Genomic DNA, 71475 nt, shown 5'->3' on the forward strand with positions numbered 1-71475 from the left:
TTATCTAGGACCCAGACTTGTTTCTTGGCATCCTTCCCCTCATCTTCTCCTTCTGCTCTCCTTCTCTGGCGTCCTGCCAGCCTTCCCAGCCCCGTTCACGGCTGGGAGAGATCTTGCTTCCAGACAGGCTAAGTGCAGAAATGGTGAAACGAAGAGCCGGTGCTGCTCTGGTGCTTTACCAGCTGGGTAAGTCTAACCCTCCCGCTCTGTCGTGGCACCTCTGGGGATCTGCACAGATTGGAACTGCCCCCTGGCTATTTCTCCAGCATGGGACGCATGAGGGTAACTGCAGAGAGAAGGGACAGGGTCTCTCCCACACCAAAGTGATGTGGAATCCTTGCTGCCTGTGTCGAAGCTCCCAGCCCCGCTCCTCAGGTTCAGAGCCCCAGCTCCCGTCTGAGCCACGAATTCAGAGCACTGCCTGCACAGCTGGTTTGGGAACGCTGGCGCGAGACCAGCTAGCCCCAGTCTGTCGATCCAGGCTGACTGCTGCAGACTGCGTGGACAGACACTCAGGGTCTCTCCGGAGATGCTTGTCTGAGCAGCCGTTGCTTGGGGACTGAAGTGCCTCTGGCAAGATAGTGCGGTGAACACTCTGGAGTGCGGCTCACTGAACTGAAGGGCTAGTGGTGGACAGGACCTTGCAGGTCTGGGGTGGATGTAGCTGTGGGGCTCTTGGTTTTTACATGCTGTGCTTTTAACACGCTCAGAACTCCAGGTACAGCCTCACCATAGCACTAAGCAGGCATTTTGGCCTCTGTGTAGCTGCTGCCTGTCACAGAGGAGCCGCACACTCTAGGCTCTCTCCTGAGACCGTGCAGCTGCTCCTGTGTGTAAGCGGGGGAATAGTCCCGCTATTGGGGAACTTTCCTGGCTTCTGCACGACCCCGGTGAAGTGGGCTAGTGAAAGGATCTGAGTCCTCGCTCCCACTTCCTTTACCCAGGGGCCTCCCTGCCCTTGAGGACTCCCCTTCCACTCTCCTGTCTGGCAGAGTCCTCGTATCCCCAACAAGGCTGGGCCCAGGATTCCTGGGGGGCTCGACCCCCAACCCTGCTGTGGTCACCTAGGACAGGGGGCTAGGGTGTCCCCACCCCGGGGTACTCTCTCTGCACTGGGCACTTCTCTGACCCACTGACCATTACATTCAATTTAAAGCAAATGCAAGTTATTTAATCAACAATTAATTTTAAAAAGAATAAGGAAACATGGGAAAGGTTAAAGGAAACTCATCACCCCGCTCTGTGGCAGGGAACATCACAAACAGCGTCTCTGGAACGTCAGGGCAGTTCACAGTCTGTTCCTTGCAAGTCCCAGGCCTCCTTCTCAGGCCCAGGCCGTGCTGCGGGGATGTTGTGGGTTGGACACTTGCTCTGGTGGTGGCCTCACGCTCTCAGGCTCTAAGTGGCAGGACCCTTCTTCCCAGTGCCACCCCCGCCCTGTCGGGGTTATGATCCAAGCCTGGCCTGCAGAGCCCCTTGGCTGAGGCGTCTCCCTGTGCTGGGCCCACTGCCCAGGGTCCCCCTCGCTCTCCCCAGCTGCTCACCGCACCCAGCTCCGGACTGCTCCAGCCCCAGCTACACCACTCGGTCTCTGCACGGCTGCTGCTGCTGCTCTGCCTCCAGCTCCCTGGGCTGCTTCTCTGGCCCCTCTGCCTCTGGTTGCTGCAGCTCCGCTCCCAGGACAGGTCTGCTCTGCCGGCTGCTTCTGTGACTCTGCTCCCAGCACTGACCTGCTTCCTGGGCTGCTTCTCTGGCCCCTCTGGCTCTGGTTGCTGCAGCTCCACTCCCAGGGCAAGTCTGCTCTCTCTGGGCTTTGCCTCTGTCTTTGGGACGCAGCTCTGCTCCCAGGACAGGGTCTGCTCTCTCGGGATCTGGCACAGCTCTGCTCTCCAGCTCAACTCAGGCCCCTGCTTTCTCCTTAGCTCGCCCTCACTCTGACTGACCCAGGCAATTCCAGCTCACACGGAGGATGGGACCCCCCTAGCCTCCTGACTCCCTGATTAGCCTGCCCGCCCTGTCATTCAGGCTGACCTGGAGCATTGGCCTCTCCCCATTGTTCCTGGGGACTATCAGTCTCAGGGTCCTGATTTCCCATAGACCCTTCCCCTTTTAGTACTGGGAGCTAGCCAACCAAAACACCCCCACTGAATGTTAGTAAGGGGGCAACAGCCCCCTTACATGTGTATGGAGAACACAGCCAGGGCGAGCACATGGTAATACCCTCGGCTCACGAGCCCTTCCCATGCAGGCCGCTCTCAAGATGCTGACCCGGTGGGAGGAGGGTTAAGAATCCCGGCCATGAGGCCCATGTATGCAGAGCCTCATTCACATGCCTAGTCCCGAAGTCACTGGGCCCTCTGGGAGTGAGGACAACTGGGAGCAGGGGATTCAGTCCCCAGCCCCTTTCCATGCTGGGCTCGCTCCCCAGGGTAACCGGGCTGTCTGAATCCAGGAAGTGCTGGCGGGCAACTCTGCTGCATGGGGACTAGGCCGCCCCCTTGGCCTCGGTCCCATCCTGGAAGGTACCTGGGGGAAGGGCATCCACACAGGGGCATATTCCCATGTCATTAGCAGGACGATGGCCTTTGGTGGGGGAGGAGCGCAGTTGGGGGCCGGGTGGTAACGGACAGTGAGGCTGGATCTGCTGGACCGGAAAGGCTTGGGAAGCCCTATGGCTGCCTCTCCCGAGCCGAGAGCACGGCAGAAACAGTACCAGTCCTGGAGTTCCCAGGCCCATGCATGTGAAAGGCCCTAGGCTCTCTGCTGTGGGCTGCAGTGCGGGACAGAGCCTCAAGGTGGCTGGGGTTCGGGAACCTCCCAGCACAGAGCAGCTGTCTGCAGCAGTACGTGAACCGGTCCCTGCCTTTGGTAACCCCTGGGCCTTTGAAGTCAGCCTGTGCTGGTCACGACCTCCAGCCTTGTGGCCGGCCTTCCAGCTTATCCAATACACGCTACCCACCATGGCCCAGAGCTGCAAGCCAGAACCAGGTGTGTCTGATCTGCCCCCACATCTGCTGTGTGCCTGGTACCTACACGTGTAACTGACCAGTCACCTGTGTGCACACCTGCCAACTCTGCACACGCTCAGGGCTCTGCAGCTGGGCTGTAGGAGCAAGTACAGATAAACTCCCATAAAATCTGCAAGTCTGGGCATACACATGTGCAGGAAGCATGCCCAGGCCTGACTGTATGGGGTGGCTTGGCCCCAGAGAACCGAGTCCAGCTTCCATAGGTGCTGGAACTTGAGAGGCTGGGGGGCTGCCGCACCCTCTGGTTTGAATTGGTTTCCATCATATCCAGGGGTTACAGGTTGGTTCAATGGCTCTCACCCCCCCGCACTATACACATTGTTCCAGCCCCCCAACCAGCTTGTTGACTTCTGAATTTCCTGGACTGTTGCAGGCCCACCTGCCCGTGGACGAAAGTGTGTGGGGGATTCTCGCCGTGCTTCCTACCCTCTCCGAGAAGCACAGTGGGAGCCTCTGGAGCTGGACAGGGAAGACTATTCCCTGGTGAGAGAGCAGCACCGTACCTGGGCGGAGAGCAGAGGTGCCGTGTGCCAGAAACCCTGCGGCCCGAGAGGGGAGGCCATGACATCAGGTGGTGCTCGCACGCTCCATGGAATCTGTTTAGGTGTTTGCAGAGCTGAGGTCACTGAGTACAATCCCTTGTTTGTAAAGACACTGGTGTGTTCCACGTAGTCAGTGTGATCTGCAGACGGGGCCATGAGCTCCCTGTAGCTGCCTCACTAATAAATACCCTGAGACACAGACAGTGGCAGTCCTCTCTCTTCTCCCAGCAAGCCCCAGGGCTCCCCTGCAGATGGGGGGTCTGCCCTGGCCCCTGTCTGCCTGCTCTCCCCAGGACTCCAGAGCCCGATTCACATCACCTGTGCCTGTCTGTGTGTGCACTTACCACATGGCCAAACGGGGGAGCTGTACACGTGCGTGACTAGACAGGTATGCAGCTGCTTAGGAGCCTGGCGGGTGGAGAGTGCTAGCTGGGGGCTGGCAGAGGTGGAGGTGCATTTCTCTGCCACAACCATCTAGGGTTAAAACTCGCTTTTTCTCTCCCCATCTGATGTGGACCCAGAGAGCCTGTCCTCTGACGAGGCTGGGCTGCCCTGAGCTAGAGCCGACACAAGGCTAGGATTGGCCTGGCTCAGAGCCCGAGGGGCAGCCTAGAACTCACAGTCCAGCGGCAGCAGTGCGGGGGCAGCTAAGGGGTCTGTAAGCCGCCTGTGTGACCCTTGATCCTGGCTGTTCTGGGGCTGGAGAGACCACTGGTGGGAGTTAGACAACCTCTGGGTGCTGAGTTTCAGCAGCCTCCGTGGGCTGCCCCATTGGTTACATTGCTGCATCCCCGCCCTGGCACACTGGTCTCCCTGCCTACTGCCTGGCCTCTTTGCAAGTGATTCCATGGAGGAAGAGGTATCAATCACTGAACTGGAGACACTGTGGGAGACTAGACAGAAGTCATCTCTCCTGGCGAAGAGCGGCAGCAGGAGCACGCATGGTGGCCTTGAGGGCAGAGATGGAATGCAGGGAAGGATTTTGGAGAAGCGACAGACAGGGGTGGCAGGTTTGTATAATTTTTGGTGGTGCCCAGAATGGATCAAAGTCCTGTCTCCTCCCCCCCCCGACCCCAGCCTTGTAAGCCAATATATATTTTTTAAAATAATGTAAAAATGGACTGGAAACAGTAAGCTTTTAACAGTTTCCCTATATTGCAGAATGTGGGGGGATGAGGGCTCTGGCTGGGGCAGAGGGGTGGGGGTGGAGTGGGGCCAGGGATGAGGGGTTCATGGTGCTGGAGGGGGCTGAGGGTGGAGCAAAGGGTTGGGGTGTGGGGTGGGGCTGGGGATGAGGGGTTCATGGTACAGGAGGGGGCTCGGGGTGGGACAGAGGTTTGGGGTGCAGAGGGTGAGGGCTCTGGCTGGGGGTGTGGGCTCTGGGGTGGGGTAAGGCAGGGGATGAGGAGTTTGGGGTGTAGGCAGGCTGCCCCTGGGCTGGGGCCAGAGAGCAGGACTTCACAGTCCTCCCAGCCCTCTCCCCTGGGGCAGCTGCCCTTTCTGAGGAGCTAACACTCAGCGTACCCGTCACTGCCGTGGAAAGGCCCCACCCAGGGTGACGGTCTGCTTGAGAGGGATGATTAGTAAATGAGCCCCTGGAGCTAATAAAGGTTCCCTAAGCTCAGCTCGGGGGACTCCCAAGGGAGACAGGAGGCTCCTGGGGAGAGGAGCTCCCGGGAGAGGCCCAAGTCGGAGGACTGAGCAGGAGCCTAGAGGGCAAGCTCTCCAGGGAACCCCCCAGAAGAGGGGCTTCTGGAGGGGCTGGACTGTAGTCAGCAGGCATCCAAGAAGGCCGGATCTCCCAGACACTGGCAGGAAACCTGACTTTGCAAGGATTTTAGTGAGGGACTTTGATGTTTGGGTTATTTTTATGAGTGTAATGCCATGGTTTGGTTCTGGAACAACAGCTTTCTTCCTAGGTGCTGGAACTAGGGGGGGCTGCGGGTGCTGCCACACCCCCTGGCTTGAAGTGGTTTCCATTATAGCAGGGTTTGGTTCAGTGGCTCTCACCACCCCCACTATAAAAATTCCTCCTGCACCCCAGCCTTCTTGCTGTTACTGGTAACTCAGCATAGGCGCATATAAGGAAGAAGAAGCCTTTCCATTCAGTTACAAACCACAGTTTAGGTTGGGGCTTGTTCAGGCTACAGAGACTTTGCTGGTATAGCAGAGCCCCCAGTGTAGACGCGGTGTGAGCCAGCCGAAGGAGTGGTGCCAGCAGAGTGTCCCAAATGACGTCAGCTAAGCTGACAGAAGCATGCTTGACTCTTCGACCTTTGTGGGTACATCTACACTGCAATTCAACCCCCACTGCTGGCCACTAAGTGACTATGTTTTTGGATAAGGAAATGGGTTAAGGGAAAAGATGTTGAAAATTTTAAACAACAGCTTGATCTCATTGGTCGGAACATTTCTTGAGTATATTTAAGGATGATGTAAAGCAATGTCTATGGGATAGATCTGAAAGTCTATGGCACAAATGGCTGCCCTGGCAGATGTGTTTCAACAAGCCCAGTCATCTAGTGAGTGTAAGCCAGAGTAAAAGGGGTTTAAACCTAGTGGGAAGGGGGGATCCTGTTTTACCCCTGGGACAGAGGAGGAGGGTTGGGAGGCTAGGCACTGACCTCCCCCGAATCATTCCTCTCCTAGCAAGTCCCATTACAAACCTCCTATGATGGAAGAGCCCAAGGAAATGTTATCAGTGGAACTACCCTGAGCACCAGAGAAATCAGGGCCCCGAGCTGAGAGAAAACTAGCCTCAGCTGTCCTCAGCACAGAAACCCCTGAAATGCCTGAAGTTTACCTGAGAGGTTTGTGAGGATTGGCTCTGCAGAGCTAGAGATGAAGCCTATTACGGCTGGTAAAATCAAGGACAGAGTATGCACGGGATGGAAAGATACAAGGACACAAAATTCTCCGCTTACATTGAGTGAGATTCCAAAATCTGACCTGTTGCTTAGCCGAATGGCAGAGCTTGTGTTAAGAGGACGATCTAGGAGTTTTGTACCTTTAGCCATGGAGCATAGAGAAGATGATGGTTTACAAAGTGATTGACAAGTGAGGGTGGTGGACAACATCTCTGCTGACATGCTTATTGGGAACTATTTGTTTATGTGGCTAAGGTTCTGGATGTGGTAACCTGCAGCAAAAGCCATCTTTGTGTTGAGATCCCAGAGAGAAGGGGAAAATCTCAGAAGCTACTAAGAGAGACAGAGAAAGTCTGTTTGATACCCCTGCAGCAGAGAGAAGCAGCGTGTCTCCAAGAGCAAAGGGAGGTGCTGAGATGAACTTCTGCCATGCAGCAAAAGGCAGCCTGCCCAGTGCCCTCAGAGTCAGAGGGGGTTGAGGTGGTGCCTGTCACTGAACAAGCCAGAGTTTTGCAGTTGAGCAAAGCATAGACCTCGCTCTAGAGAGCACTAGGGAAGGTGTCTTAAAGGGGGCCCCAGGAAAGGAAAACAGGGAAAGGCCTTTTAAAGAAAATGATACATTGCCTAGGGAAGCTTCTGTGGGAGACAACCAAAGCCCTGATCAACCCCCTTAGCAGTTGGGTGTGCCCAGCCAGCACCATGGGGAACTAATGTTTTTAGTACAGAAATGTCCTCAGGCTGGTCACTTGGGAGTGTGTCATAAGTATAGAGAGAAGGGCTGCTAGGCAGGAGCTAGATCAGTCTCTCTCTAGCTATAGAGAGAGAAGGACCTGGCTGCCTGGGAGCTGAGCAGGGCTGGGGGAAGGCTAGAGGAGCTGGGGAGCTCCAGCCAGGAGAACCCCCAGGCTGCAGGCCTTACTAAAGGCTGGGAAAGGTACTGGGTTGCAGAGGTGCAGCCCAGGGTTAGGCAAAGGCAGCAGGTCCAAACTCTCCTTGCCAATGATGAGTGGTTTACAGACTGCAGTCTGCCCCAGTGAGTGGGGGCTAGATGGTGACTGGCAGTAGCCACTGAGGCAAGGTGGGGATAGAGGGTGGGGGTTCCCCAGGGAGGGGAGACCCAGAGACTGTGGGGATACTGCAGGGGGCAGCACCCCAAGGTAAAGGGGCACTGGTGTCCAGGAGGGACTTGGGGGCCAGTGGCAGGCGAGACACCGGCCTGCAGAGGGTGATCCGGAGGTTGGAGAGCTAATTCCCAGGATGACCAGCAGAAGGTGCTGCGCCGGTGAGTCGTTGTGTCATTACAACCTTGTATAAGCTTTATACAGAATAAAATGGATTTATTTGGGGTTTGGATCCCATTGGAAGCTGGGTGTCTGGGTGCTGGAGATAGGTGACAAGCTGAGCAGTTTTTGGTTAAAGTCTGCAGCTTTGGGGGCGTGGACCAGACCTGGTCTGTGTTGTAGCAGGCTAGCGTGTCTGGCTCAACAAAGCAGGGTTCTGGAGTCCCAAGCTGGCAGGGAAAATGGGCTCAGACGTAATCTCAGCACATCAGATGACAGTCCCAAGGGGGTCTCTGTGACCAAACCCATCACACTCTAAGACAGAATTCAGCCCCTGCCTCTGTAACAGCCAAGGATTTGAATCCAAGGATTTGAATCTTTCAGGCTGAACATGCAGGTGTCTGTGAACATGCAAATGACCTGGCTGGCTGGGGGGTGAGAGAACCTTCCCCTTGGCCAATAGCACAAAGGAAGCAGCAGAAAGAATGCTGCTGGTACCAGGGACACCTGGACAGAGGGAGGATTCTCTTAACCCACAGAGCCCACATCACAACCCTCCAGGAAAGGGGGCTGGGGAAGGACTCAGTCTTGGGGGTGAGGGTCTCAGGTTGACCCCAGATGGGAGATGGGCTTCTTGCATATGCACAGCCCTGGGGTTGGGAGACAGCTCCAGACAGGGCCTGCCAATGTGCAGGAGCACCCTGCATCCTCACCTCACCAAAATCTGGCACACCACAGCCCCAAGAGTCTGACTGGATGCAGGATCCGTGCTGAAGGGACTCCTGAGGGAAAAGAAGAGCCAATAACTGAATACAGACAAAGGTTCAGGAAGGAGTTAAAAGTCACAATGGGATTGTCCAAACCAACCTCAAAGACAGAGGATCTAAACCAGGGGTTCTCTGAAGACATCCACGCAGTGTGCAGCAGCAGTCAAAAAAGCAAACGGGATGTTAGGAATCATTAAAAAAGGGATAGAGAATAAGATGGAGAATATCTTATTGCCCTTATATAAATCCATGGTACACCCACAGCTTGAATACTGCATACAGATGTGGTCCCCTCATCTCAAAAAAGTTATACTGGCATTAGAAAAGGCTCAGAAAAGGGCAACTAAAATGATTAGGGGGTTGGAACGGGTCCCTTATGAGGAGAGATTAAAGAGGCCAGGACTTTTCAGCTTGGAAAAGAGGAGACTAAGGGGGGATGTGATAGAGGTCTATAAAATCATAAGTGCTGTGGAGAAAGTGAATAAGGAAAAGTTATTTACTTGTTCCCAAATTTACTTGTTCCCATAATATCAGAACTAGAGGCCACCAAATGAAATTAATGGGTAGCAGGTTTAAAAGAAATAAAAGGAAGTTCTTCTTCACACAGCGCACAGTCAACCTGTGGAACTCCTTGCCTGAGGAAGTTGTGAAGGCTAGGACTGTAACAGGGCTTAAAAGAGAACTGGATAAATTCATGGAGGCTAAGTCCATTAATGGCTATTAGCCAGGATGGGTAAGGAATGGTGTCCCTAGCCTCTGTTTGTCAGAGGGTGGAGCTGGATAGCAGGAGAGAGATCACTGATTATTACCTGTTAGGTTCACTCCCTCTGGGGCACCTGGCATTGGCCACTGTCAGCAGACAGGATACGGGGCTGGATGGACCTTTGGTTTTATCCAGTATGGCCGTTCTTATGTTCTTATGAAGTTAATTAATTAAATTCATTTCTTTAGTTCCTTTTGGGAGTTGAATCTGGGGAGGTTGACCCTGTGCAAGTTTTTTTTTTTTTTTAAGGCATTGGAGATGGGAAATGAAGTGAACTCTATCCCCCAAAAGGTTACACCTAAATTAAGAGGGTTATGCCTTGAGCCCTAGGAACTGGGTAAAGGTGGGTGCCCTAGAGTGCGTGAGCAACCGAGCATGTTGTGCACACTGGAACAGCCTTCCTACAGCTCTGCCCATCAACTCTTCAGCTCCTTACCCGCCGCAGCTGAGCCATCTTCTCCTACACCATCACCTCCTCATTTCTCTCCCTCTGCCACTTTCCTGGTCCCTTCAAAGGGATACCATCAACTTGAAATCTAGTCCAAGAGTTAGAGTAACTGCAGGGCACACACCAGCCCCAAGGGCCAGTTTGTTTTCTGCTCATTTACATATTGATTTTGTAAGTCTTTTTCCTCTCCCCAATACTCTGTTAGAGACCAACCCAAGGGGCAGGGGCAGGTCACTGATGGAGAGGAAAACAGTGAAACCGACTATGCACAGCCTGCTATGAAATGCACAAAATACACTGCCAACAATTCTCCCCTCCCTCATCTTCCCAGTCTCAGAGTCTTATGTGGTACCTGCTACAGGTAGATAATCCTTTTCAGACACAGGTGTGATTTACACCATGGTCCATTGAATTGAATAACTTAATCCTGTGAAATTTTTTGGGTCACAGTTTGTATTAAAGACATTACAACCTACTTGATTCAACCCTGGCTTTCCCTTAAGAATAAACTCAGACTGTGCAGGGAGATGAGTATTTGAGGCTTGTTTGGCTAATGGAAATATTTGATTCTGTCCTTGAAAATTAAAGTGGCAGAGAATCATGAAAGCGAAAGATGGAACAGACTTATCAACTCCTTTCCCCTGGCCCTGTGCACAAGGCAGGGGGGTGCCTACTGTGTAGTCCAGTGGTCCCCAAACTTTTCACATTGTGCTCCCCCATACCACTGTCCACCCCGCCCCCCACGGTTGGGAAGAGGGGCCCAGAGTAGGGCCACGGCTCCCGAGGTTGGGGCATGGACAGGGTAAGGGGTCCGAGGCTGGGGCCAGAGCTGTGACTGGGCTGGAGCAAAGGGCCAAGTCTGGGGCTGTGGCTGGAGGTGGGGCTGGAGCAGTGCTGGGGGCAGAGTGGGGTTGGGTGGTGCTCTCTGCCCATCCCGCATGGGGGGTGACCTAGGCCCTGCCATGCCCCTCTGAATGTTACTCCGCACCCCCCTATGGGGCGCACAACACAGCGTGGGGACCACTGGTGTAGTCTCAGAAGCTATGTCTGGTCAGTTCTAATTGACGCTTTCAGCCCTTCCCCTGGCAAGTGTTCAACAGTAGGAAGGACATCACCACCACACTTTTGCCATTCAGCCCAAGGTGCTTCCGCTTCGTTTGATCCCATTACTACAGTTGCATCGGGGCTTTTGCACTCACAGTGAGGGGGAAGAACATCCACTTTTCTCCAGCTGAAGCTACCCACTTCCAAAGGAGACAGAACTCTGCCACACTGATGTGGCGCAGGGGATTATTGCTGGATTAGTCTTTGCCCTCTTGAGAGCGAGATGTCAACACTGGGCTTCAGTTCCACAAGATTTTACATTAGTCCCTCTCTAGCCACAGCTCAAGATACAAGGCAAGCAAGTGCATATTTGGAGGGTTGGGAGGGGGGAAGAGGTGTTACAGATGCTGCAGGGGAACCTTTACATCCAAAGTAATCTGTTGTCATGGGACTGGGTTCTCCTTGCACCCCAAACAATGTTCATGAAACCAGATTAGGATTAGTAAATTGAATGAATTTCCATTCATACAAAACCAAAGGTTTAGACCTAAAGGTGACCATTTTCTGCTTCTGCTACGCGATTAGATTCATAAATAGGGTGACCAGATGTCCTGTTTTTAAAGGGACAGTCCTGTATTTAAGCCCTCCTGCAGGTGTCCTGATTTTTTCTTTAAAAAAGGGCAAATTGTCCTATATTTTCTGTCTCCCCTCATCAGTACTGGTGGGTTCTGCTTCTGGCCAGGTCCCTGCTCGCCAGCCGCCCACCCACCAATAGTGAGTGGGGGGGTCCAGTGTCCGATGAGGGGGATGGATGTGCAAGGCTGGTGGCGGGGCGAGATGCAGAGTGCAGGGCTGGCCACTCCCCCCGCTGGTTCGTCAACGCAGCTCCCGCTTCATGCCACCTCTCGGCCAACTCTGCCCCCGTCCCATTTCCAGCCACTGCTGGCTGCGCGCTGAGTGTGGACAGGTGGCAGCCGACTATGTGTCATCTCAGCTGCCCACCCATCAGCTTTTTACGTGCTCCCCTCTCGCTGTCCTCTCCCTGCTTTCCCCTTCACCCCCCCAGCCCGCTGCTCTTCCAGATGCCCCCCGGTGGGGCAAGTCCCAGTCCCAGCGCTGTGCGGAGAACCAGCCCCTGGGCGGAGTGCTCAGCTTACCAACAGTCTGGCCCGCAGGCTCCTTCCCTCCCACACTGCCTCTGGCTGGGCCCGCGCCCCGGGAAAGCCCAAGTCCCTCCGGGGCAGGGTGCTGGCCAGGAGGAGCCGAGCCCTGCATGCACCAAAGCCCCACACAGCGCTGGCATGGGGAAGCCTCTCCACCCCTCAGCTAAGCTCTGGAGTGGTGGTTGGGTGAAGCAGTTTCCAGCCTGTTGAGGCCCCGAACCTGAAGGCTCCACGGCAACCCTCCGGGCAGGGGCTTAGCACCCTCTTCACTTGCCTCCCCTCCCCTCCCCGCACTCTAGGTCCTGCCCCCCCAGGGAGCACAGGGCTGCTCTGTCTCCTAAGCACCCTCTGCTGCTGAGCCACCCCTCTGGCTGGGTTCACTGAAGCTGCTGCAGTCAGGTTCCCTGGGCCCTGGTGCACAATGCTCCTTAGGGCTTAACCCGGTCCTGGCCATGCTGTAGCCAGAGGCGGCTGGTTTATGTCTGTGGCCAGCAGCAGCCTAGAGGTGTTAGCTGCCTTTTGACACCGTGCAGGAAGGAAAGGATAAGCTTCTTCCAGCCACGGGTGGGGGTGGGGGTGAGAGAATAGATGAACTCTGTAAAGTCACAGGCCAGGTCATCCCTTCTCCCCGCCCCCACTCCCATGGCTGGAGCTCCCGTCCCTTCCCTCCTGCATAGTGCTGAAAGGCTGCTGCTGGCCACATTCTGGGGTGAACCCTGGCAGAAATCTGGGGTGGGGGAGCATGTGACCCTGCGTGACCCCCCATGTGTTGCCTTGGGAAGACACAGCCCAAGGTACCAAGAGAGGTGGGTCCGTCCTGGGGGCCCAGCCAGGCATGGAGGGCAGAGAGCTCCAGGCAGGGAGAGTCAGGTAGGTTGGTCACCTCCTCTTTGTGAGAGAGGTGTATGGGAGTGTATTTGTGTCACGTCTCCCCATGTGTGTGTGTCCCTGTGTGAACCCTAAAGCCTTAAAGATAAGAAGGTAAATAAAAATAATCCAATTGCACAGTATTTCTTTTTAACAGGGGCTCAGTCAACTTGATGTTAATTTGAATGTGCGTACGGCCTAGTTCTGTCTGATTGCTGTTGAACTCGCTTGAATATGAGTAATTTTACCAGGTGTCCCGTATTCACCATAGGGAAATATGGTCACCCTAACCTGGTACTCAGTTTAATAGTGGCCGCCTGGTCCAGAAGTTAAGGTAATTGGGTACGTGCTCTCACAGTGTCTGTCCGAGAACAGTGCCCGGAAGTTAAATCGCCCCAGTGAGGAGCTCGAATAGTAATAGCGTCTGACCAGGAACGGTGACCGGAAGTTTAATAGTATCCAGCAACCGTGACTGGAAGTTACATTGTCCCTGTACACACTCTAATAGTGTCCCGTTGGGGAAAACTAGCTGGAAAATTCCCACAGTGCTCTTCCTAATACCGGCCTGGCAGGAACACTGACTGGAAGTTGCCCAGTTCTACAACGGAAAGGAGAGGGGGGAGCTGGTGGAGACTAGGGGGAGGATGGCAGGGATGTGGGCATTGAGAATGGGGCTGCCTGGCAGGGATTTGGGGTGGGGGTCTGGACATGGTGTTCCCTACTCTGGCATGGCAAGCTGGAGCCTGTGACAGGAGATTGTAGCACAATGCTGCCTCTTCTCCCACAATGCACTTCTCTCCCCCCTCCCTCGATTTTCATTTCCCAGGCAGCCTCAGAACCCAGTTACTGAACTTGTGGCCCAGCTGGGGATTCCCCCTGCCCCACCACAGCTCTGTGGCACTTGTAGTGGGGAGTTGGGATGGATGGGAAGATGGGGGAGGAGACTTGGGGAATGGCCTGGAGACAGGAGTGAGATAGGAGACAAAGGTGCCACTCCTGTGTTCCCAGAATCCTGGACATCCTGTTACTTCTAGGAACAGTGTGGGCCGGATCCCACCAGCATGTAAGCATCCCCCATGCTAGGGTTGCCAACTTTCTAATCGCACAGAACTGAACCCTCTTGCCTAGCCCCTCCCCTAGACTCCATCCCTGCCCCTTGTCCAGGGCCCCACCCTCTCCAACCCTCCCTCCCTCTGTCACTCACTCTCCCCCACCCTCACTCTCTTGCTCATTTTCACCAGGCTGGGGCAGGGGGTTAGGGTGCAGGAGAGGGGTGAGGACTCTGGCTGGGGGTGCAGGCTCTGGGGTGGGGCCAGAACTGAGGGGCTCCATGCTGGGGCAGGGGGTTAGGGTGTATGGGATCTGGGAGGGAATTTGGATGCAGGAGGGGGACTCAGGGATGGGACAGGGAGTTGGAGTTTGAGAGGGGGTGCGGGCTCTGGGAGGGAGTTTGCGTGTGGGAGGGGGCTCAGGGTGCAGGCTCTGGGCAGCGCTTACCTCAGAGGGCTCCCTAGAAGCTGCGACACGTCCCTCGGCTCCTAGGCAGAGCATGGCCAGGTGGCTCTGTGCGCTGCCTCTGCCTGCAGGCATTGCCCCCGCAGCTCCCATTGGGAGCACCTCTGCCTAGCAACTGCCAACCGGACTTTTAATGGCCCAGTCAGTGTGCTGACCGGAGCTGCCAGGGTCCCTTTTCAAGCAGGCGTTCCGGTTGAAAACTGGACACCTGGCAATCCTACCCCATGCTCCAACCTAGAGATGGCTGCATCTCTTTGCCAATCATGGCATCTATAAACAGCCCTTTATCTCACCTCAGAGGCAGCCGGATCTCAGCATTGGGTGAGAGATGCCTGTACAAATATACCCGGGACAGCTGCATCTCAATGCTGGGCGAGGAATAAACACCACCTGTGCCTCACCCCAGACGCAGCTACATCTCAGTGCCACTTGAGGAATCCCTGTTGTGTGTGTGTTGGGGGGTGGGGGTGGGGAGCTTGGAGTAAGCCCTGAGGCCTGAACCAGAGGTTGTGAATAAAGTTAAGCCATGTATTAAAATAGATGTTTACAAATTCACTATCCAATAGATCAGAGGTTCTCAAACTTATTTGATTATGTCCCCTCTTTGTGTCTGTGGTCCTTTAAAGCCCCTCACCCAGCTCCTGCCACCCAAGTACCTATACTGCCATCCAGCTCTGCAGAAAGAGCAGCTTCTCACACCCCCCAATTTTGAGAACCTCTGCAATATATGACCATGGCAAAAGTATTGCTCGCATTGCTAAAAAGCACTCCTAAAAGCAACAGAAAGTGGGCACATGTGAGAACACTCCAAAAGATTAGCCCAGGGCCATTCTGACCTAACACCAGGTAAGAGGATGTTTTGCCTGAGACACCTGGAGCATGATACCAGGGGCCAAGCTGATGTCACAAAACATGTAAGGTGGAACGTAAGTCGTTTGTCTCAGTCTATAAATGTTGGTGTACCTTGCCTTAGCCCTTTGTGCGGCCAAAGGGACAGCAGAAATTCCTGCTGCTGACTGGCACTCGTCTTAGTGTGCCTGTAACCATGGAGCCAAGGTGCTAGTACTGTGCCTTGAGGGCGACAAACCTGGCCAAGGGCCTTCGTCACCAAACTGAGTCCATGGTCTTTCTGAGTAGTGCTATCAAGGTTGGCTGAATCAACTACCTGCACAGGGCTGGAACAGCATACAGAGAGAACACACACCTGACAACACTCAGAATCCCACACGGTGCCAACGTAGTGAGCGGAGCATTACGGTGAGGACTCGGCTGGTGGTGTTGCTGAATCAGACTAACTGAAGCTTTCGCCATTGTAAGATCCATTCTTATTCCTCTATTTGGCCATTGTTTCAGGATATTTGCGTTTCTGGTTAATTGGCTCTTGCCTGGTCTGGAGGCAATCTCCCCTGAAAACAGGGCTCATTCATGGCTTTGCCACAAGGCCTGAGCCCGGGGCAGTGTATTATGCTGCTCCTAGAGAAGACTTGAAAGCCGTTTGTCATGAGTTCCCTCCAAGGCACAGTGGACTTCCCCCACCGTGCTGGTGCAGCAGTTATGGTAGCCCGCTCCCCAACCAATCGCACCCACAGGTATGGGGTGGGGTATAGGAACCCCTCCCCCGGCACCTTTGAAGAGTCAGGCCGAAGGTAGCTCAAGGTGGAGATGCACCAACTGGAGGCTTTCAAAACCTCAGCCACGCTAGTGCTGAACAATTTCTTCTTTTTTTTAATCCAAAATACCTGGTTTAATATTTGGATAAAGTGCTGTAAGAAGTTTTGTTTAGTGTTAACTTTAGAACAATCTTCCCAAGAACAGACTGACTTGTGAGCCTAGATGGACTGTTTGTAATTGGCAACAGAAAAAAATGTCAATGAAGGTGTTACAGACTTATTCAGAGAAACATGGATACACTCCAGCTGTAACAGTTTTATCGTAACAGAGAACAGGCTGCATAAAGGCCTAAATGACTAGCCCATGGCAGACGGCTTGCCTAGAGAGGTGAAGATCAGAGCTGGAAGCACACACAAGCTTAGAACCACAGCACAAAAAAGTAATTCCCTAACCAGATGCACATGAGAATCAGAAAGAAGTGAAGGCTTTGGGCAGGTGGCTTCAGTAACTCCCATGCAGGAGGACATCTATATCACCACTGCCATTAAAGTGCAATTGACTTCTCTTTACCTGGGACAGGCTAGAATCCTCCTTTACTTCTGGGTATAGAGGTGGTGGCTTAGGGTAGACCAGGGTATTCTCAGCTGTTCGGGATGGAACAGTGGTAGGAAGGAACTACAGAAGTGACAGCTGCCTGTCGATCAGCAAAAAGCCCTCTAGGGACTAAAACAGGAAAGATCCCCATGGACAGTTATAAGAGAGATGGAGCCAATCTGGGAGTGAGTAGGAAAAAAAGAAAACACATGGGGATCAGAGGGGGCAGCAGTACCTTGCAGGTGTCCTCATGTATGCTCACATTCAGGCCTCTACCTTCAGCAACGGAGAACTTCATGCAGCCAGACACGACGGAAACACTTCATTGTTGTGTTTGCTTTAAGGCCTGCTGAGCTCTTAAAACCAATTTCCATTCAAACTGTTCCAATTACTTTTTAAATAAGTGAACTGGAGTTTTAGCCATGTAACTCTTTCTCAAATCAATGGGAAGCCATGGGCTTTAAGCATAGCCCAAGAGATTTGAATGCAGCCTCAACCTCTAAAATTGGGGTGTATGGGGGGAGAACTATGGAAACCCAGCTCATTGGTTATAAGATGACATACACTGTGGAAGAAGAGACAAAATGGGGAGGGGCTCAGCCTTAAGAGTTGGTTTCATCTGACAAACAGTGGAAAGCCAGAATTGATCAATATGGCTTCAGTGGTGTGCAGGAGAGTCTATTCAGGATTAAATATCAAAGTCCACTTCCACTCTGAAGAGTGACTGTGAAAGAAGAGACATCATGGGGTTCCATGTTTATTGATCAGTTGCTAAGAGACAACTCTTAGTTTACAAGGAAAAAGGGTTTTTTGTTTTTGTTTTTTTTAAAATGAGCTGTCCTTCAGAATGGAATCTTTCCTTCCTGCATATGACCAGGAGTGCTGAGAGTTCAGTTTAAGTATACTCTCCCGACACCTGGGCACAACCCCCGTGCTTTCAGGAGGTTACACAGGTATAACTAAGTCTCAAACCCAGGCCAGTTAGGGCTGTTGATGCACAAGGAATTGAAGTCAGCCTTCTCTCTCTCTCTCAGCTCTGGAGGAAAAGCAGCAATTTCAGATTCCTAACAGCTAAGACTGGTTGTCTCTCTAGTAGCAGGGATAGGAGACTACACACCACGATCAGGTCAGGCAAAATAAGGGGCCATTTTTCAGAGCAGAATCTTAGCGTAGGAGGAATCACTCTACTTCTGTGCGAATGGCACTTGGGGAGGCGTGGGAGGGGGAGAATGAAGCAAGCCATGTTTCCAAACAAGATTAAAGTGAGACACGACAACCCCAGAGAGGCACTGATCTATCTTACATGCCCTAACAGCACCACTCCTTTTTCTGAAGGGAGATGAGATTCCTGACTAGAAAGAAAAGCCAGAAATTATTCAGGCTTTGATATCACGAGTTCCCTAAAGCTTTTCCGTTTTACTTGTTCAGAAGCAAATTCAGACCCTCTGTGTTATTTTTCTGCAATTGTTAGAGACAAAACCAACCCCCAGAAGTGGCATTCAGAGGCTTAGATTGTGACTGTGTAATCAGTATCCCTCATGCATGCGCTCTCTGGAAAGTGCTTTCTCCTTTCATGCTCCTATTGCTGCAAAGGTGGTACAGGCCCCTCATCGGTAGCACTCGGACAGGAAAGGAGGAATCAATTTTAAAAATACGTTGGTGATGCAAGTCCACACAGGCTGAGGGTTAATCATCTGGGATCTCAAGCTGGTTTTCTAGGACATTTGATCAAAAGCTGTTTTTCAAGCAAGACTTGTATGCCATATTCACTCCCCCTACAACTACCAATCTGGAGGAGCAGCATGGGCGATGGGTAGAACAGGCTGGGGAGGCTTAACCTCCCCTAGTGCAGCTGCTGCTGGCGGACGCCGCCGGTTGTGGGTTTCATGGTGGAAATTTGTGCTTATTATGCACAAACTGCACTACACACGCCAGCCCGGGGCTCTTCCAAGCAGGTTGGGTGGGGGGGCTCAGGGCTCCAGCCACCAGGGGAGAAGTGGGTGGCAGCGGAAGGGGCAGAGCTAGGGACTAGGCTCCCTGAATAGGGGCTCCACCCACTGCCCATGAGGAGCAGACTCCAAAAACCTTCAATTACATACAGAGTTTTCAGCTTCAGTGACCTTCCTCGAATGACGGGAGCAAAACAAGCAGACATGCTGTACAAATGGACAATTGGGCTGCAGTGGCTCACACAGCTCAAGCTTTTGCTCTACCCCACCACAGTGTGTAAGGACAGGTTTCCCTGTTTACATGAATGCAGTGATGCTTTACTTGATCTCCTTTCAGAGTGGGAAGACAGGGTCTTGATCCTGTTCTAGCTCATTTAAAAACAGTAACTGAACTAGGTTATGAAGCCTTCTCCCCTCCCAAGTAAGGGATGGGCACAGAGACGCCACTTGGCGCCCAGTGCTCTTGGTCCAAGTTCTATCATTCTACATGCAGTAGTTCTGCCAAGACATTTAAAGCCTGAAGGGTGCCTGTGTAGGGGAGAGGGTGCATAACACGAGAAGATACTTCTGAAGAGAGGAGCAGAAACCAGTGACATCCCTGTCAGAGAGGGCAGGTGGCTTTGGCTACGATGTGTTGATGCCGCTAGCTGAGGCCTTGTACATGAGATACATTAAATGACAGAGTCAAGTGCTGTGGTTGAAAGTAAATATTCCGCTTGCCCCAAGGACCCAAATGCACTTCCCCTTCCTCTTGCATCAGAAAGTCCAAAGACCATTGAAGGGAAGGCCGTCTGCTCCACCACATTTACTTGCTGACCTGGTGTACTGCATGAGCTAGGTAACCCACGTTACCAGATGTGACCCCTGCCACGGAGATCCGGCCATCTTTTGTCATGTATATGGAGAACTCCTTGGTTAGTTGCTCCACCTAAGGGGAAAAAACAAAAAAGTTCTTAGTTCTGGGGTGTCCAAACTTCACCTGACTGAAGGGCTGCTTTGGCAGCTTGCCAGGGCCTCAAGTCACAATCAGTTTGCCTAAAATGAAGGTGTAGCCCATGGAGACTGAATCCCAGCATGCAGTGCTCCATCCTGATTCTAGCAGTAGATAGGTAGAGACTCAGCACTGCATGTGGGGAATTGTAGTTTATATGAGAGTAGGTGGCTTCCCCAGGTCACATCACAGAGCTCTGAGCTGCACTCGGCCTGCAAACTGTTCTTTGGCCAGCCCTGAAACATACTCACTAGCACTGTGGCACATAAGAATGGCCGTATTGGGTCAGACCAAAGGTGCATCCAGCCCAGTATCCTGGCCATTATCTTTGAAAACTCATGGCGATCGGGGGAGGTCCCGGACGACTGAAAAAAAACTAATGTAGTGCCCATCTTTAAAAAAGGGAAGGAGGAGGATCCGGGGAACTACAGGCCAGTCAGCCTCACCTCAGTCCCTGGAAAAATCATGGAGCAGGTTCTCAAGGAATCAATTCTGAAGCACTTAGAGGAGGGAAGCCTGGCTGTTTAAAAATAGCCAGAGCTTCGCGAACCAGCTGAGCAGCGGGGACAGCAGAGCAGCTCACAGCAGGAGTTTGCCTGGGAGTTCGCCTGGAGTGAGCCCAGTGAGGCTTATGTCTTGCAAACTGCTCTGAGGAAAGCTCATAGTAGGAAGGTGATATGGAAGGGGGGGGTTCAGCTGTTGTGACCCGCACTGGATGTGCCATGTTTGTCTTTCTTCCACAGGACAGAAGCGACTTTGTCTGTACAAAGTGCAAGCTGGTCTCCATATTGGAAGAGAAGATTGAAGGTCTGGAGCAACAGATAACGACCCTGCGTTGCATACGAGAAACTGAGGATTTTCTGGACAAAACTCAGGATAGGCTTCTAGGGGCACAAAGCTCTACAGATATAGAGCAGGTTGCACAGAGGAGCCAAGAGGCCAGTGAAGAAGCTTGGCAACATGTGACCTCCAGAAGAGGTAAGCGGAATGTCCGGGTTCCAGTAACACAGACACAGGTAACTAACCGCTTTCATGTTCTCTCCACAGGTATCGTTGCGGAGAGTGGACCAGATGATATGTCTGGGGCGAGAAAGCAGAAGGAGACTCCGCTGGTTGGAAGGCATGAGATGCTATGTCCTGAGGTTGGGAGTTCCACGACCACCACTCCCAAGAGGAGAAGGCGGGTGGTGGTGGTCGGGGACTCTCTCCTCCGGGGGACTGAGTCATCTATCTGCCGCCCTGACCGGGAAAACTGAGAAGTCTGCTGCTTGCCAGGGGCTAAGATTTGCGATGTGACGGAGAGACTGCCGAGACTCATCAAGCCCTCGGATCGCTACCCCTTCCTGCTTCTCCACGTGGGCACCAATGATACTCCCAAGAATGACCTTGAGCGGATCACTGCGGACTACGTGGCTCTAGGAAGAAGGATAAAGGAGTTGGAGGCGCAAGTGGTGTTCTCGTCCATCCTCCCCGTGGAAGGAAAAGGCCTAGGTAGGGAGTGTCGAATCGTGGAAGTCAACGAATGGCTACGCAGGTGGTGTCGGAGAGAAGGCTTTGGTTTCTTTGACCATGGGATGGTGTTCCATGAAGGAGGAGTGCTGGGCAGAGACGGGCTCCATCTTACGAAGAGAGGGAAGAGCATCTTTGCCAGCAGGCTGGCTAACCTAGTGAGGAGGGCTTTAAACTAGGTTCACCGGGGGAAGGAGACCAAAGCCCTGAGGTAAGTGGGAAAGCGGGATACCGGGAGGAAGCACAGGCAGGAATGTCTGTGAGGGGAGGGCTCCTGCCTCATACTGGGAATGAGGGGCGATCAACAGGTTATCTCAAGTGCTTATATACAAATGCACAAAGCCTTGGAAACAAGCAGGGAGAACTGGAGGTCCTGGTGATGTCAAGGAACTATGACGTGATCGGAATAACAGAGACTTGGTGGGATAACTCACATGACTGGAGTACTGTCATGGATGGTTATAAACTGTTCAGGAAGGACAGGCAGGGCAGAAAAGGTGGGGGAGTAGCACTGTATGTAAGGGAGCAGTATGACTGCTCAGAGCTCCGGTACGAAACTGCAGAAAAACCTGAGTGTCTCTGGATTAAGTTTAGAAGTGTGTGCAACAAGAGTGATGTAGTGGTGGGAGTCTGCTATAGACCACCGGACCAGGGGGATGAGGTGGATGAGGCTTTCTTCCGGCAGCTCACGGAAGCTACTAGATCGCATGCCCTGATTCTCATGGGTGACTTTAATTTTCCTGATATCTGCTGGGAGAGCAATACAGCGGTGCATAGACAATCCAGGAATTTTTTGGAAAGCGTAGGGGACAATTTCCTAGCGCAAGTGCTAGAGGAGCCAACTGGGGGGGGGGCGCTTTTCTTGACCTGTTGCTCACAAACCGGGTAGAATTAGTGGGGGAAGCAAAAGTGGATGGGAATCTGGGAGGCAGTGACCATGAGTTGGTTGAGTTCAGGATCCTGACGCAGGGAAGAAAGGTAAGCAGCAGGATACGGACCCTGGACTTCAGGAAAGCAGACTTCGACTCCCTCAGGGAACGGATGGCCAGGATCCCCTGGGGGACTAACTTGAAGGGGAAAGGAGTCCAGGAGAGCTGGCTGTATTTCAAGGAATCCCTGTTGAGGTTACAGGGACAAACTATCCCAATGAGTCGAAAGAATAGTAAATATGGCAGGCGACCAGCTTGGCTTAATGGTGAAATCCTAGTGGATCTTAAACATAAAAAAGAAGCTTACAAGAAGTGGAAGGTTGGACATATGACCAGGGAAGAGTATAAAAATATTGCTCGGGCATGTAGGAATGATATCAGGAGGGCCAAATCGCACCTGGAGCTGCAGCTAGCCAGAGATGTCAAGAGTAACAAGAAGGGTTTCTTCAGGTATGTTGGCAACAAGAAGAAAGCCAAGGAATGTGTGGGCCCCTTACTGAATGAGGGAGGCAACCTAGTGACAGAGGATGTGGAAAAAGCTAATGTACTCAATGCTTTTTTTGCCTCTGTTTTCACTAACAAGGTCAGCTCCCAGACTGCTGCGCTGGGCATCACAAAATGGGGAAGAGATGGCCAGCCCTCTGTGGAGATAGAGGTGGTTAGGGACTATTTAGAAAAGCTGGACGTGCACAAGTCCATGGGGCCGGACGAGTTGCATCCGAGAGTGCTGAAGGAATTGGCGGCTGTGATTGTAGAGCCATTGGCCATTATCTTGGAAAACTCGTGGCGAACCGGGGAAGTCCCAGATGACTGGAAAAAGGCTAATGTAGTGCCAATCTTTAAAAAAGGGAAGAAGGAGGATCCTGGGAACTACAGGCCAGTCAGCCTCACCTCAGTCCCTGGAAAAATCATGGAGCAGGTCCTCAAAGAATCAATCCTGAAGCACTTGCATGAGAGGAAAGTGATCAGGAACAGCCAGCATGGATTCACCAAGGGAAGGTCATGCCTGACTAATCTAATCGCCTTCTATGATGAGATTACTGGTTCTGTGGATGAAGGGAAAGCAGTGGATGTATTGTTTCTTGACTTTAGCAAAGCTTTTGACACGGTCTCCCACAGTATTCTTGTCAGCAAGTTAAGGAAGTATGGGCTGGATGAATGCACTATAAGGTGGGTAGAAAGCTGGCTAGATTGTCGGGCTCAACGGGTAGTGATCAATGGCTCCATGTCTAGTTGGCAGCCGGTATCAAGTGGAGTGCCCCAAGGGTCGGTCCTGGGGCCGGTTTTGTTCAATATCTTCATAAATGATCTGGAGGATGGTGTGGATTGCACTCTCAGCAAATTTGCGGATGATACTAAACTGGGAGGAGTGGTAGATATGCTGGAGGGGAGGGATAGGATACAGAAGGACCTAGACAAATTGGAGGATTGGGCCAAAAGAAATCTGATGAGGTTCAATAAGGATAAGTGACGGAAGAACCCAATGCACAGCTACAGACTAGGGACCGAATGGCTAGGCAGCAGTTCTGCGGAAAAGGACCTAGGGGTGACTGTGGACGAGAAGCTGGATATGAGTCAGCAGTGTGCCCTTGTTGCCAAAAAGGCCAATGGCATTTTGGGATGTATAAGTAGGGGCATAGCGAGCAGATCGAGGGACGTGATCGTTCCCCTCTATTCGACATTGGTGAGGCCTCCTCTGGAGTACTGTGTCCAGTTTTGGGCCCCACACTTCAAGAAGGATGTGGATAAATTGGAGAGAGTCCAGCGAAGGGCAACAAAATTGATCAGGGGACTGGAACACATGAGTTATGAGGAGAGGCTGAGGGAGCTGGGATTGTTTAGCCTGCAGAAGAGAAGAATGAGGGGGGATTTGATAGCTGTTTTCAACTACCTGAAAGGGGGTTCCAAAGAGGATGGCTCTAGACTGTTCTCAATGGTAGCAGATGACAGAACGAGGAGTAATGGTCTCAAGTTGCAGTGGGGGAGGTTTAGATTGGATATTAGGAAAAACTTTTTCACTAAGAGGGTGGTGAAACACTGGAATGCGTTACCTAGGGAGGTGGTAGAATCTCCTTCCTTAGAGGTTTTTAAGGTCAGGCTTGACAAAGCCCTGGCTGGGATGATTTAACTGGGAATTGGTCCTGCTTCGAGCAGGCAGGGGGTTGGACTAGATGATCTTCTGGGGTCCCTTCCAACCCTGATATTCTATGATTCTATGAAAGTGATCAGGAACAGTCAGCATGGATTCACCCAGGGCAAGTCATGCCTAATTAATCTAATTGCTTTCTATTACGAGATAACTGGCTCTCTGGATGAGGGGAAAGCAGTGGACATGTTGTTCCTTGACTTTAGCAAAGCTTTTGACACGGTCTCCCACAGTATTCTTGCGAGCAAGTTAAAGTAGTATGGGCTGGATTAATGGACTATAAGGTGGATAGAAAGCTGGCTAGATCGTTGGGCTCAACAGGTAGCGATCAAAGGCTCCATGTCTAGTTGGCAGCCAGTATCGAGTGGAGTACCCCAAGGGTCAGTCCTCGGGCTGGTTTTGTTCAATATCTTCATAAATGATCTGGAGGATGGTGTGGATTGCACCCTCAGCAAGTTTGCAGAGGTCACTAAAGTGGGAGGAGAGGTAGATACGCTGGAGGGTAGGGATAGGATACAGAGGGACCTAGAGAAATTAGAGAATTGGGCCAAAAGAAATCTGATGAGGTTCAACAAGGATAAGTGCAGAGTCCTGCACTTAGGACGGAAGAATCCCATGCACCGCTACAGACTAGGGACCGAATGGCTCGGCAGCAGTTCTGCAGAAAAGGACCTAGGGGTTACAGTGGACGAGAAGCTGGATATGAGTCAACAGTGTGCCCTTGGTGCCAAGAAGGCTAATGGCATTTTGGGCTGTATAAGTAGGGGCATTGCCAGTAGATCGAGGGATGTGATTGTTCCCCTCTATTTGACTTTGGTGAGGCCTCATCTGGAGTACTGTGTCCAGTTTTGGGCCCCATGCTACAAGAAGGATGTGGAAAAATTGGAAAGAGTCCAGTGGAGGGCAACAAAAATGATTAGGGGACTGGAACACATGACTTATGAGGAGAGGCTGAGGGAACTGGGATTGTTTAGTCTGCGGAAGAGAAGAATGAGGGGGGATTTGATAGCTGCTTTCAACTACCTGAAAGGGGGTTCCAAAGAGGATGGATCTAGACTGTTTTCAGTGCTACCAGGTGCCAGAACAAGGAGTAATGGTCTCAAGTAGCAGTGGGGGAGGTTTAGGTTGGATATTAGAAAAAACTTTTTCACTAGGAGGGTGGTGAAACACTGGAATGTGTTATCTAGGGAGGTGGGGGAATCTCTTTCCTTAGAGGTTTTTAAGGTGAGGCTTGACAAAGCCCTGGCTGGGCTGATTTAGTTGGGGACTGGTCCTGCTTTGAGCAGGGGGTGGGACTAAATGACCTCCTGAGGTCCCTTCCAACCCTGATATTCTATGATAATTCTATGTTTTCCCTAATGCAGCCACTAGCAACCCAGAAGGGACCAACTTCTTTTTCAATGAGAGGACAAGCTGCTCCTTCAAGGCAATGCACTGAGCAGACCAGCATGCAGCCAGCAGGAATCTCACACACACAGAGCAATCCAACAGGACTGGAATTTCTCCTGGAAACTGCCTTAGGGCAACCTGCTTAGGTCCCACTGGGATTCCCCCAAGGAGACTACATGAAAGTCAGGTACATCTTATCAGTTTAATTTAACACTGACCTGAGACATATTTAGAAAGAAAAAGCCAATGCTGAAGTGGGAGATTATTTCGTCATCAGCTCCCCACACCTGCCCATGAACAGCATGTGTTCCATAAGCCCAGCCTGCCGTGGATATCCATGTGCTTCCTGTTCCCTCAAGTCCAGGGGAATTGTTTTTCAAGCAGATTCTTGAGAATCGCACTTACCTGTTCAGGTTTCAGCCCTGTGTAACAGAACATGCCGATCTGGTCAGTGATGTGTTGCCAGTTGTGGGAGGAGCCTTCTTTCTTGAGGTTGGCCACCAGTTGGTTGCGCATGTCAATGATTCGGTTAGCCATCCCCTTCACCTCTTCCAGCCTGCAGGAGGAGCAACAGGAAGGAGATGCATGGACATCAGATTCAGACAAAGGTGAGGCAGGACAACAACAGAGACTAGCATGCAGTTGACTACCCAAGGAAACACTTCTAAAGCTTCCCTCTTCACAATTCACACTGGGCACCAACCTGAGATGCTGAAATGAAGTTATGCACTGCTGCTTGAAACTGGTCATGCACACATTCAACTGAGAGTGCTACAGGCAAAAGATCACTTTGGTGGCTTCAGTTAAAGAGGCAGAGCAAGCCTAGTGTTTTAGTTCAGTGTGGGAAGTTGAGTCCACACTGCTTTAGGAGCTGCCTCTCTCTCCTGTGATCAGAAGATGGGAGCTCTTTATTAACCCAGATTATGCACAGTGAGTGTGATATGGACTCCAATCAGAGGGGACCAGAGTGAGATCACCATACTCACAGGGTTTCCCATTGCAGAGGGTTGATTGTTAAGCACACTCGAGCCATGAAGTTTAAATATCAAGGGGCTCATCATGAACAGAAATATTTCTGATGCCATCCAGGACAACGTCCAGTTCTACAGACCTTACTGATCAGTCCACCTGTTCAAACAGCACTGCTAGGGTCTATGTTTGGAGCAGCAGCAGCAGCGGGAAGTCAGCATAGTCAGAGGAAGGAGAGTATGCTGTATTTAAAGGAACTCCCCTCCTGGAAGAGCTGGACTATACACTGGCATCTCCCCTGCAGCTCTAGGTAGAGAGGTGTAAGTAGCTTTTCTGTCTCTTTGCTCGCTATCAGCTTGGTGCCAGAGCTCCCTGGCATCGTTACTGCAACAGAGGAGACCCATGCAGGGAAGCACCTTGACAAGTGTATTTGACTGGGAGTCTTGAGGGGCAGTGTTCAGTCGGAACTACATTTCATTTTAACAACAGTCACTGAGCAGGCATGGTGGGAGACTGTGCCCTGTTTAGAAGTTTCCCTCAAGGGTAAGCCTCTTGAATTTCCCCCTTCTTTGGCTGATGACGCCCCATTGTGGCTGATGGGATGGGTCACCCTAAAGTACCCTCCACTGGGGTTTCATTCCTTTGTGCTCCCTATCTACAATGGAGAAGCTGGTTTAGCCTGACTTTTTCAGTACTTTGTCCTGAATAATTCCTATGCAGCACCTGTCTCATCATGAGCAGACTAGAAGCAAACAGTCTTCTGAAGGAGAGTTGCCTTACCATTCCTTCCGCAGGTCAGGACTCGTCAGGATGGTGGAGGCAATACGAGCTCCATTGATGGGGGGGTTTGAATACATGGGGCGGATCAGGATCTTCAGCTGGGATTCCACCCTCTTGGCCTCATCCACATCCTTGCAGATCACTGAGAAGGCACCCACACGCTCCCCTGAAACACAGTCCAAGTTAGATGATACCCATCCTACCACAACAGACAATGTTGTAGGCCTCCAGCATTTGGATTAGACTTGCCCTGGGACACCACAGCAGTCCCCATTTGCAGAAGGGACATCACAGGTAGAGTAGCATGAGCTTCCCCAGTACCCCAGCTCTGACCAGATCTCCCTTCTGTGCCAAAGGGGAGTGCCTCTAGGAGGCGAAAGGTCATGGATCTGGTAGGCATCCACCAGAAGGTAGGGATTTTTGGTCACTCATGGTGCAGGTGGCTTTCACATCTGCAATCTGCAAGTGAAAGGCTCCATATCTCATCATTAACCTCTGAGCCATCTTCCTTTCCCACTGCTTACCATAAAGGCCCATGTTCTTGGCATAGGACTGGGACAGAACAACATTAATGCCTTGCTCAATAAAATGACGCACAGCCCAGGAGTCCCGGTTTATGTCCCCGCTGGCAAAGCCCTGGTACGCCATGTCAAAGAATGCAAAGAGATTTCTTTTCTGCAAGGGAAAACAAAGATTCAATCACTCACCCTTCTAATGGCTGAATGTCCAGGGTCACCTATGAGCTGTAGGAATTAAGTCAGCAGCGTTACTAGATATTTATGCAGGGCCTCCCCCATATGTTACTGCACCAGCTGTGGGCCATTTCCACAACCACCAGGGCTCCTGGCTACTAAAAGGCAGCACAAAGTGGCACGCATAGTCACACATTATGGAGCACATACCAGTGCATTTGCATTCAAGGTGTGTACACACTAATCTTTGAGCTAAATACTTTGAGAACTGTGTGTCTGAAGGGAAGATTCATCATGTTAACCCCAGAGTATGTGACAGTTAGTCAGGTTGGTTGGCATCCTCCTGTCCCCCATCACTTCCTCTGTCCAATGGCCAAGATGGCACGAACATTTAGCTGGGTTCAGTGTTTTAGTCTTCTGACCCCTTCCATGACAAACATATTAATGCCCTAATGCTTTAACACAACTTAATAAGCCAACATCACTGGGTTCCCTTCTTCAATTCAGGAACCAAGCAATCATTTAGTAGCAGTGTCACCCTCAGCAAATCCTTACTGAAGTAGGAGTCTTTGGCCCTGGTTTACTAGAAACTGTTTCCAGTGCCACTGAGCCACAGATATATGCCATAGGCCAGGGTTGGCCAACCGGAGCCACATGCAGCTCCTCGGAAGTTAATATGCGGCTCCTTGTATAGGCACCGACTCTGGGGCTGGAGCCACAGGTGCCAACTTTCCAATCTGCCAGGGGGTGCTCACTGCTCAACCCCTGGCTCTGCCACAGGCCCTGCCCCCACTCCACCCCACTCCTTCCTGCCCCTTCCCCCTCGCCTCCTGCATGCCACGAAACAGCTGATTGGAAGGTGTGGGGAGAGAGGGGGAGGCGCTGATTGGTGGGGCTGCTGGTGGGTGGGAGGCACTGGGAGCAGGGGTGGGGGAGGTGATGGGGGGCTGCTGATGTATTACTGTGGCTTTTTGGCAATGTACATTGGTAAATACTGGCTCCTTCTCAGGCTTAGGTTGGCCACCCCTGCCATGGGCCTTAATATAAAAGGTATTTTTGGGGAGGGGGGAGAGAGACATTCTTCCTTGGCAGCTGGTCTCTGAAGTCTCAGATCTACAGATCTCCTGTTGTCGGCCACAAAAGTTTAGCTTCCTAATTTGAATCCCAAGTTTCAGCCTTCATTCTACTAGCCAATGTGTTGGACAAGATTCCTTTCAGGAATAGGAAAACCTACTTCAGCTAAAGAGATTGCCCTTTAAGTTGCTCGATAAAGAATGACGGTATCAAAGTAACACTCTATTCATCAACTCTTCTGTGTGTATTCAAACTCATCTTTGCTTGGTTTAGTGAAGTCTGTTCCTGGACATTCTATAACAGATTTAAAAGTAGCTATACTTGAATAAAAAAAAAACTTCAGAAACAGACTTCAAAGAGAAACTGCAGAACTAAAATTCATTTGCAAATTTAACACCATTAATTTGGGCTTGAATAGGGACTAGGAGTGCCTGGCTCATTACAAAAGCAGCTTTGCCTCTCCTGGAATTGACACCTCCTTATTAATTATTGGGAGTGGACTACATCCACCCTGATCAAATTGGCCCAATCAACACTGGTTCTCCAGTTGTGAAGTAACTCCCTTCTCTTCATGTGTCAGTATATAATGCCTGCATCTGTAATTTTCACTCCATGCATCTGAAGTGGTTTTTTACCCACAAAAACTTATGCCCAAATAAATCTGTTAGTCTTTAAGGTGCCACCAGACTCCTCGTTGTTCCTAAGGATGGAGATTCCACCACTCCCTAGGTAACCCACTCTAGTGCTTCACCACCCTCCTAGTGTAATAGTGTTTCCCAATATCCAACCTAGACCTCCCCCACTGCAACTTGAGACCCTTGCTCCTTGTTCTGTCATCTGCCACCACTGAGAACAGCCTAGCTCCATCCTCTTTGGAACCCCCTTTCAGGTAGTTGAAGGCTGCTATCAAATCCCCCCTCACTATTCTCTTCTGCAGATTAAACAATCCCAGTTCCCTCAGCCTCTCCTCATAAGTCATGTGCCCCAGCCCCCTAATCATTTTCGTTGCCCTCCGCTAGACTCTCTCCAATTTGTCCACGTCTGTAGTGGGGTGAACAAAACTGGACACAGTACTCCATGTGCAGCCTCTCCAGTGCTAAATAGAGGAGAATAATCACTTCTCTCAATCTACTGGCAATGCTTCTACTAATACAGCCCAATATGTCGTTGGCCTTCTTGGCAACGAGGGCACACTGCTGACTCATATCCAGCTTTTTGTCCACTGTAATCCGCACTCCTTTTCTGCGGAACTGCTGCTTAACCGGTTGGTCCCCAGCCTGTAGCAGTGCATGAGGTTCTTCCTTCCTAAGTGCAGGACTCTGCACTTGTCCCTGTTGAACCTCATCAGGTTTCTTTTGGCCCAATCCTCTCATTTGTCTAGGTCACTCTGGACCGTATCCCTACCCTCCAGCGTATTTCCATAGAATGCTGAGTGTTTGACCTGTGAGTATGTGATGTGAATTCTGCTTCTGCACCGTCCAATACACTTGGGCTCCCCTCTACTTTAGACAGGTAAGGTTGCCATCCAAGTTGACAAGGGACAAATGGGCCATTGCTCAATAGAGACCAAAGACTACATAACAAGACTTTGCTCTAAGAAAGTCTAGGAACGTGGCACAATGTCAAAAGTAGTATCAACACAGATATGACATACACACCAGGCCACCCCATAACTCACCTTCACCACAGCAGCCAGCTCCTTCCATTGCTCTGGTCGGGGATCCACACCAGTGGGGTTGTGAGCGCAAGCGTGGAAGAGAATGACACTCTGCTCGGGAATTTTCTAAAGAAGATGTTACAGAGAGTGACATGAGACAAGAGATGTTTAAAGCGATGTTTCTTCTTCAGCTGCCGATAACTAAGCCACAGGCAAGCAATGAGTTAGAAGGCACAGCAATATCAGAAATGAGGAGTAAGAGGTGAGTAGCAGTAAATCAACTTGTGCTCAAGAGTGTGATGAGTTTTGTAGAGCCTTTAGAGAAATGGTTCTTAATCAGGGGGTACATCAACTCATCTAGATATTTATCTGGGGTTACAGCAGGCTACAAAAAAAGCACTAATTAAGTCCATACAAAATAAAATTTCATACAGACATTTCCGCTCTGTATACAATACACTGAAATGTAAGCACAGTATTTATATTCCAATGGATTTATTTTTATAATTAAACGGCAAAAATGAGAAAGTCAGCAATTTTGCACAGTAATAGTGTACTGTGACACTTTTGTATTTTTATGTCGGATTGTGTAAGCAAGTAGTTTTTAACTGAAGTGAAACTTGGGGTACACAAGACAAATCAGACTTTTGAAAGGGGTACAGCAGTCTGGAAAGGTTGAGAACTGCTGCTTTAGAGGTTCAAATGACTACTAGAAATTGCAACTACAGGATGAGGGAGCTGCTCAGAGGCCCGAGATTCAGGCTCAGCCTAGAAGATAAGTAAGTAGGGTCATGAGACTACCAACACTACCTTCCCCCTTTGCTCCCATCTCAACAGTCAACTCACAGAAATGTCATCCAAGGCTCCAGTGAAGTCAAAGCCGCAAGTCTTGGGATCATAGTAGCGATAGGCATGCAGCTGCATGCCAGCATCCCTAAAAATGGGGGTGTGGTTGCCCCAGGATGGTTTGGGCAGGTACACGTCACGGCTGTACTTGAAGAATCGTTGCTACAGCAGACAGAGAGAGCAAGTTCAACTGGTGTATTCCATTACTGCACATAGGAAAGTCAGTCTCCCAGCAGTAAGAAGTTTAAATCAATGCATGAGCTTCAGCCACAGATGTCCCCTCTCCTCCCATCACCATTTCTCAGGGACTCACCAAGAAACTGGCTCCAACTCTTAGAGACCCAGTCCCAGAAATCGTCTGTACGGTGACATACTATAAGGAAAAGGGATGCAAATGCGTAAGATGCCAAACTACTACACAAAAAATATCTATTCTTAACTCATCAATACCTAAATCCCGTTCAAGACAGCAAGTTAATTCTGCAGGCCTGAGAAGTTAAAAACAATGTTCCATGGATCTTTTACTCAATTTCAAATGGTAACTTACAATACAAACTGAGATTAAAAGTTAGCTAAACAGCAAGACATGGCTCTACATTAGTTGAAATACTGTCTCATCACAGGGACTGGAAGCCAGGAATTGCTGAGCTCCACCTCCAGTTCTAACACTGTCTTCTTTGTGCCCTTGGACAAGGTCACTTCCCCTCTTAAGTGAGTTTTTCAGAAGTGCTCAGAGTTGCCTTCAATGGCAGCAGAGTTAGGCCAATGCCACGGTTAGACCAGAACACATGGTTCTATTCCTGGCTGGATGACCATGGGCAAGGCATGCAGGCTTTGTTGTCTCAGTTCTCTCCTCTAAAATGGGGACAACGATATTGACCTCCGTTGTAAAGCACTCTGAGATGTGCCGAGGCAATGCACTGCAAGAGCTAGAAGTATTATCCGTTGCTCTTTAAACACTCTGCAAGAGAAATGTCGGCTCGTGGTTATGGAATTCTTTTGTTGACAAGTACAAAGCTTACAGGGTGGCCTGTTAGAACAGCCCTACTTGTACAGTATTTTAGTCCAGTCTTCCACCTAGCTCTTTACCCGGCCATTCTTGATAACCTCATTGGTGTCACCCAGTGCCAGCTCAGCTGATGCCTTATTGAACTCCGCCAGCCCTGCAATGGGTAAGTACTCCTTGTCCATCATCTTAGCAGCTATCTGGGCCTCCGCCTAAGAAAGGAACACACATGTTCAGTTTCTGCGAACTTGTTACAGGCTCCCTAAGGCTCTGCCAGAGGTAATATATATTAATAAGTTTCCTTCGCTTAGCACTCATTACAATGGTAAGGTACCACCCAAGAATATAAACTGGCCATCAAGTTTAGGCTTGAAATTAGGTCAAGGTTTCTAACTATCAGAGGAGTGCAGTTCTGGAACAACCTTCCAAGAGGAGCAGTGGGGCCAAAAACCTAACTGTCTTCAAGACTGAGCTTCATAAGTTTATGGAGGGGATGGCATGATGAGACTGCCTACAATGGCATGTAGCCAATCTGTGACTGCTTGCAGTCAGTATCTCCAATGGCGGGACGGGACACTAGATGGGGAGAGCTCTGAGTTACTACAGAGAATTCTTTCCCAGGTGTCTGCCTAATGGTCTAACTGATGGCCATATTTGGGGTCAGGAAGGAATTTTCCTTCAGGTCAGATTGGCAGAGACCCTGGGGGTTTTCACCTTCCTCTGCAATGTGGCACGAGTTACTTGCAGGTTTAAATGCGTGTAAATGGTGGACTCTCTGTAACTTGAAGCCTTTAAACCATGATTTGAGGACTTCAGTAACTCAGCCAGAGATTAGGGGCCTATTACAGGAGTTGGTGGGTGAGATTTTGTGGCCTGAAATGTGCAGGAGGTCAGACTAGATGATCACAGAATATCAGGGTTGGAAGGGACCCCAGGAGGTCATCTAGTCCAACCACCCTGCTCAAAGCAGGACCAATCCCCAATTTTTTCCCCAGATCCCTAAATGGCCCCCTCAAGGATTAAACTCACAACCCTGGGTTTAGCAAGCCAATGCTCAAACCACTGAGCTATCCCTCCCCCTGTCCACATGCCACACAGGTCAGATAGTAGCAGCAAGAACAATGGATTTCAACCACATTCTCCTTAGCACATTCATCCCACCTAATGCAAAGACACCTGTATTGTGTCCAGAGTCTATTAAACGGTATGAATGGAGATGAGCATTTGGGAGGGGAACATACCAGTAGACCCAGAACAGAGGGACGGTCATTGCCAAGGCTCAGATGCCTGGAGAAAATTTCCCTCAGAGAGGCTGATTTCAATGAGTTTGACAATACAGATCTGTGTCCAATTTCCCTGTCCAAAATTTCAGATTGGATTAGAGAGAAGCCAGTAAGATTCAGTGGAATTTATGAGACTGCCCCTTATTAGATTAGCATCAGCTCTTTCTCACTGACACAGCATGGTTTAGGGAAGGGCTCTTTGCATCAGTCTTGTTTAAAAAAAAAAAAAATCTTAAAAGTTTAAGAGATCCAGGCAGCATGATCCCCAAGGGGGAGCCCAGAGCCTAGTCTGACATCATGGAAGTCATAGGCAAGATTTGTTATTTACTTCAACGGGAGCAGGATTTGATCCTAGAGAAGTATTTTAGTTCTTCCTTCAGATGTCAGTCAACTTGATCCAACAGTCATTTTCCAGACCACCCTAGTGCTGGCAATAGGAACTCACACTAACCCCATCTGCCAAATGTTTGTTTAGAAGCAAAGTCTTTCCTATGGATCAATCTCTGAGACCTTCTTCACCCCACAGACTCCTGGCTACAGTACTTCATATCACGTGATGCTTGGATTTTACCCCCTATACCACCTGGTGCTAGGCTTACTTTGCGAACGCTGTTCAGGACATATGGCTTCCCGTTATCGTCCCGGTACGCCCCAACACCCAGGTTCATCTTCTTAGCATTGGTGTCTCGTTTAAAGGCTTCAGTCACCCCCAAAATAGGATCAGGGGGTCCCATCTCCACATGAGACCACCAGGAGCTGCAACAAGGAATAGAAGTGGGAGGATTAGGGTTATGAACAGAAGGAAATGGTCCGTGGCCTATTGCTGTTCGTTATATCCTGGCCTATGGGCCAACTGTAACAGGATCTCTTTGGCACTGGTATCATCATACTTATACCCTCACTCCATTCATTTTTTGCCATTGTCTTTTGAACCTTTTGGTGTTTAAAATAAAATTAACGAGTCTCCCTCCTGTAGAGGGCATCATTGATGTTCCCTGGGGCACGCCAACGAGTCCCCCTCCCGTAGAGGGTATTGTTGACGGATTCTGGGGCAACTCATATGACACTGTATTCCAGCTTCCTGAAGCCCACTTCAGCGGCACTTCAGGGGAGACCGACTGAACACCCTTGTGCTCAGTCTACTGCAGCACACGCCCTGGTGCTCAGTACCTGGTGATGCAGCCTTCACCTCCAGCGATCCCTGCACCCCAAAAACCTTGGCCACAAACACAGTCCCGTTCAGTCCTCTTGTCTGTGCATCCTATACTTGGTTCATATTAAGAAGGGGTGTGAAGAGGTGTCTCGGGGAGTCCCAAACCAAGGTGCATGCTAGAGGTGGAAAGTAAAAGGGTCCTCACCTCTATCTCTGGTTGTGAGAAACTCTCCGAGGATTCCCGATCACACCCTGCTTGCTGTGCCAATCTGTTAAGCAAGAAGATTTTTTCCCCAAGAATCAGACCGCATAGGCAAATACTGAAGGAGGATTTATTTATGGCACCGGGAAGACTGGTAAACAGCTTCGAAAGTATGGTGTTACAGTGACCAGTTATATACATTTTCTTATTAATTTATTTGCATTTATTTGTACTTACAGGGACATTGTTACAAAGAAAGAGAGAACTCTTAACAAAGATAATAATAGGAACATACATACCTATAGAAACCATCCTGATTACATCAATTATCTATGACTACCTTGAGGGGGGAGAGGCGGGCTGGGGTGGGGCAGGAATGAGTACTTACAGATATCTGGGGGCCCTGGGGGTGGCCAGCATTGTCCTATCTTACCAATAAGCTGAGTTACTGGGTGGACATTTGAATATCTAAATTTTTACATATTGACAGAAACCACTGTCCTTGGGCCTCTAAAGCATTCCTGCTTGATCTGCGATTTTTGACTTAGTTGTTAGCTAAATTTTACCTCTTGCCTGACACAGATATGGCATAAGCGCTGCTGCACTGCTGTCAAGCATCATCTGAGGGAAAAGCCAGCCTCTTTGTTGTAACTGAAAGGGTTCTGTATGAATGCAACAATGCACTTTACCAGGGCATTTCCAAGCCAGCAGGATTATTGTGTGACCTGGATACCTCAAGAAGTGACAATTTTAATCTGGACTCTAAATTCAAGAAGCTGTGTCTCTCCATTAAGCTGCATGCACAACTAAAGACTGTACTCATCCCCCACTCCAGACTAAGAACTTTTATGGTGGCAGACGCAGTTAAGAGCCCTGCTAATTAGAGTAATCCTGGACACAAAACAATTTACATTCCATTACATGCTCAAATCACAAGAGATCTGGAAAAACATTCAGACTTGCTTCAGCTAAGCAAACAGCTCCAGCTCAATCCAGACTCTCTGTAAATCATTAATGGGTAGCAACTAAGGGGTCTGATGATTTTCAGATGTGCTGGGCAGCCAGAACTCCACTGGAGTCAATGGAAGCTGAGGATTTTCAGCACTAAAATTAATATAAGGCACTAAAAAGGCTGTAAACAGACAAAAACCACAGTTGCATTTTTTACGCTGTCCTAGATGCATCTTTAGTACTGCTCTGTGATGGTAGGGACCACTCCTACTTCTAACAAACTGGGAAAATCCTCAGTATGTTTTATGACTATTGTATAAAGTGACAGAGATAAATCACAGCTTTAGAAGAGTTAAGACAGCCCTCAGCTGGTGGGAGAATTCACCTAGCTGGCTCTATCTCCGGGAAGCCTGGGATTAAGAGGAGACTTAATCCCTAAAAGAACTCTAGAAATAATGGGGGAGAATTTGGGGGGGGGAGGGGAGGAGTTGAGAGAGACTGGCCAGGATGTGTCACTGAAAAGGCTGGCAGTGTCAAAGATAGAGGGACCAGGCTGTAAGCAGCATAGGCTGTTTCCCCCAACTCAGAGATGGGTACTAAGCCTAACTCACCTGAGCTATCAATAAAGACATTAAGATTAGGTAAGGCAGTATGTGTGCAGGCCTGTTATTTTAAATGAATTTCTCTAAGCACTGTGTACCTTTTGGGAAAGTGTCATGCTTTATTTTACAAATTTATTTTGCATCTGAAGTAGTAGTGTTTTACCCATGAAAGTTTATGCCCAAATAAATCTGTTAGTTTTTAAGGTGCCACCAGACTCCTTGTTGTTTTTGTGGATATAGACTAACACGGCTACCCCCTGACACTTGACATGCTTTATTTTGAAGACACTGTTCCTGTATCACTGCAAACATGTTGTCACAGGCTCTCAAAGGGAAACCCTGGCAGGGTCCAACCACCCCAGTTAGACCCGCTGAATTAGTCACGTTTCTAGGTCCTGGTTTGAGAGAGGGCAAACTGGAGAAGGCCTGATCCCTCTGGGGGTACACTCAGAGACCCTGATGTTGGGAACACTGGGGCATGGCCACTAGCTAACTCGAGGGGATGGAAGACCACAAGTGTCGATGAAGCCCCCTCGCACTAGGCCCCTGTGTCCTTGCCCCTCCCCCTCCTGCCTGGAGGCACTCGCAGCAGCTCTGCGTGCTAGGCCCAAGTGTCCTTGGCCCCCCCGCCTGGAGGCACACACAGCAGTTATGCTGAGAATCTGCAACAGTATGTTGCAGAGTCAGACTGCCTGAAACTAAGCAAGGCCAAACAGGGGAGATATGGAAGAACAATGCTGAATAAAGCAGCTTTATGTATAGTTTAACAAATGATACAGAGAATCAGGGAACTAGCTGGGAACTGGATTGGCTGGCTATATGGATACTTGGAGCAGCTTGCTATTGGATAAGTATGCTGGGAAAAAGGATGTATAAAAGCCTGTGTAACTTCCTGCTCTGTTGTGCAGGATTTGAGATTTTATTCTCCCTGTACCTTTTTGAAGCTTCAAATAAACTTTTCTGCTTCTCCACCCCGTTGTGATTATTGGGTGCAGCACACCGGGTAACGAACCAACTCAAGCTGTTGTTCAGCCTCTCGGCACTGGGTGCCGGCAACAGCTTTTGGCGTCCCTGGATGGGCTCGAGGCTGCAATTTAGCCTTGCCCGGACCCCTCCTGGAGGTCGAGGATTGCGGCGAGAACCGACGCCCAGCGCGCACCGGTGAGTTCATCGGGGGCCTCGGAGGAGACGCGATTTGATCGACCCCAGAGGGCACAACGGTGCAACGCACTCATATAGTGGAGAAGCTGTTGTGGACCACGGTGAAGAACCGGTTCCTTGGATCAGGTAGGATCCTTTAAAATCCGGATTATATGCTCTGTTGGAACCTGGGGACGCCCAGAGTTACCCTGTAGGTATGGGACAGGGACAGAGCTCAGAGGTTAGGGCACGGTGTACGCCCCTAGAGTGCATTCTAGCAAACTGGAAGGTATTTGGTGCGGATCCGATGACTAAGAGCCAATTAAAACGATTCTGTACAGTTGACTGGCCTCAATATCAACTAGAGGACCAGGAGTGGTGGCCACCAGGAGGGTCAATTAATTACAACACGATCCTCCAATTAGTTTTGTTTTGTCAGTGAATGGGTAAATGGAATGAACATATGTATGCGCATTTGTTTCTGACTTTATGTACTCGACCAGATATTTTACAGCGCTGTAATCTGACTCCAACTGGTTTGGTAGCAGCTAATGTTAGTCCCCAGACCCCCACCCCCACTGTAATGGCAGAGCCGGTGTCCCCTTCGGCCCCTACACCCACACCTTGTAAGTCCCCAATGGTTGGCCTATACCCCTTAATCACTGAAACTAAAGTCGCCCGGTCTGGATCAGACAGGCGTCCTGCCACAACTATGCAGGTTTATACTCATGTGCCCTTTAATCCTGTGGATTTGGCTGCTTTCAAAGCACAGGCAGGAGAGTTTTCCACCAACCCAAGCAGGTTTATATCAGTCTTTGAGGGGTGCCTCAGTAGTCACAAGCCGGACTGGGATGATTGTAACGTCCTCCTGCGAACCCTACTGTCTGAGGTTGAAAGACAACAGGTTGTGTCCAAGGCAAGGGAGGAGGCACAGAGACGGTACGACCGGGATCGTATTAATGTCCCTGACCCGGATGCACAAGTCCCCCGAGCAGACCCCAGGTGGGATCCAAATGATCATGGGGATATGACCCGCCTTACCTCCTATAAGGAGTTGCTTTTGCATGGACTCCGTCACTCAGCTGTCCGACATAATAATTGGGCAAAGCCATATGAAGTAATGCAGGATTTAAAAGAAAGCCCAGGGGCCTTTCTACAGCGTATTCGGGACACCATTCGACAGAACACTAATGCAGACCCCGATGATCAGGCAACTGAGTCAATTATTAAGGGAATTTTTACGAGCAGAGCAGCCCCTGATATTAAGAGAAAGTTACAGAAAAAGGAGGATTTAATGGGTATGACCATGGCACAAATTTTAGAGACTGCAAACCGAGCTTATAGTCTGAGAGAGACAGAGAAGGAAAGAAAGCAAGTGAGATTGATGGTAACAGCGGTACAGGCCGGCACTAAGAGAAGTGGCCGGGGAGGAAGGGGCCGTGGACGCGACCGTCCGGGCCTGCAGGAGAGACGACTGGGTCGCAACCAGTGTGCCCTGTGTCGACAGGAGGGACACTGGAAAAATGAGTGCCCAAAGAGGAAAGAAAAGGGGGGTGCCCCTATGATGGCGATGGTGGAGCAGGAATAGGGGTGTCAGGGGAGACGGACCACCCTACCCCCGGAACCCCGAGTAAAGATGCGGGTGGGAAGCTCAGAAATAGATTTTTTAGTGGACTCTGGAGCGGCCCGAACTGCCGTAAATCAGCCTCTTCAGTTGCCAGTAGCAGATTCCCTTACTGTGGTGGGAGCCACAGGCAGGGACACCAAGTGCCTAGTGTATGCCCCAGCGGAATGTGCTTTGGGAGACAGGACTATATCCCACAAGCTGGTATACCTCCCTGAGTGTCCAACACCTCTGCTGGGACGGGATCTACTTTGTCGCCTCGGTGCCACCCTGCATTTTACTGAGGACGAAATAACCCTTACCTTACCCCCTGAGAATGCCTGGATCATGACCCTTGCAGTTGAGCCCTCAGTCATGCAAGCCCCAGAATGGAGCCCGTGGAAAGACCAGGTGTACCCCCTCGTGTGGGCATCAGGGATTCCAGGAAAGGCCACCCACCAGACCCCTATTACTATTCAGCTCATACCAGGGAAAGGCCCAGTGCAAGTAAAACAGTATCCAATCAAGAGGGAAGCCAGAGAAGGTTTACAGGAAACTATAGATCGATTCCTAATGTATGGTATTCTCCGGGAATGTCAGTCAGCCTGGAACACTCCCATTCTACCCGTACAGAAGCCTGATGGCACGTATCGGCTGGTACAGGACCTAAGGGCAGTCAATGAACGGGTTAAGACTCTGCACCCTCTTGTCCCTAACCCGTACACCTTATTGGCTTCTATAGGGGGACAGTATACCCATTTTTCAGTCCTTGATCTGAAAGATGCTTTCTTTACCATCCCAGTTGCCACCCCATCACAGGAGATCTTCTCCTTCGAGTGGGAGGACCGAAAAAGGGTTAAAAAGCAACTTTGCTGGACAGTGTTGGCCCAGGGATTTAAAAACTAAAAAAAATTGATGGAAGCCCCGGCTCTGGGCCTGCCAGATCTCTCTAAGCCGTTTCAGTTGTATGTACATGAACGAAGGGGGGTGGCCCTAGGAGTGCTTACACAGCTGTTAGGAGCATGGACGCGTCCTGTGGCTTATTTTTCTAAGCAATTGGATCAGGTTGCAAAGGGTTGGCCGGCATGTTTACGGGCGGTCGCAGCTACTGCCCTATTGCTTGAGGAAGCCGAGAAGCTAACATTGGGAGGGGTTATGCAAATCTATACTCCCCATATGGTCTGAGCCTTATTGGCTGCAAAGGGAGGGCTTTGGCTCACCCAGGCTCGGATTGCTGGGTACCAGGCTAAGCTGTTAGAGAACTCTGAAGTCACCTTACAGCCTTGCCCCTCCCTTAACCCAGCCACTCTCTTGCCAGAAACAGAGGAACAGAAACATGACTGTTTAGAGATCATAGATGTCCAGTACTCCAGCCGTCCGGATTTAAAGGATGTACCCCTCCCAAATGCAGATTATGAGTGGTACACTGATGGTAGCAGTACTGTAATAGATGGGCAAAGGAGGGCGGGTTATGCTGTTGTGACCCTCCATGACACTGTGGAAGCTGAAGGTTTGCCTGCTGGGACCTCTGCCCAGCTTGCCGAACTAATAGCCCTGACCCGTGCACTTGAACTGTCAAAAGGAAAGCGGGTCAACATTTTTACTGATTCAAAGTATGCTTTTGGTGTGCTGCATGCTCATGCTGGCCTATGGAAGCAAAGGGGAATGCTGACAGCCCAAGGCTCCCCAGTCAAGTACGGGCCCCAAATCCTCCAGCTCCTAGAAGCTGTACAACTCCCCTCGGAAGTGGCGGTGGTACACTGTAAAGCCCATCAAAGGGAGGATCAAGATGTGGCCAGAGGTAACGCCCGGGCAGATAGAGAGGCTAAGCATGCTGCCACCCTGCCATCCCCTCAGACTGAGAATGCCCATATGCATGCCCTTATCCCATCAGTAAGGGAGCTTCCAACCCCTCAGTACTCTGGGGAGGAGAGACAGCTAACTGACAAACTCAGTCTTCGGGAAAAGGAGGGATGGCTCCATTCCCCAGAAGGGAAGGTCCTCTTACCAAAGGGCCTGATCCGGCCGGTGCTGCAGAAACTACATCAAACCACTCATGCTGGCAGGGAAGCACTTATCCAGCTAATGGGAAAATACTTTATCACTTCCGGACTCCGACCCCTGGCTGCCCAGGTACAAGCGGACTGCTTAGTCTGCCAAAAGAATAACCCCCGACCGGGACATCCTGTGCCACCAGCTGCCTAGAACCCACTCCGGGCCCCGGACAAGTGTGGCAAATAGACTTTACTGAGTTTCCCCGGACTCAAGGGTTCAAATATCTCCTTGTTATAGTGGATCGGTTCAGCGGATGGCCAGAAGCCTTCCCATGCCGTAACTGCACTGCCAGGACAGTGGCCCTCAAGGTTGTTAAGGAGATCGTTCCTCGCTTTGGACTCCCCCTGTGGATGGAATCTGACAATGGGACACACTTCACGTCAAAAATCATTCAAAGCATCTCACATGCCTTACAGATCCCCTGGAAACTCCATACGCCCTGGAGACCGCAAGCCAGTGGGGTCGTGGAGCGTACCAATCAGACCCTTAAACGGCATCTCTCAAAAGTGTGCCAAGAAGCCTCACTGCGATGGCCTGATGCTTTGCCCCTCGTCCTACTCCGTATCCGCGTTCTCCCAAAGGGTAGATTAGGGCTCAGTCCCTTTGAAATTATGTTTGGAAGGGCATGGCCCATGAATGGCACCCCAGTTCTGTCAGGGGAATGGGAGTTGGATAATGTTTTTTTGTCACAGTATATGTGTTCCCTGTCTGCTGTTCTCTTGTCTCTTCACAGGTATACCAAGGATTCCCAGCCTCTCCCCTTGGACTCTCCCGTCCACTCCTTACAGCCCGGTGACTCTGTGCTTGTTCGCACCTGGAAAGACGAGCCTCTCCAGGAAAAGTGGAAAGGACCCTATACCGTCCTGCTGATCTCCCATACAGCGGCAAAAATCGAGGGACACAAGAACTGGATCCATCACTCTCGTCTAAAGGCAGTACCTGCCCCCTCGTCAGCAGAACAGTGGACCATCCAACCTGCTGACTCCTCATCTAGTGACGATCTCGGGCTAAAGCTACTGTTTAAAAGACACAAATAGCGGGCACCTTAATGCTAAAATGGGCCCACCCAGGTACTGGAGACCCTGGGTTGGGAAAACTCTGGTAATAATTAATTGGGTAACATTGTTATTCTTTGTATTGGTATTTCCAAATTGTGCATATCGGGAGCATAACTCCTTTGTTTTGCTTGCGCACCATGTTGCTACTTTAACAAACCAGACTGATTGCTGGGTGTGTGCTCCAACTCCACTATCCCCCAAAACGGGAATGCCCCTTGACATGCTGCCCTTGACCCTAGCAGAATTAGCCACCACCAAAGAGCAGGAAAGAACGGACTCACCGTTCTGGAATAAGACCTCTTTACAGCAAGCCACCTATCAGGACCAGGAGTATTCAGTTGCAGTACTCACTGAGGGAGTGTTATGTTTTACCCGAAACCAATCTGATCCCTATGGGCATCCTGTGGGAAAGAGCTCCTGTGTTATTACACAGTGGGCTGATGGGTATTGGATAAAGACCAACAGGGGAGGCCAACGGTGTGGGTGTAATGGTTCCTCCCCTTTTAGGGAAACACTTACAAATAATCTTACCACAAAAAAGGGGTTTGGAAATGTAACTTGCCGTCCAGTTAATATCTCCAATGTAGCAAGCCAATGGTGGGTTTGTAGTGGTTCCTATGGCGAGTGTAATTTGAACGGCACAATTAGAAATGCCCCCACTTGTACCCAATCAGGAGGATGGGATGCCCCCCCTAGGGGCATATGAACTGTTTGGAAAAGCAGCCTTAAATATTCCAGGAATCCCCTTAAGAAACAGTCCTTATTGGGCCCTACAGGGTCACTATTTTGTATGTGGCCGAAAGGCTTACAAGGTGCTGCCAGCCAACTGGACAGGTAGCTGTTATATAGCTCATGGAGTTCCTCATCTTTCCATAACTGCCACACTGCCCAAAGGAAAGATTAGAAATGCCCGAGACACCTCTGTTGAGTCACGAGAAAAGACCCTGCGGCGACTGACTAAGGCATTGGCGGGCAATATGAAGAATCCCCTCACAACCGAGAAGCTGGTAGGGTGCTCTGTACTGGGAATAGCGCCACTGTTTACCGGGCCAGCCCTGGCATGCATAGGCCGCTATACTGTAAGGCTGCAGATGGTACTTGAGAAAGTGGCCTTAGAGTTAGAGGACTCGGTTAGTGATTTAGGGTCAGCAGTAAAAACATTAAATGAAGAGGTACAGCAGCTCAGGACGTTTTCCCTCCAAAACAGGCTGGCTTTGGACTATCTCTTGGCATCCCAAGGAGGGGTTTGTGCCCTTATCGGGCCCCGATGTTGTGTATATGTAAATGATAGCAGTTATGAGATCTATGAAAAGGTGGTACAGGCTGAAGCCCATGCCCGAGCCGGAGCACAGGTTGCCTATACTGCCCCAGAGAACGATTGGTTGCAAACCTTGTTTTCAGGCTGGGGTTTGTCGTCTTGGCTTGGTGGTTTATTTAGCCTGCTATTGAAACTTCTCTTTCCTGTATTGCTTGTATTACTGGTATTATGCTGTGCAGTATCATGTGTCAGGGCCCTTTTGCAAAAGTTAATAAGTCATTCTCTTCAGGGCTATCACAAAGTGCTTATGCAAAGTCCTATTGTAAAGAAATAAGTAGCCCAAGTGAGAAAACTCAGAGCCAAGGCTGTTGAGTGTTCTCAAAGGGGGGAGTTGTTGGGAACACTGGGGCATGGCCACTAGGTAACTCGAGGGGATGGAAGACCACAAGTGTCGATGAAGCCCCCTCGCACTAGGCCCCTGTGTCCTTGCCCCTCCCCCTCCTGCCTGGAGGCACTCGCAGCAGTTATGCTGAGAATCTGCAACAGTATGTTGCAGAGTCAGACTGCCTGAAACTAAGCAAGGCCAAACAGGGGAGATATGGAAGAACAATGCTGAATAAAGCAGCTTTATGTATAGTTTAACAAATGATACAGAGAATCAGGGAACTAGCTGGGAACTGGATTGGCTGGCTATATGGATACTTGGAGCAGCTTGCTATTGGATAAGTATGCTGGGAAAAAGGATGTATAAAAGCCTGTGTAACTTCCTGCTCTGTTGTGCAGGATTTGAGATTTTATTCTCCCTGTACCTTTTTGAAGCTTCAAATAAACTTTTCTGCTTCTCCACCCCGTTGTGATTATTGGGTGCAGCACACCGGGTAACGAACCAACTCAAGCTGTTGTTCAGCCTCTCGGCACTGGGTGCCGGCAACACTGAGAAGGGACAGGGGTGCAACTAGCCCTGTAACCGCCGCACCTAGCACAACAGAGTCAAAATCCTGATCACAGCTGCTGGACATTACCGTAATGTAAGTGTTTGAATAAAGAGTGCAGACCCTCATAATAAGCACAGACCGTGTGAATTTAGAAAGACCTCTCAACTCAATACTGTTACATTTAGCCCATAGAACTGCTCTGACTGGGTGTGGTGTGCAAAAATTCACATTCCATTGTGGAGAATTGCAGCTTTCTATAGCACTTGAATTCAAATGTGTTACACCACCCTTCATGGCCCTGAACGACATAAAAGGCACTGACAGGCTCTCACTTATCTTGCACCTGATCAGGGAGAATAAGTCAGTTTGCTAGCACTATCCCTTTTCTCCAGTGAATTATGATTTCAGGGTTTGATGGTCCAACTCTGCCCTCTACATCAAAGCAAGAGCTCTGTTTTCTTTCAGTGGGAGCTTTGCTCCCCAAAGAGTGCAGAACTAGTGCCTCAGAGAGCCCCCAGGGTTATTTTTTCTAGCAACCTGCTTTTATCTGCCCTACTGTCACTCCAAGGAAGAGGGAGAGCCCTCTTAATGTCAAGGACACACCAGACAGACTGTAAAAAAACAAAACAAAAAAACCCTTGTTATTTCTGTTGGGCCACAGCTAACACACAGCTGCACTCAATGTCTGCAGGCAGTAGAGGTGACAGAGAATGAGGCCTGGAATTTTTAACCTGCACCCTCAATTTGATGAGCAGGTACAGTTTTAATGAGAGTCCCCATCATGAACAGCAGGACTATTAAGGAGAATACCTCATGCAGCTCTGAGCCAGAGAACAATAGACCAACAATCTTTATACTGAGGGCTTATCATAAATATATATCTTCACCCCCTACCCTAGGATCAGGTGGTTTGGGAAGTTTCTGGCAGAATGTGACAAGTGACAGGAGATTACCACTGAGAGGCAGTGAGATCATGGACAAGGTGCTGCACGGGGACTCAGGAGATCTGGGTTCTTTTCTTGCTCTGCCACTGACCTATGATACACCAGGTCAGTCACTTCTCCTCTGTGCCTCCATTTCCTATCCCACCATTTGTCTTGTCTATTTAGATTGTAAGGTCTTTAAGACAGGGACTGTTACTGTGTGTGTGTAGCACCTAACACAACGGAACCCAATCTCAGTTGGGCCCTCTGGCCACTACTATAATATAAATAGTTGTCTAGGTCTATTTTTATGTAGCCCTCATCACCATATCAATCCTTTATTAAAGTCCACTTCTCTATTGCTACTGGGAGGAGTATCTTGAAAGGATGTAAGGATGCATGTCAGCACAAGCCTTAGGGTCCTTATTTAGTTTTAAAATTGACAATATTTTTGTTTTGGAATTTATGGACGGTTGATTATAGAAGCTGTTCATATTTTAAGTGCGGTGTCAGCTGACGGAGGAGGAAGAATCAATCATGTGTTTTGGATATTCATCCTCAGTTCATCTGCTTTAAAGGTGCGTATGAGCAGCCAGAGCTTTTAAAGCTACTTTATGTTATGCAGAATATTGTTTTGTGTTCCTTCAGAAGTGACTGTCTCTGCAAATAACTGGTAACTGCCCTGAACATGGTTTGTGGTGTTTCCACTTTACAAGAGAGCCATAAAAAAAATTATCTGTACACTAGTGAACCTCCTGCGACACACACACACCCCTACCAATTTTTTAGATACTTAGATTGAGCTGAAAAAGCATAGGCTACTTTTGCAGGACCCTTGAAATTACATTTGAGATGGTGAAAGTCCTTTGTATTTTTACCGTGTCTTTTATTCAAGCAGCTTAAAGTGCTTTACATATTAAGGTCCCAAACTTGGAAACACTTAAGCAGGTCAGTGAACTAAATGGGACTACTCATGTAGCTAAGAGTCTGCAGGATCAGGCACTAAGTAGCTAACCCTCAACACTCCTGTGATTTAAATACTTTCATTCCAAGACTGTTTTCACTGGCTCCAGATTACCTTTAGGGCTGATGATTTTCATGTTCATTCTCAGCCAAGGAATGAGTTTTTGGGTGAAGGCTGAAGAAAGTTTCTTCTATGGTTTATTGAATTTGGAAGGAGGGATATGATTCAGCTATTTAAAAGATAAATAGGTTATTTAAATGCAAAAAAAGAAAAGAATCCCCAAAAACAAAACAGAACAAAAAACCCAACTAACTACATTTCCTTTCAGAGTTCAAAGAAAAGGAGGACTTGTGGCACCTTAGAGACTAACAAATTTATTTGAGCATAAGCTTTTGTGAGCTTCAGCTCACTTCATACGATGAAATAAATTTGTTAAATTTGTTAGTCTCTAAGGTGCCACAAGTCCTCCTTTTCTTTTTGCAAATACAGACTAGCATGGCTGCTACTCTGAAACCTTTCAGAGTTCAGATTTTGCTTTTATCAAGGAGAAATGTCTGCTTTGCTTTCTAGGAGTGGCTGAAAACAGAAGTGAAATATGTAATTTTCCTTGTCAGTTTCAGTGCACATCATGTGCTCTTATCTAACCAACTCTGGATAGCCACACATTTACAAACCCACTTACAGAGAGTTTTTGAACTCATGATCCTCAAGAGGGGTCCAAGGCTCAAGATATCAGCAAACTCCTATACTTTTGTGGTAACTCACATCTAATATTTTAATATGTCATCTATGCACTGCACCATACCGAGTTTCAGAAAATTAAGAAAAGACAACGTTAGTCATGCATTAAGGTAGAAATTTTAAATGGCTCAACACCTCAACCTCCATTCCAGCACTGGCTGCATTTCTATTAACCCTGAAGTGCCTTGGGATCCTTTAAGATGAAAGCAGATGTCAGATGTTACAAGTTCTTAAGAAATTGTGAATACCACCAGGGATACAAACTGTAAAGTGAAAAAAAGAGAAGATTAGAAGATTAGAACGTACACCTTTTCAGCTGCCAATGGCCCACAGTGGCTATAACAAGCCTTTCAGCCACTGAACCTGAAGAATTCATTCTTTCAATCAGCTGCAGCAAGCGCTTCCCCAGTCAGGGATATTTTAATAACTAGCTAAAGTCCAGTCATATGACAAGATGTAATAAATAAATTAAATGCCTGATGCAGTTATTTTGCATGTTAAGCCAATTTTATATTTCAGGGCCATTTGTTTTGTAGCTCTCAATCTATATACCAGTTTTAGAGATGCTATTCTTTGCTAATAGCAACTGTAACACAATCAAATGACATTTTAAAGTAATGAAAGGAGCAAAACCAAATACTGCTAATCCCTACCTGACATCACTAATAGCTTTGATAAGGAGAGTTGCATAAAATAAGCAACGTTTACGAAACCTCGATGGCCTTCTGGTCATGGCAGCTTGTAACTAGTTAATAAATTAACAGGGAGAAAGGGGCATATCTGATATCTGCGGATCTTAATTTTTCAAATGGCATCTGGCATATCCAGCTCATTCCAAGAGGAAAAGACTTTTTAATAGCTAGCCACATAGATTAAAAAAAAAAGAATATTAAAAAGCAGAGCTCAGTATAACAACTCTCCCCATGTCCCTTCAGCTTAGTTTATAGTCTAGTTAATTAGGGGCCTGCTCCACTGCATGCAACACCTGCACACAAGAGCAGCATAAAAGGCCCGTTTCTCTCTTCCGGGTACCAGAAAACGTTGTTTTTGACGCTCTCCCTGAAGCCCCGTCATGGTGTGGTATATAGATGACACCATACAAAAAGTAGTATGCAGTACAACACTAATGTTTCTTTTGTGTCCTCTAAGAGCCCAGTGAGGAAGCCTTGCTTTGCCACACTGACAAGAGCCACAGAACACCAAGCAGTGACCAGAAAATGAAGATTCCTTGAGAGCAGTCATTCCCCTCCCAAGGTCTGAGTGTGCTGCCTCTTAACTACTTTGAGTCCAAGCTTCTGGTGCTCCAGGATGGTCATGCGCGCAGCTCAGTGACCTCCAGTTGGCAGCACAAAATGCCATCATTAGATCAGCTTACGTTTTTAAGTGACAATCTGAAGAATTTCAGACTCTTGAAAAAGCTCTGGTTACACCTCATATCCTTACTACCTGTCCATTTCCTAAGAGGAGGGAGGTGTCTAGTGAAATCACAGACCAGGGACCTCCCAATTTCTTAGCCTGACTCACTGTCTTTTGAGTGATTCATTTACCCTGTCTGCCTCAGTTTCCTTACCATTTACATGTATAGTTAATGCAATTCAACTTTTTTTTAAAAGTCACTTCCATCTAGGGTGACAAGACATCTCATTTTTAAAGAGACAGTCCTGTATTTAAGCCCTCCTGCAGGTGTTCTGACTTTTTTCTTAAAAAGGGGAAAATTCTGTTTCCCGCACAATCAGTACTGGTGATGAGCTCTGTAAAGACACAGACCAGGTTATCCCTCTTTCCATTGCCTGCGGTTGGAAGCAGCTCCCATCCTTTCCCACCTGCGCAGTGATGAAAGGCTGCTGCTGACCACATTCTGGTGTGAATCTTGGCAGAAATCTGGGGAGGGGGGCATGTGACACTATGTGACCCCCCCCCATACACGTTGCCTCGGGGAAGACCAGGTACCAGGAGAGGCGGGTCCGTCCCCAGGACCCAGCCAGGCATGGCGCACAGAGAGAGGTCACCCCTCTGTGGGAGAGAGGTGTATGGGAGCGTGTGTTTCACTTCTCCCCATGTGTGTGAGAGGGTAGGGGTGTGTGTCTCCCCCAGGTGAACCCTAAAGCCTTAAAGAAGGTAAATAAAAAGAATCCAACTACACAGTATTTCTTTTTAACAGGGACTCAGTCAACTTAGAATCAATCACAGAATATCAGGGTTGGAAGGGACCTTAGAAGATCATCTAGTCTAACCCTCTGCTCAAAGCAGAACCAATCCCCAATTTTTTGCCCCAGATCCCTAAATGGCCCCCTCAAGGATTGAAGTCTCAACCCTGGGTTTAGCAGGCCAATGCTCAAACCACTGAGCTATCCCTCCCCCCACTGATGTTAATTTGAATGTATGTACTGCATCGTTCTGATTGACTACCATTGACCTTGCTTGAATACGAGTAATTTTACTAGGTGTTCCATATTCAGTATAGGAAATATGGTCACCCTACTTCTGTCTGAACTTCCCTCTATTCTTGTTAGAGGTAACACCTAAGTGTCACTGTAACTGAGATGAGACACAAAAACAATCCCATGTACCCAGTACATGTACTCCGTACAGCTGCCAACACTTACTGCATGGCAGGTTTCATAACCTCCCCTCCCCTTTGAGTGGCTGTTTTAATATTTTTCAGGCAGATGCGACTGCAATACCAGGCAGGCTCAGGGCCAGGCCACGACACGCTTTAGGAACCGCCCCGCCATGAGCGCGGGTGTTGCCAGGGTGACCCCACCGAAGGGGACTGCAGGCCAGAGAGGAGACTAGCCAAGCCCGGAACGCAGGGGCAGAGCCAGGAGGGCCACACCAAGAGGCGGAGGCTGCAGCCCCGGGAGCCAGCGCCCAGGGCCCCCATCCTGCCGGCGGCGGCACCCACCCTAGGGCGCCAGGAGGGGGGGGCGCAGGCCGAGCCACGTGTCCGGGCTCCCAGCCCTGCACTCGCGGCACACGGGGACCGTGCGCCTGGGGCCGGGCCGGGCCGGGCCGGGCCAGGGCCCCCCGCCCCCAGCAGCTCGGGGCCGCCCGCGCACTGAGCCCGGCAGCGGGGGGACGGGGCTCCTGCGCCCTCTAAACCTGCCCTCAAGGGCACAGGCGCGAGCACCGGCAGTTCGCGGGAGCCAATCACTGCGGCGGACGAGCACCACGCCCTCGTCACCTCAGCCAATCCGAGATGCCTTTCCCGACTCCGTCATCGCCCGCATCGCCAGCTCGGTCCGGTACGGGCCGCGCCGAGGGACACGCTCCCTCGTAACGCGAAGAAATCATGGGGGAGGGGAACCGGCCGGGCTGCAGCGAGAGGACCCCCCCCCCCTCCCCAGCGCCTCGCTCGCGCTCCCAAGCCAGGCGCGCGGCCCTGCCCGCGTCGGCGGAGCCACAGTCACGAGCTGCCGCTTACGAGGCGGCCTGGGCGCCGCCGGCCCCGCTCCCGCGGGCGAGTCCCCGGCCGGGCTGCCCGTTACCTGGCTCTGGCCGCGCCGGGGGCCAGGCAGAGGCGGCGCGGGGCCGCGGCGGCGAGCAGGAGCCGGGCTGGCTGCAGCAGGGCCATGGCTGCGGCGGGAGCTGACGCTGGCTGGCCGCGGCTGCCCGGCGCCCCACGCCGCGCTGAGGAGAGGCCTCGCTCGGCCGGCCCGCGGAGAGGCGCCCGGCGAGCCCCGGGGACGCGAGCGCCCCCGCGGGCCGGGCGGGCGGTGTGCAGGCGGGGCGGCGGCCCGGGTGAGGCCCGGGTGCGGGTTGTAGTCCCGCTGAGCAATTCCCGCCGGACGGGGCCTTCCAGCGGGAGAGGGTCAGAGCCCCCCAAGGCCCCCCAGGGCCCCCCAGGGCCCCGGCGGGCGGGCGGGGGAGCCCCTCGTGTGCTGGTGGCAGGAAGCGCCAAGGGGACTCCAGGCGCCGCAGTGCGGAGTCTGAAGGACTCCCAGGAAAAATTAAAAGCTCAAGTACAGGATCTGAAAACGAGATGCGAAGCATCCGGAGGCCGCCTGCCCGCGCAGCTCCCTCAGCTCCCCAGCGAGTCCAGGGTAAAGGCCAGGAGGACCCGCTGGGGACACTGGAGTTTTGCAGCGGTGCCCCAGGGCAGCAGCCCCTGCCTCCCCCCGCCCCCTCCAAGGGTTGCGCCTTTTGGGGTCTCCATGCCGCAGCGCGCACCCCATGTATCCGCCACACCCACAGTTCTTTCCGCGGGGGGCTTCCTCTTTGCCGCCCTGTCCGCAGCCAAGGATTAATTCCTATCCCTCCAGCAGCTCGCCCAACCCTGGTTTGTCTAGCCCAGTTTCCTACCACACTAGGAGCCAGACATTAGTGTTTCAGGGTCCTTTAAAACAATTGCCTTGTGATGAAAATAATCTGGTTACAGTTCATGCCCCTTGAACACCAGGGACCTTAAAAATTTAGTGAAGGAATTTCCTAATCATAGAATGTCAGGGTTGGAAGGGACCTCAGGAGGTCATCTAGTCCAACCCCCGGCTCAAAGCAGGACCGATCCCCAACTAAATCATCCCAGTCAGGGCTTTGTCAAGCCTGACCTTAAAAACTTCTAAGGAAGGAGATTCTACCACCTCCCTAGGTAACGCATTCCAGTGTTTCACCACCCTCCTAGTGAAAAAGTTTTTCCTAATATCCAACCTAAACCTCCCCCACTGCTACTTGAGACTCCTTGTCCTGTCCTCTTCTATCACTGAGAATAGTCTAGAACCATCCTCTCTGGAACCACCTCTCAGGTAGTTGAAAGCAGCTATCAAATCCCCCCTCATTCTTCTCTTCTGCAGGCTAAACAATCCCAGTTCCCTCAGTCTCTCCTCATAAGTCATGTGTTCCAGTCCCCTAATCATTTTTGTTGCCCTTCGCTGGACTCTCTCCAATTTATCCACATCCTTCTTGAAGTGTGGGGCCCAAAACTGGACACAGTACTCCAGAGGAGGCCTCACCAATGTCGAATAGAGGGGAATGATCACGTCCCTCGATCTGCTGGCTATACCCCTACTTATACATCCCAAAATGCCATTGGCCTTCTTGGCAACAAGGGCACACTGTTGATTCACATCCAGCTTCTCGTCCACTGTAACCGCTAGGTCCTTTTCCGCAGAACTGCTGCCTAGCCATTCGATCCCTAGTCTGTAGCTGTGCATGGGATTCTTCCGTTCTAAGTGCAGGACTCTGCACTGTTCCTTGTTGAACCTCATCAGATTTCTTTTGGCCCAATCCTCCAATTTGTCTAGGTCCCTCTGTATCCTATCCCTCCCCTCCAGCGTATCTACCACTCCTCCTAGTTTAGTATCATTCGCAAATTTGCTGAGAGTGCAATCCACACCATCCTCAAGATCATTTATGAAGATATTGAACAAAACCGGCCCCAGGACCGACCCCTGGGGCACTCCACTTGACACCGGCTGCCAACTAGACATGGAGCCATTGATCACTACCCATTGAGCCCGACAATCTAGCCAACTTTCCACCCACCTTATAGTGCATTCATCCAGCCCATACTTCTTTAACTTGCTGACAAGAATACTGTGGGAGACCATGTCGAAAGCTTTGCTAAAGTCAAGAAACAATACATCCACTGCTTTCCCTTCATCCACAGAACCAGTAATCTCATCATAGAAAGCGATTAGATTAGTCAGGCATGACCTTCCCTTGGTGAATCCATGCTGACTGTTCCTGATCACTTTCCTCTCGTGTAAGTGCTTCAGGATAGATTCCTTGAGGACCTGCTCCATGATTTTTCCGGGGACTGAGGTGAGGCTGACTGGCCTGTAGTTCCCAGGATCCTCCTCCTTCCCTTTTTAAAAGATTGGCACTACATTTGCCTTTTTCCAGTCATCCGGGACTTCCCCCGTTCGCCACGAGATTTCAAAGATAATGGCCAATGGCTCTGCAATCACAGCCGCCAATTCCTTTAGCGCTCTTGGATGCAACGCATCCGGCCCCATGGACTTGTGCACGTCCAGCTTTTCTAAATAGTCCCTAACCACTTCTTTCTCCACAGAGGGCTGGCCTCCTACTCCCCATGCTGTGTTACTCAGTGCAGCAGTCTGGGAGCTGACCTTGTTCGTGAAGACAGAGGCAAAGAAAGCATTGAGTACATTAGCTTTTTCCACATCCTCTGTCATTAGGTTGCCTCCCTCATTCAGTAAGGGGCCCACACTTTCCTTGGCTTTCTTCTTGTTGCCAACATACCTGAAGAAACCCTTCTTGTTACTCTTAACGTTAGAGGAGCCAGAAAAGTTTAGAAAGGAGCTCTGGACAGTAATTCAGTGTTACAATCTACCATGGGCAGATGTTAACCAACTCTTGCGAGTAGTTCTGCTTCAAAAAAGGTTCAACAATGACTAATTGCTCAGGCCCAGTGGCCCGGTGCTGACTCCAAATCTGGAGATGCCCTGAGGCTAAAAATCGCCTCTTGAGCGCCATTCCGGAGGTCTGCCCTATTAAAACGGATTGGACAAAGATCAATAACTGTAAACAGAACAAAGGCAAATCCCCGACCGATTTTCTAAATAGACTAACTAAGGTATTTGAACAACATTTGGGAATTGCCCAGCCTGCCACCAAGCCAGAGAGGCAGTGGGGGCTGCCTTTGTTCAAGAACTCTTACCAAAGGTTCAGCAGCAGTTAAGGGTATCTGCAATGGCTGACAAACTAAACCTGTTTCTGAATTGGTGACAGTTGCCAACCATTGTACAGCTTGCGTAGAGCAGAAAAAAGGAAGTTTTGAAACAAAACTCTTGGCCTTGGAGTTGCAAACTTACCAATATAGAGGCTGTGGGGCAATGAGGGGTGAATGAGGACAAGGTCAGGGGAGAGGGAGAGGTCCCTCATATCCTGCCTCAACAGGGAACACTGCAGGCCACGTTTGTGGCCAGGAGAGACACTGGAGAAATGAATGCCCAAACCAAGCACCTCAAAATCCTCCACCCCCTTTCCCAAACCAAACCCTGAAGCGGCTCCTTCTCCCCCACAGAACAATTCTTATTAGAACAGCCTGAGGGAACGTAACTGCATCATGAATCCTTTCATTCCTATTAATCAAAAAGGCCCATATGTAAATTGTGAAATTGCAGGACAATCTGTTGCTTATCTTGTGGACACTGAAGCTAGCAAATCGGCCTTAAGATCTTTAGAATTTCCCTCTGTTCCCTTGTCATATTAATGCCATTGGTATTTCAAACCAATCTGTTCCACATCCTGTCACAAAACCCGGTTCTGTTTTCCTGGGACCCATTTCTGATCAAGATGCCTTTTTACTCAGCCCATCCTCTCCTTTTAATTTGTTGGAACGGGATCTGTTGTAAAAAGAAAAGGAGTACTTGTGGCACCTTAGAGACTAATTTATTTGAGCATAAGCTTTCGTGAGCTAGAGCTCACTTCATCTGTACTTTCCACAGTATGTATCCGATGAAGTGAGCTGTAGCTCACAAAAGCTTATGCTCAAATAAATCGGTTAGTCTCTAAGGTGCCACAAGTACTCCTTTTCTTATTGCGAATACAGACTAACACACCTGTTACTCTGGGATCTGTTGTGTAAATTAGGCTGTACTATCTATTGCACACCAGATGGCGTATTCCTACAAGGTCCTAATGAGAATACCAATCTGGTGCTAGCTACACTGCACACAACAGGTTTCAGAGTAGCAGCCGTGTTAGTCTGTATTCGCAAAAAGAAAAGGAGTACTTGTGGCACCTTAGAGACTAACCAATTTATTTGAACATAAGCTTTTGTGAGCTACAGCTCACTTCATCTGATGCATTCAGTGGAAAATACAGTGGGGAGATTTATATACCTAGAGAACATGAAACAATGGGTGTTACCATACACACTGTAATGAGAGTGATCAGGTAAGGTGAACTATTACCAGCAGGAGAGTGGGCGGGGCGGGGGGAACCTTTTGTAGTGATAATCAAGGTGGGCCATTTCCAGCAGTTGACAAAAATATGTGAGGAACCGCGGGGGGGCGGGGGAATAAACATGGGGAAATAGTTTTACTTTGTGTAATGACCCATCCACTCCCAGTCTTTATTCAAGGAGTCTGTTTTTGAAGGTTTTTTTGTTGAAGAATTACCACTTTTAGGTCTGTAATCGAGTGACCAAAGACACTGAAGTGTTCTCCGACTGGTTTTTGAATGTTATAATTCTTGACGTCTGATTTGTGTCCAGACAAATTATTCTTTTACGTAGAGACTGTCCAGTTTGGCCAGTGTACATGGCAGAGGGGCATTGCTAGCACATGATGGCATATATCACACTGGTGGATGTACAGGTGAACGAGCCTCTGATAGTGTGGCTGATGTGATTAGGCCCTATGATGGTGTCCCCTGAATAGATATGTGGACACAGTTGGCAATGGGCTTTGTTGCAAGGATAGGTTCCTGCGTTAGTGGTTCTGTGGTGTGGTATGTGGTGGCTGGTGAGTATTTGCTTCAGGTTGGCGGGCTGTCTGTAAGCAAGGACTGACCTGTCTCCCAAGATCTGTGAGAGTGATGGGTCGTCCTTCAGGATAGGTTGTAGATCCTTGATGATGCGTTGGAGAGGTTTTAGTTGGGGGCTGAAGGTGATGGCTGGTGGCGTTCTGTTATTTTCTTTGTTGGGCCTGTCTTGTAGTAGGTGACTTCTGGGTACTCTTCTAGCTCTATCAGTCTGTTTCTTCACTTTAGCAGGTGGGTATTGTAGTTGTAAGAATGCTTGATAGAGATCTTGTAGGTGTTTGTTTCTGTCTGAGGGGTTGGAGCAAATGCGGTTGTATCGCAGAGCTTGGCTGTAGACAATGGATCGTGTGGTGTGGTCTGGATGAAAGCTGGAGGCATGTAGGTAGGCATAGCGGTCAGTAGGTTTCCGGTATAAGGTGGTGTTTATGTGACCATCGCTTATTAGCACGGTAGTGTCCAGGAAGTGGATCTCTTGCATGGACTGGTCCAGGCTGAGGCTGATGGTGGGGTGGAAATTGTTGAAATCATGGTGGAGTTCTTCAAGGGCTTCTTTTCCATGGGTCCAGATGATGAAGATGTCATCAATGTAGCGCAAGTAGAGTAGGGGCATCCGATGAAGTAAGCTGTAGCTCACGAAAGCTTATGCTCAAATAAATTTGTTAGTCTCTAAGGTGCCACAAGTCCTCCTTTTCTTTTCACACAACAGAGTCAGCCTGACCACGTGCAGCTTTCAGCCCTGATCTTGTTCACTTGTTGTCACAAGTGCCCTCTTATCTTTGGTCTAGGCATGCAAATGAAGTGGGGCAGATCCAAACAGCCTAACCAGTTGAGATTTTTGTTCATCCTAAATCACTTCCAAGGGTATCACAGTACCGATTGGTTTCAGAGGAACAGCCGTGTTAGTCTGTATTCGCAAAAAGAAAAGGAGTACTTGTGGCACCTTAGAGACTAACCAATTTATTTGAGCATGAGCTTTCGTGAGCTACAGCTCACTTCATCAGATGTTTACCGTGGAAACTGCAGCAGACTTTATATACACACAGAAATCATGAAACAATACCTCCTCCCACCCCACTGTCCTGCTGGTAATAGCTTATCTAAAGTGATCAACAGGTGGGCCATTTCCAGCACAAATCCAGGTTTTCTCACCCTCCACCCCCCCACACAAATTCACTCTCCTGCTGGTGCTAGCCCATCCAAAGTGACAACTCTTTACATAATCAAGTCGGGCTATTGCGCCCTGAAACAGAGGAGGGAATAGCTCCAGTAATGGATTCCTTGTTACAGCACGGTGTTATTGTTCCTACCACTAGTTCTTGTAATACACCTATTTTCCCCATAAATAAACCAGGGGAAAACCCATCGGTTTGTCCAAGATCTACGCACGGTTAATGCTGTTGTCTTGCCATCTTTTCCAGTGGTTCCTAATCCAGCTACTATTCTTTCTTGTATTCCCCCCACAGCCACTCACTTTACTGTTGTGGACCTTTGCTCAGCTTTCTTTTCCATTCCCATTCATCCTGATAGCCAATATTTGTTTGACTTTACCTATAAAGGGCTCCAATACACCTAGACTCGCTTACCCCGAGGGTATACTGAATCTCCATCCCTGTTTTCCCAGATCTTAAAGAAGGATTTGGACAATGTGGTCTTTCCAGGAAAATCTGTACTCATACAATATGTGAATAATCTTTTGTTGGCCTCCCCTTCCATTGAATCTTGTAAAACTGATACTTTGGTTCTTCTGACAGCTCTTGCTGCCAAGGATCATAAGGCATCTCAGAAAAAACTCCAGCTGTGCCAACCCAAAGTTCATTACCTTGGTCATGCTATTTCACCTGGCACTCGCCACTTAGCAGATGCTCACATTACAGCTATTTTAAACATGCCTAGGCCTGTCACTATTTCTCAAATGCAAACCTTCCTTGGTAGGACTGGGTACTACAGACAGTGGATTTTGGGTTATGTGACAGTAATTAAGTCATTGCAGGAACGGATTAAGTCAGGCACCCCCAAGCCGCATCCATGATCCCCAGAGGCTGAACAAGCCTTTGTGACCATTAAACAAGCCCTTTCCAGTGCCCTGGCCCTTGGGCTTCCTGATTATGCTAAACCATTCCTTCTTTTCTGTCACAAGCATAATGGGTTTGCCTTGGCTGTACTAACGCAAAAACACAGAAATAAACGCTGTCCTCTTGCTTATTACAGTACTACCCTAGATGCTGTGGCAGCTGGATTTCCTGCCTGTCTCCGAGTTGTAGCTGCAGCTGCCCTTTCTGTGCAATTATCTAAATCCATAGTCTTAGGATCGCCATTAACTGTCACTGTACCTCATGGGGTGGCAGTTCTTCTGTTGAAATCTAAGACACAACATCTGTCTATTTCCCGCCTCACTAAATATGAACTTGTGTTGCTGTCTTCATCTCATATTACCTTGGCTCACTGTCCCATTCTAAATCCTGCCTCTCTATTGCCTGGGCTGGAGGACGGGGAGCCATATGACTGCGTAGCTGTGATGTCTCTCCTTACCAGTCCCAAAAAAAAAAAAAAATCTTCTGGATGTGCCTTTGCAGAATCCTGATCTCATTTATTTTGTAGATGGCTTGTGCTTGCAGGATTCTAAGGTAAATTTGTAGCTGGTTATGCTGTATGTTCCTTGTATTCTCTTATTGAACTTGCCTTCCTTCCTTCTGTGTTTTCAGCCCAGGTTGCTAAGCTTATTGCCTTGACCCAAGCCTGTATTTTAGCTCAGGATCAAACAGTTACTATTTATACAAATTCTTGCTATGCCTTTGAAGTGGTACATAATTATGGTTTACTTTGAAAGTACAGGGGTTTTCTTACATCCACTGGTTCTCCTAAGAATAGTCTGTATGTATCTGCTCTTTTGGATGTCCTTTTATTGCCCAAAGCGGTTGCTATTGTTAAATGTACAGCTCACCAGACCCCTCATGATAAAGTTACATGTGAAAATGCCCTCAGGCTGCGTACACTTGTGCCTTGATTGAGCAGCCTCCGCTAGCTTCCCTTGAAGATCTTGCCAAGATCCAGGAGGCGGAATCAGAGGCAGAAAAATGTTCTTGGATGCTGCTGGGTGCATTTTACACCCTGATCACCTTTGGCGTTCCCCGAACGGTCGCCTGGTTGCACGTCAGGTGCTCTTGCCCTGTTTTGCTCCCATGTACCACGGAGCAGCGCAAGTAAGCAAATGGGGGATGGTTGCTGCAGTTAAAAGGGACTGGCGTGCACCAGGTTTTTCTTTTATAGCACACCACTACTGTCAACAATGTATGATTTGCCAGCAGCACAATGTTGGTAAAGCTGTTGCTGGTAAAGTTGATCACCTCCCTGGAGACCTTTTGTAAATATTCAAATTGATTTTATTCAAATGCCTAAATGTTGTAATTATAAATATGTTAGTTTTAGTTGATGTTTTTTCAAGCAGGGTTAAGGCCTTCCCTTGCAAAAGAGCAGATGCCAAAACTGTTGTGAAACTTTTGCTTAAGGATTTTGTACCCTGATTTGGCATACCAGTGTGTATCAACAGTAATCGTAGAACTCATTTTACTGGACAAATTGTAAAAGAGTTATGTACAGCTTTGCAGATCCAACACGACCTCCACTACCCCCACCATCTGCAGTCTGCTGGGACAGTAAAACGTCAGAATGGGATTTTGAAAAAGAAACTGGCCAAGATCTGTGCTGAAACAAACTTAAAGTGGCCAGATGCCCTCCCATTAGCATTAATAAATATAAGAGTGACTCCCAATCGAAAGACTGCACTCAGTCCTCATGCCTAATGCGGCTTCCAGCAGCACCTCCACTAACTCTCGCCCAGATGGAAATGCAATTAATGGATAACACAATGCTTAATTATTGTCAGGCACTAATAAAATGTGTTAGGTCTCTTTAGACACAGGTAAAAAAAGCACTACCCAAGGATCCTAAGCAACTCTGCCAGTCGCTGAAACCAGAAGACTGGGTCTACATAAAGGTCCATCAGCGAAAGACCACCTTGACCCCGCACTGGAAAGGCCCTTACCAAGTTCTGTTAACTACCAATACTGCTGTGACGTGCCAAGGACTGATTCCCTAGACCCATGCTTCTCACTGCAAAAAGGCCCCTCCAACTTGAGATAACTCTCCAAATGATGATTGGTCTCTCTCTCCTTCTGGTGCTGCTGTTCCTTCTGGACAGCAGAAAAAAGGACAAAGTAAAGTGCTAGTAACTTCTCCCTTGTCCACTGACAGAACTACCATGCATTTGGATTTTGCTAAAAACCCCCAAATCATTACAGGGTGATGTGCTAGTAACCTCTCCCCTGCATAATGCTAAACCACAACTGTTCCAAGAGAGAAGAAGGAACACTAGCTCTGCTGAAACCACCAAGGTCCGGGAATTCCTGATGACAAAGGACATTAAAAATTGGCCCTGGTGAAGAAAACAGAGTATTGTATATTAGCAGGGAGGGAACTGTGGGGACCTTTCTTGGAATTGTGAAGTTAAGTGGTGGTTTAAATTTCTTCCAGGGTCTGGGCTTTGTGCTTACGGACATCAAAATGTACTGCCCTCCCTAGCTGGCTTCCTGATGAAAAATACCAAAGACGCTTTACTGCCACGAACATTACCCCACCATCCCCTCCACCTTTGCCACCACCCCTGTAACTTACCCAAATACAGACAACACTGTATATTCTAATAAAACCCAATAGCCAAGGCCTTCACAGCTTAGTGATTTACTCAAATTTTGTTCAAAAAATTTATTTTTTAAGGTTCCAAATAGTTCATACAAGCAAACAATTCAGTAAGAAACAAAAGGGTCAGTGAAGATAGAAATATGTGATATCACTACAAATAAGCCCCCAAAATCAAAAATTAAGATTAATGGGTTCTATAGCGAAGTAGATAGGATGGCTGTTCCTGGAGTCTGCAGTACGGTAGATAAAAAGGGTCCTTATTGTTATTTGGTCACCCAAGTAGTGAATAATCAAACATATACCCAAAGAGTCTGTTCTGCCACTGGAAATTTTACCTGCATTAAAATAATCCCAGTAACTAATAATTTAACCTCCACCATATTGCAATAGAATCAAGAATACCAGGGATCTCAGGAGGTCATCTAGTCCAACCCCCTGCTCAAACCAGGGCCAATCCCCAATTTTTGCCCCAGATCCCAAATGGCCCCCTCAAGGATTGAACTCAGAACTGTGGGTTTAGCAGGCCAATGCTCAAACCACTGAGCTATGCCTCCCCCCAATGCTATTAACCCTTTCCTATGTTATTAATGCTAAGGCCTCTCAGAAATATATAGAAGTGTTTAGCCAACAAATGTGGTATGGTACTTCACCAAAGAGAGATGTGTTAGAATATCAATGGACTGTGACTACACTAGAGACTATAAACTTCACGCTGCCCTTATTCAGTTTTCAGGTCACCTCTACATATCCTAATTGCTCAGAAGGGGCTGCCATTAGGTTAGCACAGCAAAGGGCCTGGGTTTCCTCTAGCAAGAAGAGGGACTTGGCTGGACACCTATGGGATGGTGCCAATAGCACAGCTGCAATTTAGAATATTTATAAAGGCCAACAACATGAAGAGAAATTAGGACAGTTGTAAAAAGCCCCAAGTCTTATTACTGGAGCACAGTTAACCCAGGTACAGGCTGAAATTGGTAAATTACTTGTTATCTCCACCCTTAGTTCACTAACCCAGAGACTTCTGATGACGATGGTACTAAATATCACTAATGCTGGGAAGGCATTGCAGTGGGATCTGGCATGTTCAGAAATTCAGGATTTCCTGAATAACCAGCTTATGGCCATTTGGGATGATCTTGAGCATCAGGCTTGGACCACTGCCCTTACAAATACTTCAGAAGTATCAAGTGATCAATGGCTCCATGTCTAGTTAGTGATCAAAGGCTCCATGTCTAGTTGGCAGCCAGTATCAAGCGGAGTGCCCCAAGGGTCGGTCCTGGGGCCGGTTTTGTTCAATATCTTCATAAATAATCTGGAGGAGGGTGTGGATTGCACCCTCAGCAAGTTTGCAGATGACACTAAACTGGGAGGAGAGGTAGATACGCTGGAGGGTAGGGATAGGATACAGAGGGACATAGACAAATTGGAGGATTGGGCCAAAAGAAATCTGATGAGGTTCAACAAGGACAAGTGCAGAGTCCTGCACTTAGCACGGAAGAATCCAATGCACCGCTACAAACTAGGGACCAAATGGCTTGGCAGCAGTTCTGCAGAAAAGGACCTAGGGGTTACAGTGGATGAGAAGCTGGATATGAGTCAACAGTGTGCCCTTGTTGCCAAGAAGGCCAATGGCATTTTGGGGTGTATAAGTAGGGGCATTGCCAGCAGATCGAGGGACGTGATCGTTCCCCTCTATTCAACATTGGTGAGGCCTCCTCTGGAGTACTGTGTCCAGTTTTGGGCCCCACACTACAAGAAGGAGGTGGAAAAATTGGAAAGAGTCCAGTGGAGGGCAACAAAAATGATGAGGGGACTGGAACACATGAGTTACGAGGAGAGGCTGAGGGAACTGGGCTTGTTTAGGCTGCAGAAGAGAAGAATGAGGGGGGATTTGATAGCTGCTTTCAACTATCTGAAAGGGGGGTTCCAAAGAGGATGGATCTAGACTGTTCTCAGTGGTAGCCAATGACAGAACAAGGAGTAATGGTCTCAAGTTGCAGTGGGGGAGATTTAGGTTGGATATTAGGAAAATCTTTTTCACTAGGAGGGTGGTGAATCACTGGAATGTGTTACCTAGGGAGCTGGTGGAATCTCCTTCCTTAGAAGTTTTTAAGGTCAGGCTTGACAAAGCCCTGGCTGAGATGATTTAATTGGGGATTGGTCCTGCTTTGAGCAGGGGGTGGGACTAGATGACCTCCTGTGGTCCCTTCCAACCCTGATATTCTATTATTCTAATTCAGCAGCCTTCACTAGAAGCTGATGCTGCATCGCTGACCACCAAGTTCAATGAACGAGAACTGCATGGGACAAAAATAGCTCGAGGGTTTAACTCTCGGATCCGTGTCTGCACTCCTCTGTTCTTTCCTCTCATGTTGGCACCGTTATCATAGCCCTGACCTCTCAGGTCAGCTATCGCAATTCCCGTATCTTCCAGCTTTTTAAGAAGCACATAGAATCATAGAATATGCCGGCCAATGTTAGCTTCTCGGCTTCCTCAAGCAATTGGGCAGTAGCTGCGACCGCCTGTAAACATGCCGGCCAACCCTTTGCAACCTGATCCAATTGCTTAGAAAAATAAGCCACGGGACGTCTCCATGCTCCTAACAGCTGTGTAAGCACTCCTAGGACCACCCCCCTTCGTTCATGTACATACAACTGAAACGGCTTAGAGAGATCCAGCAGGTCCAGAGCTGGGGCTTCCATTAATTTTCTTTTCAGGATTTTAAATGCCCTATCAGCCTCTGGGGTCCAATAGAAGGGGTCATGATCTGCTCCTTTTACACAGTCGTGCAGGGGTTTAGCCCACAGTCCAAACTCTGGGATCCATATCCTGCAAAAGCCTGCCATACCCAGAAATGCTCTGAGCCGCTCACAATTATTTGGAGAGGAACTTGACAGATAGATTCCTTTCTTTTTTTTCGCTTGAACGCTGACGCTCCCCTTGCCTTAGCTATAACCTGATCCCTCTCCACCTCAGACAACAGGGTTCTCAGGAGGATATTACAGTCGTCTCAATCGGCTTGTGACTACTGAGGCACCCCTCAAAGACTGAAATAAACCTGCTTGTGTTCGTTGAGAATTCCCCAGCCTGTGTTTTAAAAGCTGCTAAGTCTATTGGATTGAATGGCACATGGGTGTAAACTTGCATAGTGGTAGCCTGACGTCCGTCTGCCCCTGGGCAAGCCACAACAGTCTCGGTAAGCAAAGGATAGAGTCCCACCGAGGGGGCAACCTCTGTAACCCGAGGCATCCTACCCTTATACAGTGGGGGTGTGGGGGCAGAAGGGGACACCGGCTCTGCCATTACAGTGGGGGTGGGGGTCTGGAGACTAACATTAGCTGCTACCGAACCAGTCGGAGTCAGATTACAGTGCTGTAAAATATCTGGTCGAGTACATAAAGTCAGAAACAAATGTGCATACATATGTTCATTCCATTTACCCATTCACTGACAAAACAAAACTAATTGGAGGATCGTGTTGTAATTAATTGACCCTCCTGGTGGCCACCACTCCTGGTCCTCTAGTTGATATTGAGGCCAGTCAACTGTACAGAATCGTTTTAATTGGCTCTTAGTCATCGGATCCGCACCAAATACCTTCCAGTTTGCTAGAATGCACTCTAGGGGCGTACACCGTGCCCTAACCCCTGAGCTCTGTCCCTGTCCCATACCTACAGGGTAACTCTGGGCGTCCCCAGGTTCCAACAGAGCATATAATCCGGATTTTAAAAGGTTCCTACCTTATCCAAGGGACCGGTTCTTCACCGTGGCCTTCAGCTGCTCCTCCCCCATGTCTAAGGGACCGGTTCTTCACCGCCGTCCACAACAGCTTCTCCACTATATGAGTGCGTTGCACCGTTGTGCCCTCTGGGGTCAATCAAATCGCGTCTCCTCCGAGGCCCCCGATGAACTCACCGGTGCGCGCTGGGCGTCGGTTCTCGCCGCAATCCTTGACCTCCAGGAGGGGTCCGGGCAAGGCTAAATTGCAGCCTTGTCGCCCACCCAGGGACGCCAAAAGCTGTTGTCGGCACCCAGTGCCGAGAGGCTGAACAACAGCTGGAGTGGTTCGTTACCCGGTGTGCTACACCCAATAATCACAACGGGGTGGAGAAGCAGAAAAGTTTATTTGCAGCTGCAAAAAGGTACAGGGAGAATAAAATCTCAAATCCTGCACACAGAGCAGGAAGTTACACAGGCTTTTATACATCCTTTTTCCCAGCATACTTATCCAATAGCAAGCTGCCCCAAGTATCCATATAGCCAGCCAATCCAGTTCCCAGCTAGTTCCCTGATTCTCTGTATCATTTGTTAAACTATACATAAAGCTGCTTTATTCAGCATTGTTCTTCCATATCTCCCCTGTTTGGCCTTGCTTAGTTTCAGGCAGTCTGACTCTGCAACATACTGTTGCAGATTCTCAGCATAACTGCTGTGTGTGCCTCCAGGCGGGGGGGCCAAGGACACTTGGGCCTAGTGCGCAGAGCTGCTGCGAGTGCCTCCAGGCAGGAGGGGGGGGCCAAGGACACCTGGGCCTAGTGCGAGGGGGCTTCATTGACACTCGTGGTCTTCCATCCCCTCGAGTTACCTAGTGGCCATGCCCCAGTGTTCCCAACAGCCAGGTACCCAGGAGAGGCGGGTCCATCCTGGGGGCCCAGCCTGGCATGGAGGGCAAAGAGCACTGGACAAGGAGCATTGGGTAGGTCAGTCACGTCCCCTGTGTGAGAGGTGTATGGGGGTGGGGTTAAGGGTATGTGTGTTTTCCAGTGTGAACCATAAATCTCAAAGATAAGACAGTAAATAAAAAGAATCCAACTATGCAGTATTTCTTTTTAACAGGGGCTCAGTCAACTTGATGTTAATTTGAATGTGTACGGCATAGTTCTGACTGATTGCCATTGAACTCGCTTGAATATGAGTAATTTTTCTAGGTGTCCTGTATTCAGCACAGGGAAATACAGTCACCCTGTTCAAAGCAACTGAAGTGAAAAATGTCTATTAATGATACAAAACAAAATGAAATTCATCAGGAGACACAGATGTGTCCACGACTGTCACACTAACAACAGCTGCATGCACCAAGGGCCAAATCCACACCCTGCTCTGTGTGTGTGGTGGCTCCCAGGCAGTGGAAGGGATGCAGATCTGCTGTACAAGCAATGGAGGCTGGCTGCTGGGGCGACACACAGCGACTGTGTAACTGTGCCAGGGAGCTGTCTGTGCAAAAGCAGGCAGGAGATGGAACGTGAGTGGGACTGAGTGCGGTCTGATATTGCTGCTCCATTGATCTCTTATTCCCCACTCCATAAAGGCCACTCGAGCCACTGCAATCTACAGCAAAGGTCCACCTTTATATGAAAGGTCTTGTGCATACATGTAGTTCCATAATTTACATGAATTACTTGTATGAGTAAAGATTTCTCACAAGTAAGGATTTACAGGACTAGGCCCAAAGACAAGTCACATTACTCTGCCTAAATGTCTACAACTTAAATTAAACAAGACAAATATAAAAGAGATGATACAGAGTAAAGTTTCATGCACTGCAGAAAACAGACATCAGATTCCAATGCACAAAGGAACAACAATCCAAGAGAAGAAGGGTATGTGGATCCAAATATCACCCTGCTGAGTTTTAAAACCCAGGCATGCATTTTGCTAGCATGGGAGAAGCAGGCAGTGAGGTCATTAGAAGCTCACTGTACACAAAATGAAACTGACTAGTCTCGTTTTGTTGTTCAAGGCCAATGAAGTGCAAAAAGTGAACAGTTTACACAAATGGTGGACAGTAAAGTGGATCAGTGCAAATGCTATTGGTTTTAATAATCTATAGTGGTTTTGTTAGGAAATTATGTGTTGCTACTGAATGCTTAGGCAGCCTGGCCTTGGAAACATCACTCACTTGCTTGTTTTCACGTACTCACCTGTTGTAATAATACCTAGTCTTGTGCAGCACTTTTCATCAGTAGACACCAAAGTGCTTTACAAAGGGAGGTAAACATCATTTTTCTCATTTTATACATGGGGATACACACAGTGAGGGCCCAGATCCTTGACAGTATTCAGACCACATTTCCACTGAAATCTTTCTGTGGGCTGAAGCCAGCGGCAGAGCTGGGTGGGTCTCAGCCCAGTGCACTATGGCTAGGTCATGTGATACTAACCCACCTCCGGCCGGGCTGGGGTTTTGTGCTTCTAGCACAACTATTAGTCTTAAACCTCCAGTTTTATTAAACCTCGTATTTCTGATTTTAGATCAAATGGTTTAGTCTTTTGGGCTTTGGTTTGATGCAATGACAATGCATGGTTAGTATGAACATGGAAGGTGTTATTATTATTACGTTCTTTACAACAGCAATAACATAACCCTAAACTACACAACAAGAATAAAAGCATTGACATTCCCAATGTAATAATATTATGGGGTTGTTTTATAGCCTTAGTTACATAACACAATGCATTATCATTAGTATATAACGTAGACACTTTATAGGCTGTATAAAAAGCATATCTTTTAATTTGATATATATTTTGAAGCATTTGAATTTGACCTTGTAATTCAGAGATTTCCCGGACGTCTGGTAGGAGTGAAAGCAAATTTTGGAACCGGATAAGTACTAAGGCAGTTTAATTAAAGGTTATCTGAAACCTAAGGGCCAATTGTAGGATTCTATCCACAGGCCAATAAATAATATGATTGCCTGTCACAGGGGTGGGATTAAAATGTACGTCTTGCAAAGTGGTGTCCTTAACATACATATAACTGTTATTAGCTTGGAAGAGCAGGTGTTTTGTCAGGGTAATTCCTTGTTCCATACCCTTCCAACAAACATTGTTATGAACAGTGACAACTTCCCCTGGCTTTAATTTTTGTACACACTGAAGCTGTGGGGGGTTTTTAAAGGCCAGAGTGTTCATTTACTTCCTATTCCTATTTAAATGTTGGGTGTTATTTCAGAAGCACTGACTATAAATTGGTTAGGCATACCAGGTAGTTAAATTTTCTAAATGTTTTGGTGAATTATTCAATCCCACATGCATCCTCCCCATAGACCCAGCAGGATTCGGTATGTGGGAACCCACATCCCTTTAATCAGTCCTTATGCTTGGAAGGAGCACTGTGAACGTCTGCACCTGCACCCAGAAAATTTCCAAGTACGTTTCCATGGCCACAAATCAGATGATAGAATCATAGAATATCAGGGTTGGAAGGGACCTCAGGAGGTCATCTAGTTCAACCCCCTGCTCAAAGCAGGACCAATCCCCAATTAAATCATCCCAGCCAGGGCTTTGTCAAGCCTGACCTTAAAAACTTCTAAGGAAGGAAATTCCACCACCTCCCTAGGTAACGCATTCCAGTGTTTCACCACCCTCCTACTGAAAAAGATTTTCCTAATATCTAACCTAAATCTCCCCCACTGCAACTTGAGACCATTACTCCTTGTTCTGTAATCGGCTACCACTGAGAACAGTCTAGAGCCATCCTCTTTGGAACCGCCTTTCAGGTAGTTGAAAGCAGCTATCAAATCCTCCCTCATTCTTCTCTTCCACAGACTAAACATCCCCAGTTCCCTCAGCCTCTCCTCATAACTCATGTGTTCCAGTCCCCGCATCATTTTTGTTGCCCTCCACTGGACTCTTTCCAATATTATTATTGCCATTATGGAGGCTAATGCTATGACAGGAACTGTTCGTGGGAGAACAGTGGCAGAGGGAAATGGAATCAGCAGAAACATACATAACTTCACATTTCTGTGTGGCTTAGTGTTGTAGCATGACATACTGTTTGAAATAAATGTTGTAAGCAAGAGACTCTAAGGTGTTGACCTTGATATATCTGGAGCAATGGAACAACTGGACAAAGCAAAGTCATACCTACAGTCTTACCGGTCAAATGAGGGATTTCAAAACATTCTGAAGAGTGGACAGAAGTTGGCAGAGGAATATCACACTGAAGCTATTTTCCCACCCATTCAGGAATATAAGAGTCACTGAAGAAGAAGAGATTTTGATTACCTGGCATGGGATAATCCCGTAAGACACCCCAACTAATAATTCAAAGTTGAATTCTTTAACCAGGTGCTAGATTGTGCAATACAGTCAGCTGAAGAACGTTTCATGCAGCTCAAGGAACACAGCAGTATATTTAGGATGTTGTATGATATTCCAAAACTCCTCACTATAAGAAGAAGACCTACAGCAGCAATGCAGGGCACGAGAGACAGTGTTGACACATGATGACAGGCACGATATTGATGCGAGTGATTTAGGTGATGAACTGAAAGCCCTTTCAGGATACATTTAAAGGCTGTTCTGGAAAATATGTGTACAAATAAGATGACCACCCTCTTTCCAAATGCTTTTGTTGCTCTGCGTGTACTTCTAACACTTCCTGTAACAGTTGCCAGTGGAGAACGCAGCTTCTCCAAGCTGAAGTTAAGAAAAACACATCTACGCTCCACAATGACACAGGAGAGGCTGATCGGCTTTGCAACCATCTCAACAGAGCATGAGCTGGCCCAGACTGTGGACCTTCAGCAGGAAGCAGTTCAAATCTTTGCAACCAAGAAGGCACGGAAAGCTCCACTTTGATTATTCAAACAGATAAACATGCCAGACAAGAAAAGTTACATTTGCTGTTCAGGCGTTTGAAAGTGAAGTGTTACTTAAAATTTTTGAACAAGGCATTTTAAGTTGTTAGTTCTCCTTTATCGGGGTAGGTGGCAGAGTAGCACCATGAGAGGAGTAGAACAGGAAGAAGGCAGAATTGAGACCTTTCAAAGTTTTGACCGAAGCGAGGGGGCATGGGGGGCGTCATTTGAGCTCCCTGCCTCAGGTGCCAAAATGTTGTGGGCCGGCCCTGAGTGTGGTCGGAAGCAGCTTGTCCCTTTCTGCCTGCACAGTGTCGAAAGGCAGCTAACACCTCCAGGCTGCTGCTGGCCACGGACATAAACCAGCTTCATCTGGCTACAGCGCAGGCAGGAAGGAGTTAAGCCCTAAGGCACATTGTGCACCAGGGCCCAGGGAACCTGACTGCAGGGGCTTCACTGAACCTGGCCAGAGAGGTGGCTCAGCAGGAGAGGATACCTAGGGGACAGAGCAGCCCTGTGCTCCTTGTGGGGGCAGGACCCAGGGCAGGAGTGGAAGGGTGGGTGAAGAGGGTGCTAAGCTGCAGGTAGCTGCCTTGGAGCCTGCAGGTTCAGGGCATGAACAGGCAGAAACTGCTCCCCCCACTCCCAACTCCAGAGCTTAGCTGAGGGGTGGAGAGGCTTCCCAATGTCAGCACTGTGTGGGGCTTTGGTGCATGCAGGGCTCGGCTCCTCCTGGCCAGCACCCTGCCCCGGAGGGACTTGAGCTTTCCCGGGGCGCAGGCTCAGCCAGAGGCAGTGGGGGAGGGAAGGAGCCTGCCGGCCAGACTGTTGGTGAGCTGAGCACTCCGCCCAGGGGCTGGTTCTCCGCACAGCACTGGGACTGGGACTTGCCCCACCGGGGGGCATCTGGAGGAGCAGCAGGCTCGGGGGAAGGGGGCAAAAAGGTAGAGCAGGGAGGGGACAGCAAGAGGGAGAGAACGCAAAGAGCCAATGAGTGGGCAGCAGAGATGCCATGTGCCCACCCGCTGCCTGGCACTTGCCTGCACTCCCCAGCCACCGCAGCTCACCGTGTGCAGCCAGCGCTGGCCGGAAATGGACGGGGGCGAGGCCCTGCTGACCAGGAGCCGGCATGCACATGGGGTTGCGCTGACGGACCAGCACAGGGAGTGGCCGGCCCCATGTGCTGCATCTTTGCCCCGCCACCAGCCTTGCACACCCACCCCAACTGTCAGCCACTGGACCCCCCACCCGCCAATGGTTGGCGGGCAGCTGGTGAGCGGGGATCCAGCCAGCAGTAGAACCCGCCAGTACTGGGGAGGGGGAAACAAAACAATCGGAACAATTTTCCCATTAAGAAAAAGTTGGGTCACCCGCAGGAGGGATTAAATACAGGACTGTCCCTTTAAAAACAGGATGTCTGGTCACCCTAGCTTTGAACAACAAAATGAGACTAGCCAGTCTGGTTTTGTTTACAGCGAGCTTCTCATGACTTTCATTGCCTGCTTCTCCTGTGCTAGCATGTGGGTTGTAAAACTCTGCAGGGTGATGTTTAAATCCAAACGTACTTCTCTTGGATTGTTGTCCCGTTATGTACTGGAATGTGATGTCTGTTGTCTGCAGGGGAATTAGAGACCAATCAGCTTAATTTCAATACCAGGAAAGATACTGGAACAAATTATTAAACAATCAATTTGTAAGCACCTAGAGGATAATAGAACTATAAGGAATAGCCAGCATGGATTAATCAAGAACAAATTATGCCAAACCGACCTAATTTCTTTCATTGACAGGAACTAGTGGATAGGGGAGAAGCAGTAGATGTAATATATCTTGATTTTAATGAGGTTTTGACACAGTCCCAGATGACATTCTGAATGTGTTCTAAATTAAATTACTATGAGGTGTGTGCACAACTTGTTGAAGGACCATACTCAAAGAGCAGTTAGGCGGGTGTATCTCGGGGGCTCCTGCAGGGGTCAGTCCTGGGTCCGATACCAATCAATTTTTTCATTAATGACATGGATATTGGAGTGGAGGGTGTACTTACAAAATTTGTGAATGATGGCAAGATGGGAGGGGTTGCAAGCACTTTGGAGTAAAGGATTAGAATTCAAAATGACCTTGACAAATTAGAGCATTGGTCTGCAATCAACAAGATGAAATTTACTAAAGACAAGTGATAAAAGTACTACACTAAGGACGGAAAGTCGAACGCACAACTAAAAAATGGGGAATAACTAGCCAGGCAGTACTACTGCTGAGAAAGATCTGGGGGTTATAGTGGAACACAAATGGAGTATGACAACCATGTACTGCAGCTGCGAAAAAGGCTTAATATTGTTCTGGGGTGTATAAATGGGACTGTTGTACCTAAGACATGGGAAGTAATTGTCCCAGTCTTCTCAGCACTGATGTGGCCATAGGTGGAGTACTGTGTCCAGCTGC

General features: G+C 49.1%; 1 protein-coding gene across 1 annotated transcript; it reads right to left on the reverse strand.

Annotated features, from left to right (window-relative positions):
- Positions 1-16106: 16106 nt before the first annotated feature.
- Positions 16107-50934, reverse strand: GOT2 (glutamic-oxaloacetic transaminase 2). Its single transcript, XM_073307151.2, has 10 exons — positions 50784-50934; positions 34310-34466; positions 32511-32639; positions 31735-31794; positions 31422-31583; positions 30597-30701; positions 27677-27827; positions 27153-27318; positions 25809-25959; positions 16107-19367 (listed from the first exon to the last, which is right to left on the reverse strand). Exons 1-10 carry the CDS (start codon positions 50867-50869, stop codon positions 19245-19247), a joined length of 1290 nt encoding a protein of 429 aa, XP_073163252.1. The 5' UTR covers positions 50870-50934; the 3' UTR covers positions 16107-19244.
- Positions 50935-71475: the final 20541 nt, after the last annotated feature.

The sequence above is a fragment of the Lepidochelys kempii genome, chromosome 12 (assembly GCF_965140285.1).
Source record: "Lepidochelys kempii isolate rLepKem1 chromosome 12, rLepKem1.hap1, whole genome shotgun sequence".
Classification (NCBI taxonomy): Eukaryota; Metazoa; Chordata; order Testudines; family Cheloniidae; genus Lepidochelys; species Lepidochelys kempii.

Excerpts from the sequence above, each read along its gene's own strand:
- GOT2 (XM_073307151.2), bottom strand. The coding sequence starts at position 50,869 with ATGGCCCTGCTGCAGCCAGCCCGGCTCCTGCTCGCCGCCGCGGCCCCG. Across the intron at positions 34,467-50,783 it reads CCCGGCGCGGCCAGAGCCAG|CTCCTGGTGGTCTCATGTGG; the intron begins GTAACGGGCAGC and ends TCCTTGTTGCAG. Across the intron at positions 31,795-32,510 it reads AGGTTATCAAGAATGGCCGG|TATGTCACCGTACAGACGAT; the intron begins GTAAAGAGCTAG and ends TTTTCCTTATAG.